General features: G+C 45.7%; 3 protein-coding genes across 8 annotated transcripts in view; 1 reads left to right on the forward strand and 2 right to left on the reverse strand.

Moving 5' to 3' along the window:
* Nucleotides 1-14,172: 14,172 nt before the first annotated feature.
* On the reverse strand, nt 14,173-52,522 carry saal1 (serum amyloid A-like 1). 5 transcript variants are annotated; one of them, XM_070899779.1, is made up of 13 exons: nt 52,450-52,522; nt 46,336-46,491; nt 39,364-39,477; nt 38,422-38,505; nt 37,689-37,768; nt 33,818-33,877; nt 31,864-31,979; nt 30,489-30,666; nt 29,090-29,172; nt 27,880-28,065; nt 24,931-25,154; nt 24,198-24,290; nt 14,173-14,896 (listed from the first exon to the last, which is right to left on the reverse strand). In XM_070899779.1, the coding sequence occupies exons 2-13, from the start codon at nt 46,459-46,461 to the stop codon at nt 14,810-14,812; spliced, it is 1,431 nt and encodes a 476-aa protein (XP_070755880.1). In that variant the 5' UTR covers nt 46,462-46,491; nt 52,450-52,522; the 3' UTR covers nt 14,173-14,809. The 5 variants fall into 5 exon arrangements, with proteins under 5 accessions (XP_070755880.1, XP_070755879.1, XP_070755878.1 ...); XM_070899778.1 differs by lacking the exon at nt 52,450-52,522 and adding an exon at nt 48,033-48,144 and having other exon boundaries at nt 46,336-46,488; XM_070899777.1 differs by lacking the exon at nt 52,450-52,522 and adding an exon at nt 48,033-48,144.
* LOC139279652 (serine/arginine repetitive matrix protein 1-like) lies at nt 46,475-48,852 on the forward strand. Its single transcript, XM_070898759.1, has 2 exons — nt 46,475-46,625; nt 48,293-48,852. The coding sequence occupies exons 1-2, from the start codon at nt 46,475-46,477 to the stop codon at nt 48,850-48,852; spliced, it is 711 nt and encodes a 236-aa protein (XP_070754860.1).
* Nucleotides 52,523-61,002: 8,480 nt separating the features above from the next.
* The window catches only part of hps5 (HPS5 biogenesis of lysosomal organelles complex 2 subunit 2), a 56,897-nt gene continuing 46,275 nt past the window's right edge, over nt 61,003-71,624 (reverse strand). For both annotated transcript variants that reach the window (XM_070899783.1, XM_070899782.1), the window contains exons 19-23: nt 71,493-71,612; nt 69,296-69,409; nt 65,807-65,913; nt 64,437-64,722; nt 61,003-61,487 (exon numbers count right to left, since the gene is read on the reverse strand). In XM_070899783.1, coding sequence (XP_070755884.1) covers nt 61,427-61,487; nt 64,437-64,722; nt 65,807-65,913; nt 69,296-69,409; nt 71,493-71,612 — 688 coding nt within the window. In that variant the 3' untranslated portion in view covers nt 61,003-61,426. The remainder of the gene's footprint in view (nt 61,488-64,436; nt 64,723-65,806; nt 65,914-69,295; nt 69,410-71,492; nt 71,613-71,624) is intronic.

Below are 71,624 nucleotides of genomic sequence, written 5' to 3' on the forward strand. Positions count from 1 at the left end.
ACCTGGAGTACAGTTTTGGTCTCCTTATCTGAGAAATGATATACTTGTCTTAGAGATGGTGCAACGCAGGTTCACTGGTGATCCCTGGGATGAAAGTGCTGTCCTGTGAGGAGAGATTGAGTAGATTGAGCCTATACTCTCTCGAGTTTAGAAGAATGAGAGATGATCTCATTGAAACATGATTCTGAGGGGGATTGACAGGGTAGATGCTAAGAGGTTGTTTCCCCCCGGCTGGAGAGTCTAGAACTAGGCGGCACAGTCTCAGGATAAGGGATAGACCATTTAAGACTGAGATGAGGAGTTATTTCTTCACTCAGAGGGATGTGAATCTTTGGAATTCTCTACCCTAGAGGGCTGTGGATGCTCAGTCGTTGGGTATATTCAAGGCTAAGATCGATAGATTTTTGGACTCTTGGGAAATCAAGGGATATGGGGATCGAATGGGAAAGTAGAGTTGATGTCAAAGTTCCGCCATGATCCTACTGAATGGCGGAACGGGCTCAAGGGGCCATATGGCCTACTCCTGCTCCTAATTCTTATGTTTGTATGTTCTTATGATCTAAATCCAAATCATTAATGAAAATGATGAATAACAGAGGTCACAGCGCTGATCCTTGTGGAAAACTGTTTTCTACTTTACTCCAATGTGAATAACTACCCTTTACTCCTATTCCCTGCTTTCTATTTTTAGCTGAATGAATGAAGATTGGCTATGTGTCACCTGACTCCACATACCCTAACCTTTCTCATGAGCCGACAGTAAACCCAAATACATGCACCTGAAATGTAAAGGAAACTATATTAAGTGAATGACCTGCAAGGCTTGAGAAAATGGATACAATGATTCACAGAATACAGAAGACTCGGCTATTCTCGCTCTTCCTCAATCTGCATCCTCCCCCATTGCTGAAGCCAAAGTAGTGCCCACAGGAGAAGGAAGGAAACCTGTATAACAATTCAGCAACTATGACCTTTAGGACTGAATGAGCTTTGTCAAGAGCATAAAACTTAACGAACATATAGCAGCCCTGCTATCAATAGAGACCTGCTTCAGGGATACACATGAATCAAACAGGTAAAGTAGTCCTGTGCATAACCTTTTGGTCTCTTGTCAGGTTGGTGGCAATAAATAAGTATACATTCTGTTACCTATTTAGCACGGAACAGCAGAGGATTGATCATAACATTGTAGCATACTAAGGGCTTCAACATAATGGAGCTTCCTCTCGGGGACAGAAAAGGCTTTGGGAAAGGAAGGAATGACAATCTCTGGAACTAAGCTAAATTCCGAGACCACCTTTGGCACTAAATCAGTAAATCAGTATCAGTAATCATTATAAGTAAAACATTTTTCACGCATCAAGAGGTCACAAACAGCAATGAGATTAATGACCACTTTGTTTCTTTTTGGCCACTGGAGAAGTCCGTACTATTCTTCAAATTGTGCTGTGGGATCGTCAACGTCCATTTGAACCAGCAAAACAGGCAAACACCGTCAGTTTAAAGCTGCATCCGAAAGGTGGCACCTTCAGTGATGCAGCACTCCCTCCACTGTGCACTGGAAAGGCAACTTAAATTATGAGTATGGGGATCAAATTTACAACCTTCCAACTCGGGTGAGAGTGCTGCAATTGAGCTAAACATTACAACAGAGACTACACTCCATAGAAACATAGAAAATAGGTGCAGGAGCAGGCCATTCGGCCCTTCGAGCCTGCACCACCATTCAATAAGATCATGGCTGATCGTTCACCTCAGTATCCCTTTCCTGCTTTCTCTCCATACTCCTTGATCCCTTTAGCCGTAAGGGCCATATCTAAATCTCACTTGAATATATCCAAAGAACTGGCATCAACAACTCTCTGCGGCAGGGAATTCCACAGGTTAACAACTCTCTGAGTGAAGAAGTTTCTCCTCATCTCAGTCCTAAATGGCCTACCCCTTATCCTAAGACTGTGTGCCTTGGTTCTGGACTTCCCCAACATCAGGAACATTCTTCCTGCATCTAACCTGTCCAGTCCTGTCAGAATTTTACATGTTTCCATGAGATCCCCTCTCATCCTTCTAAACTCCAGTGAATACAGGCCCAGTTGATCCTGTCTCTCCTCATATGTCAATCCTGCCATCCTGGGAATCAGTCTGGTGAACCTTCGCTGCACTCCCTCAATAGCAAGAACGTCCTTCCTCAGATTAGGAGACCAAAACTGAACACCATATTCCAGGTGAGGCCTCACTAAGGCTCTGTACAACTGCAGTAAGACCTCCCTGCTCCTATATTCAAATCCCCTAGCTATGAAGGCCAACATACCATTTTCTTTCTTCACCGCCTGCTGTACCTGCATGCCAGCTTTCAATGACTGATGTACCATGACACCCAGGCCTCGTTGCACCTCCCCTTTTCCTAATCTGCTGCCATTCAGACAATATTCTGCCTTCGTGTTTTTGCCACCAAAGTGGATAACCTCGCATTTATCCACATTATACTGCATCTGCCATGCGTTTGCCCACTCACCTAACCTGTCCAAGTCACCCTGCAGCCTCTTAGCATCCTCCTCACAGCTCACACCGCCACCCAGCTTAGTGCCATCTGAAAACTTGGAGATATTACATTCAATTCCTTCATCTAAATCATTAATGTATATTGTAAATAGCTGGGGTCCCAGCACTGAACTCTGCGGCACCCCACTAGTCACTGCCTGCCATTCTGAAAAGGACCCGTTTATCTCGACTCTCTGCTTCCTGTCTGCCAACCAGTTCTCTATCCACATCAGTACATTACTCCCAATACCATGTGCTTTAATTTTGCACACCGATCTCTCGTGTGGGACATTGTCAAAAGCCTTTTGAACGTCCAAATACACCACATCCACTGGTTCTCCCTTGTCCACTCTACTAGTTACATCCTCAAAAAATTCTAGATTTGTCACGCATGATTTCCCTTTTATAAATCCATGCTGACTTGGACTGATCCTATCATTGCTTTCCAAATGCGCTGCTATTTCATCTTTAATAATTGATTCCAACATTTTCCCCACTACGGATGTCAGGCTAACTGGTCTATAATTACCCGTTTTCTCTCTCCCTCCTTTCTTAAAAAGTGGTGTTACATTAGCTACCCTCCAGTCCATAATAACTGATTCAGAGTCTATAGACTGTTGAAAAATGATCACCAATGCATCCACTATTTCTAGGGCCACTTCCTTAAATACTCTGGGATGCAGACTATCAGACCCCGGGGATTTATCGGCCTTCAATCCCATCAATTTCCCCAACACAATTTCCCACCTAATAAGGATTTCCTTCAGTTCCTGCTTCTCACTAGCCCCTCGGTCCCGTATTATTTCCGGAAGGTTATTTGTGTCTTCCTTCGTGAAGACAGAACCAGAGTATTTGTTCAACTGGTCTGCCATTTCTTTGTTCCCCATTATAAATTCACCTGAATCTGACTGCAAGGGACCTACATTAGTCTTCACTAATCTTTTTCTCTTCACATATCTATAGAAGCTTTTGCAGTCAGTTTTTATGTTCCCAGCAAGCTTCCTCTCATACTCTATTTTCCCCCTCCTAATTAAACCCTTTGTCCTCTGCTGAATTATAAAATTCTCCCAGTCCTCAGGTTTGCTGCTTTTTCTGGCCAATTTATATGCCTCTTCCTTGGTACTTCATTGGCTGCAAAGCACTTTGAGACGTCCGGTGGTCGTGAAAGATGCTATATAAATCCAATTCTTTCTTCTTTTAATCTGCCCTGTGATGGGGTGTGGCGAGTGGTATTAGGTTGAGTTGTATATATCGAGTTGAGCTATCTTTAGCTGGGTTCATTGTGTTGCGTTCCCAGAGTAATGAGTCATGTTTGTTGGATCATGTTGCCCTGGAATGCATTGAATTGGGTTGCATTGTGCTTCAGAATGTTGTTAGATTCATCCTGAATAAAAATATCTCCATTAGTTATTGACAATTGGAACTCTTATTAATTTTGACTTATGATGATATTACTGATTCACCAGCCCTGTGCACCAGGGGCACGACTGATACAGACTGAGGACTGCATTGCGAGAACAGGACCTGCACTGATTTCTTTCTGGACTCCATTTTCAAAAATTAATTCCTGGGATGTAGGCATCCAGCATTTATTGCCAATCCATAACTGTCCTTGAGAAGGTGGTGATGAGCTGTTTTCTTGAACCGCTGCAGTCTGTGTGGTAAAAGTACTCCCACAGCGCTGCTCGGGAGGGAGTTCCAGGATTTTGCGATGAAGGATCGGTGATATATTTCCAACGTAAGGAAGGTGTGTAACTTGGAGGTCATGAGGTTCCCATGTACCTGCTGCCCTTGTCTTACTAGGTGGTAGAGGTCGCGGGTTTGGGAGGTGCTGCCAAAGAAGCCTTGGGAGTTGCTGCAGTGCATCTTGTAGATGGTACACACTGCAGCCACGGTGCGCCGGTGGTGGAGGGAGTGAATGTTGAAGGTGGTGGATGGGGAGCCAATCAAACGAATTGATTTGTCCTGGATGTTGTCGAGCTTCTCGAGTGTTGTTGGAGCTGCACTCATCCAGGCAAGTGGAGAGTATTCCATCACACTCCTGACTTGTGCCTTGTAGATGGAGGAAAGGCTTTGGGGAGTCAGGAGGTGAGACACTTGACACAGAATACCCAGCCTCTGACCCATTCTTGTTGCCACAGTATTTATGTGGCTGGTTTAGTCAAGTTTCTAGTCAATGGTGACCCCTAGGATGTTGATGTTGGGGGATTCGGTGATGGTAATGCCATTGAATGTCAAAGGGTGGTGGTTAGAATCTCACTTGTTGGAGATCGTCATTGCCTGGCACTTATGTGGCACGAATGTTCCTTGCCACTTATCAGCCCAAGCCTGAATGCTGTCCCGTTCTTGCTGCATGTGGGCACGGGCTGTTTCATTATCTGAGGAGTTGCGAATGGCACTGAACACTGCAATCATCAGCGAACATTCCCACTTCTGACCTTATGATGGAGGGAAGGTTATTGATGAAGCAGCTGAAGATGGTTGGGCCGAGGACACTGCCCTGAGGAACTCCTGCAGCGATGTCCGGGGCTGTGATGCGTGATCGACAACAACCAATACCATCTCCCAGCCAGTGGAGAGTTTTCCCCCTGATTCCCACTGACCAGTTTTACAAGGACTCCTTGATGCCACACTCGGTCAAATGCTGTCTTTATGTCAAGGGCAGTCACTCTCACCTCACCTCTGGAATTCAGCTCTAATGTAATGAGGTCTGGAGCCGAGTGGTCCTGGCGGAACCCAAACTGAGCATCGGTGAGCAGGTTATTGGTGAGTAAGTGCCACTTGATAGCACTGTTGATGACACCTTCCATCACTTTGCTGGTGATTGAGAGTTGGCTGATGGGGTGTTAATTAGAGAGATTGAATTTGTCCAGCTTTTTGTGGACAGGCCATACCTGAGCAATTTTCCACATTGTCAGGTAGATGCCAGTGTTGCAGCTGTACAGGAACAGCTTGGCTAGAGGCGCGGCTAATTCTGGAGCACAATCTTCAGCGCGACAGTCCGGGTTGTTGTCGGAGCCCATAGCCTTTGCTGTATCCAGTGCGCTCAGCCATTTCTTGATATCATGTGGAGTGAATCGAATTGGCTGAAGACTGGCTTCTGTGATGGTGGGGACCTCAGGAGGAGGCCGATATGGATCATCCACGCGGCACTTCTGGTTGAAGATGGTTGCAAACGCTTCAGCCTTGTCTTTTGCACTCGCGTGCTGAGCTCCGCCATCATTGAGGATGGAGATATTCATGGAGCCTCCTACTCCCGTTAGTTGTTTAATGGTCCACCACCATTCACAACTGGATGTGGCAGGACTGCAGAGCTTTGATCTGATCCGTTGATTGTGGGATCGCTTAGCCTTGTCTATAGCATGCTGCTTCTGCTGTTTAGCATGCATGTAGTCCTGTGTTGCAGCTTCCCCAGGTTGGCACCTCATTTTTAGGTATGTCTGGGGCTGCTCCTGGCATGCTCTTCTGCACTCCTCATTGAACCAGGGTTGGTCCCCTGGCTTGATGGTAATGGTAGACTGAGGGATATGCCGGGCCATGAGGTTACAGATTGTGATGGAATACAATTCTGCTGCTGCTGATGGCCCATAGCGCCTCATGGATGCCCAGTTTTGAGCTGCTAGATCTGTTCTGAATAAATCCCATTTAGCACGGTGGTTGTGCCACACAAGACAATGGATGGTGTCCTCAGTGTGAAGACGGGACTTCGTCTCCACAATGACTGTGCGGTGATCACTGCTACCAATGCTGTCATGGACAGATGCATCTGCAACAGGTAAATTGGTGAGGACAAGGTCAAGTAGGTTTTTCACTCATGTCGGTTCTCTCACCACCTGCCGCAGGTCCAGTCTGGCAGCTCTGACCTTCAAATCTCAGCCAGCTCGGTCAGTATTGGTACTACCGAGCCACTCTTGGTGATGGACATTGAAGTCCCCCACCCAGAGTACATTCTGTGCCCTTGCTACCCTCAGTGCTTCTTCCAAGTGGTGTTCAACATGGAGGAGTACTGATTCATCAGCTGAGGGAGAGCGTTAGGTGATAATCAGCAGGAGGTTTCCTTGACCATGCTTGTCCTTTATGGGCTCGGAGTCAATGTTGAGGACCAAGGCCCTCCCAACTGTATACCACTGTGCTGCCACCTCTGTGCTGCCGGTGGGGCAGGACATACCCAGGGATGGTGATGGAGGAGTCTGGGGTATTGGTTGCAAGGTATTTGAGCACTCTTCCCCATTTACTGAGGTAAACTGATTGCTCCCATTTCATGCGGTAATGTCGTTAGGGCATCAGTTTTGATGCAAGAATATTTAAGCAACTATCTAACACAATGCAACAGTATTTGTACTAGCTTTGTTCTTTTTCTCCTCTCATGTATCAATCTGGGAGCAAAGGGAGCTCGATGGGCAAGAGTTGTCAAATTATGTTTATGCATTATTTGAGAATGTTTATCGTACCTTTTCAGTCCAGATGTCTTTTTGTTCATATTTCTGACATTTTTTTATTAATATTTCTTTATCCCTGCAAAAAAAATTGTGGGCACTTTTTAACCGCTTGAAGTCAATTTTTTCGAAGTGCATCAAATAAAGCATTTCAGAATAGACATGATACAAGATGAAAGAAAGCACACCAGGGAGATCAACAGGTTCCACACCACGGCCACCTACCAATGGTCGACGGCAACATACACTTTGCTCTGGGTCATTAGAGCTTTTGACATCTGCAGTAAGGACACCTGTAGCTAACTTGAAACATTGGGACTGTAATGTCTGGTTGGAAAGTCATCAGTCTTTAATCCTTAAGGCTCCTTCCCTGCTAATATCAAGTGTTGCCCACAAAATGGATCAGGCAGGTAACTGATACATCAGTCAGTACTTTGATCTCCTTGCCCACTGATTAGTATAATACAACTGCCCCATGTCACTGCACCAGCGCATTGCCGAAAGTACAGAGGGTCACTGATGGCTACTAAGTACTTGGGTGTCACTAAGTGACTACATTTGTGCTATAATCATTTTATTAAGTTCTTAGAAGAGGAGTGTGGGAAGATTTTCAATTATAGATTGTAAAATGATTGCCTTGTTCAGGTGTTAATATGCATGAGATGCACTGAAAATGCTGTACGGTTGCATAAAAGTTTGGCATGGGATGAGGGGGGTGCAGTAAATTTGGAACAGGCTGGCAGGCAACTGTGTCGCATGGAGCCTTAGGCCACCTACCAGATACATGGTATTGTTGGTGTGTCTTACCTGGCCAGACTTCTCAAAGTATGTCAGCTTCTGAATGTTTCCAGGTCCGACAGAGACTGGAGGAAGTACTGAGTGCAGCCTCTTACTACTGATGGTGCAATGCCATGCACTGGGGAATGCCAAACAGGACAATCATTCTCGCACCCACCTCACACGGCAGCAAATTCACTTCACCAGCCAACAAACTGCGTTGTGCTCTGCCATTCGCCCATCGTCTCCATGTCGTGGTTTTCTGTCCTTTCAGCCTCACCGATCTTTCCTTTTCCTCCTTGCAGCTTTCACAATGGCTAGAAGCGGGATACAATAACTTTTCATTCACACCTTTCATTTTGAGCAATGCACTTTTAAAGGGTGCAGGCACCTAACATTTTGTGGGTCCATCTCATCTTGTACCTCGTCTCAAGTTCAGAGGGTGTATGATAGCGATATTCATGAGCTGACCTCACAGCCCCAAGCCAGGCCAGCTCATCACTTTGCCAGCACTCGATTTGGGTGTGAGGTCAGATCGACCTCATTATTTATTTTAATTTTTGTTGTGTGTGTATGGGTGGCCTCTTTATGTGACTGGCAGAAACAATTATTCTAATCTATTTTTATCCCTATATTACATACCGACTGCACAGCTTGAGAGCCAACCTATTATTGCTGCATCCAAAACTAGCAGCTAGGTGCTCAATAGTGCATCCTTAACCCATCAACGAATTTGCCTGTCCCATGGGGAAGCACCTCTGACATCACCTCTCACCGAGCAGTTCGCAGCTCGAATTGCCGGCACTAGCCCATGACACACTACATCAGCACACCAAGGCATTCCCCATCTACAGCAGAGCTGTTGCTATCCAGGTCGTATGACAGATTTTGAGGAGCTGTATCATGGCATTGTACATCACAAGTATTTGGTGAAGTGTTTGCAATGGCTCCCTCCAGTTCACGATGCATTGCCTAGAGGCTCATCACATCAGAGCAGCACATTTGTGTAACAGGGTCCATGGGCTCACCATCCAACTATAGATCCTCTGCCTACTACTCGGCTTGGATGAAGTGCGAGCTAACCGAGTAGAACAAAAATGTTTTATTAAGGCAGAACAGTTTAGCCAGCAACATAGCAGTGCAAACCTTAAATCAATTAAAACTGGAATCAGAGATGCTAACATTTGCAGCTATTGGATTCAAACAATCTGAGCTAGTTCTTCAGTCCAGACAATATATTATTTATAGTTCCAAGAACACAATACCTTCTGATTATGATCTCTCGTGCACACGTCAGTATCTCGACATGATGTTCTATTATCTGCACCATTACCTTATCCAATGGGGACAGCCTTTATCCTATGAACAAATCTCCATCACACTGCAAAACTCTCAGGAAAGAGGCTACACATAAAAAAGATGTAACAATCGTACTGTCAGAGCTCGGGTCATTTGACCAGATCTACTAAACTCAAGCAAAATGTCCTGGATATTTCAGCTATAAAGTATCACACATCACATGTTGGGAAGTAAAATGGTGAATGTCCACCGCCTATTCCAAGGGGCGAAGGAGCGGCAAGAGTCCATAGAGGGAAGTGACTGGGACCCAGGAGAGGCATGAGTTCGGGGCCCAGAAGAGGCGAGGGCCCAGGGGCAGCACGGGCCAGCCCACAATGCGATGTGTGCGCGCACTAGGTCTGTGCAGAAGAGCTGGTCTCCAGTTAGTCTTAGATAACCCTTGCCACTGGACCAAGACCTAGCTCTGTCAAGCCCGTGTGGTGGCTGGTGTGCAACGGCCACCACACGTTAAAAAAATCCACGCACAGGCATCTTCCACCCTTCAACATGTATTTCGGGATCTGGACTATTAGGTCCTTCATTGAAAAACCTGTGAACTCATCCCTTTTTGGCATGGAAGCAAGTCATCCTTGCTTCGAGGGACTGCCTATGATGATGATGATTCTACCATGAGGGTCAAGCACATCTTTCTCATCCAATATCTTTGTAGCGGGGATAATTAAATTGCGATCAGCAGCAGGAATCCTAGACGATTTCTTCCTCCCTTGCCCAGACTGAATTATCCACTGAAGGCAATTAAAGGCACCCTACTGCCATGCTGACTGAGATCAGCTAACTCGGCATGGGCTGCAAACTTCCTGGTCAGTATGGTTATCATACCAGGCAGTGCATTTACCCACTAAACCTTCGGAGAAGGCCAATTCTCTGGCCACTCAGAGTAACCAGACATCCATTCCTGCTTTACACAGCAGGAGTACAGTCAGAATAAACTTTCAGAAGGCAGGAGGGGACAAAACAGAGAACATTACCTTTTACAACTGTGTACACAGGTTACTCAATATCATTGCCTGATGCATGGCCTTGGCAACAGTGAATAACTAAGCAGATCCAATTTAGAATGCAATAAATTCCGTATTAAATGTTGTCGCCGAATGTGCAACCTGTACTACAAACCTGATACAAAATCTGTTCAGTGGTCTGTGCTTTTGAGATTCTGCGTTGATATGTTGGGAAAGTGTGCTGCCTTCCCAGATAGGTAGTGCACTATCCATGGGAAAGCACCTCCACTACTTACTCTCGCCACTCGCAGTGCACCATCCATCGGCAATTACTCCAAGGCAAACTGACCAGCAACAGTGCTGTCGGAGTGAGAAATGTAATGTAACGTCATTTTAAATAGAGCCAGATAGGTTATAGAGTAGAAAGGTATTTAGCGAAAGGGTAAATAAATGGGATTAGGGTCAATAACTCCATTTGAAAAGCCAGTACTGGCACAGAAGCAGTGGGCTGAATGGCCTCTTCCTGGCCTGGTATTTCAGCGTGGCACATTATGAGCTGGAACACACTATCTGAAAGAAGCAGATTCAATAATAACTTCTAAAAGCAAATGGGATATATACTTGAAGTTTTTTTTAAACAGGGGAAAGAGCAGGTAAGTGAGACTAATGGTTCTTTCAGGTGTGATGGGCTGAATAGCCTCCCCCTGTGCTACAAGATTCTCTACTGAGAGCAGATATTCCATTTCAGAGCCTGGCTGGGAGCTGATAAAACGCCACTTGCTCTCACTGCCTCTCCTGATTGCAGTGTGGTGTTTGCAATGAAAGCACAACGGAACTCGGGGCAAAGACTACAATCGGTGGGAGAAATCCAGCTCACAAATCAGTGCCAACATAGGAAAACAGAATTGTTTGGTAGAATATTTAAAGACTTGATTATGTGGGCCACATCTCTATTCCCTGTGCTCATACTGCTCTCTGGTGGCTAGTTAGCTTCCGACATACAGTTTTGCTGCACTGAAGACATTTTTATCCAATTGTGTTCCATTCTTTTCTGAAGGAAAGGACTCTGGCTGGGATACAAATCCACAAGTGTTGCAGCCCTCTGCTAGCTTGCTCAAGTAATCATTCTACACACGAGCCCATACAGTGAGTGTTAGCAGGCAATTTGACTGTGGGGGTAACGCAAGCCAGTTCAATCCTTTCCTCACACTTTGCAGTAAGGGTCAATGGATGACGATCAGGAATGGGATCCCGACCTGATATTTCATCGCCCAGAGACATGCTGAGGCCAATTAAACTGCTACTCCAGCCAAGATCAGCTAACTCAGCACAGATTAGGGATCAAACCCGACATCTGTTGTATGGCTTACTTCTACACGAAACAGTTCCTTTACTCATTAGGTCTTCAGAAGACCTTTGTTTTTAAATTAATTACATTTATCGTGTGCTGCTGCAGGAGGGCGACGGCCACGAAGCCAGGTCGCTGATTGCAGTGCGGGTAGGCAAGCAGGAGGGGTGAAGGAGCGTCGAGAGATTGTAAAGGGAAGTGACCGAGGCCCAGGAGAGGCGTGAATCTGGGGATCAGGAGAGGTGAGGGCCCAGGGGCAGCACGGGCCAGCCCACAGTGCGATATGTGTATGCGCTTTGTCTGTGCAGGAGAGCAGGTCTCCAGTTGTCTTGGATAACCCTTGTCACTGGAGCAAGACCTAGCTCTGTCAAGCCCGTGTGGTGGCTGGTGTGTAACGGCCATCCCACGTTAAAAAAAAATCAACGCACAGGCATCTTCCACCCTTCAGGATGTAGTTCAGGATCCGGAATATTGGGTCCTTCATTGAAACACCTGTGAACTCATCCCTTTTTGGCGTGGAAGCAAGTCATCCTCGATACGAGGGACTGCCTATGATGATGATGATGGGACTGTTGGATTGGAATATTGAATTGGTGGCTGTATTATGGAACAAATTGACGAAGTAATGAGTGATGTAGAGGTGGAGGTGGCTGAAGTGGGTGAGGTGGGAGAGGAGATGGGCGGATGAAGACATGCCAAGCGTTTTTCTGAGGAGGCCAATGCTGTCCGAGTTGCGGAGGTGGAAAATCGTTGGGCCCAATTGGCCCGGGTTGGTCGTGGGAAACCACCCCCCCCCCCCCCGCCGTGTGTACCAAAGAACCTGGGCGGAGATCGCCAAAGTGGTCTCTTCCACGACACGAGGTCCTTGAGCCTAACCAGTGCCGCAAGCGCTGGAACGACCTTGTTGGTTTCGGAAGAGTAAGTATTACACTTATTAAATAAATTGTAACGATGCAATGATTAATTCAAATGTAGATCTGCTGGATTGTAGTTAGGCTGGTAATCTTGGTGTCATGCGTTGTTTCCTAACCTCGATCTTATTAAAGTTATTCTCAGACCACACATATAACCATGCATTCAATTGTATACGAAACGTATTACCATATAACATTAACGATGAATAGCATGGGCGATGACTAATTGGGGATTGTCTGTGCGTTGTGCAATAGTACTAATAAATATTAGATGGTTGTTAAGAGATTTTAAAACCACCTTAAAATCACACGAATTACAGATATTTCAAACTCCCATGAACTTGAAGCAGCCTTTTATGAAAAGTCCTCCGAATTACAAAATGGCATCCATACCGCCGGGTTACGGTCAGGTGAGTGCAGCTTTTTGTCAGCGTCTTGTTGGGCGAGCAATCATTTGGGCAGTATATGGGCGAGATGCCGAAAGTAACGCTCGCCGATAATCTGGGCGGTATTTGGACGTTAGTTTCCATATTTAATCAAATATGGGCATTAAACTCAATCTCGCCGGGTAAATGGGTGGTAACGGAGCAAACCCAATGGAAAATTTAGCCCGTAGACTGGTGAAAATGTGGAACTTGCTATCACACGGAGTAGTTGAGGCGAATATCAAAGCATTTAAGGAGAAGCTAAATAAGTACATGGCGGAGAAAGGAATAGGAGGATATGCTGATAAGGCGAGATGAGGTGAAGTGAGAGGGGGCTCACCAACAGACCAGTCGGGCCGGAGGGTCTGTTTCTGTGCTGTAAACTGCATGTAATTAAAGAGTGACAAGTTCACAGACAGGTTTCATATTAAATGTGGACATTGAAATGTATAATAGAAAAAGCTAACAGGAGGGGAGTGCAGAGATTAGATTGGTTATATATATTCTCATCCTCCACTTCTTATCCCACCTATTTAATTTTTCCAAAAAAATTAAATGCTATCACAGCTTGATGTTAACACCAAACTTACCTTACCAACTCCTTCTATGAATACAAGTGGAAATGGAAAAAATATCACACTAATCAATATGTTCTTAAGTTGGAAATTAAGCACATCAATAGCAAAGTTCCTTCACTCATTAGGTCTTCTGAAGACCTTTTGTTTTTAAATTCATTACAGATATTCTGTGTTTCACTATTTTCACAACTTTAGGTCTCATTTTTGCTGTATCTGATTGGAGCGTGCTTGTGTTGGCATACCTTCTGTGTGCTTATCTGCGTTATTATAATCTGCAAATATACCGTCTAGGTGTACACATTATCATCTGCGTGAGTACAATATTTCTTCTGAAAGCACTATACTGTGGTATAGTTCCAAGGTCACCGGTTACCTTCTGGCTTCTTGCCCGAGTGGTCGCTGCTCATAAGCAAGTGTCAACGGGCCGTTTAGTTGTGGGTAGCATCGTTGCTAAGCCCAATCCTGTTCTTACCTGATGCTCCAACACATTTTCTAGCAGGGGGTGATTGGAAAGCCACGAGGAGAAGCATCCTTGACTCATTTTTGGTCGACCCAACACAGGGGTGCGAGGCCAATTGCAGCAACCCAACTGTTGCCCTGGCTGAGATCAGCTAGCTCAGCAAAGACCAGCGATGGTTATTGAAACCTGCTTTAGTACCAGACCACTGGTTCCGTTACCCACTGTGCCATCAGAACAATGTATTTACAAGCGATTATGTCACATGGGTGCTGCCATCCCAGGCACATTGCTGTGCTGGTGGAAGCTAGTAAGTCCTGAAATTATTCTGGTGGATTTGTGAGGCGTCAGACAGCTGAAAATATTCTTGTAAATATGCTTAATATATACAGTAACCACTGGTTAAAACAAAGAGAAAATTTTTATTGGGGGAAAAACCCTCTGTGCTCAATGTTATGTCCATCAGCACAGGTGAAATAATCAGCAGGCTAGGCTGATAATGCGATTTCCTGGCCAGGACTTCAGGAGGCTGGGGACAGATGGAAGGTACAGGCTGAAGCTTCAGGTGTCAGTTTCCAGCCCTGATACTGTGACATGTCCTCGGAATCGAATAGGTGGAAGGTACAGCTGCTGCTGCAACGTCATGTTTTCAAGGAGGCGAGAGACAGGGCAGAGCCCAGTCAGTGACTTCACTCAGTCTTGGAACTTCTCACTGCTAGCCTCCCTCACACTAGACACCAAGAGAAAGAAACTTCAGATATACAGCAATAAAGATCTTAATTCAGCTGTGGCAATAGGGTCCTGTGATGCTCAGGAACTGCGCGGAAATAGCTGAAGAGGTTAAAATTCTACTCAAATGCTGTCCTGTAGATGTGGTACCTCTGTGCTTGATAAGGCTGCAGTCACCCGGCAATGCTCGGTCAGAGATACGTGCATTTAGACAGCTATGGCTCCGATGTTCTTCAGCCATCTGCTCCCAACTCAGCATAGTTTCAGTACAATAGTTTCCCACTCAGTGGTGGCAACAAATCCCATTCAGTCAGGATCGGAGATTGGGGAACTCCAGCAGTAATCGTTCCACTATGTCCGGTTGTACCTCTGTTAAGATGCCGTGGAACCTTTCGACCTGGAAGAAATGAAACTCGTCAGTCAGCACTGAGGACGTAGAACTGGATGAAATGTGCATCAATTTTATTTAAACTTTTTTTGGCACAATTTTTTTGTGCTAGGGAACGGAACACTTTTCATATCAGGCACAGAATGTCATCAACAAGCACTCCCAGGTAAGGTACAATACAGTTGAACACCATCATCATCGTCATAGGTAGTCCCTCGAGTCGAGGATGACTTGCTTCCACGCCAAAAAGTTCACAGGTGTTTCAATGAAGGACCTAATATTCCGGATCCCGAACTACATCCTGAAGGGTGGAAGATGCCTGCGCGTGGATTTTTTTTTTAAAAACGTGTGGTGACCGTTGCACACCAGCCACCACACGGGCTTGACAGAGCTAGGTCTTGGTCCAGTGGCAAGGGTTAACCAAGGCGACTGGAGACCTGCTCTGCTGCACGGATCTAGTGCGCACACATATCGCAGTGTGGGCTGGCCCGTGCTGCCCGCTCCTCTTCTGGGCCCCGAACTCACGCCTCTCCTGGGCCCCGATCACGTCCCTCGACAATCTCTCGTCGCTCCTTCGCCCCGACCTCGCCGCTCCTGCTGTACCTGCCCGTGCTCCAATCACCGACCTTGATCTTGGTGACATCCAACCCAGTCGCACTTTTCACTGCCGTTGCTCTCCTGCTCCAGCACGTGCTGCTCCCTGGAGTGGTATGCCGCCATGCTGCTTCTTCCGCTCCCCGGCCTGCTCCGATGGGTGCTCGCAGGCCGGCCTCCGAGCACCATCGGAGCAGGCCGGGGAGCAGAAGGAGCAGCGTGGCGGCTTGGTCCAGCAGTCAGTTGAACACAAACTAAAGCTTGGTCCATTAATCATTAAAAATATAGCATGGGTTAGGTGCAGAGTAAAGCTCCCTCTACACTGTCCCATCAAGGTCACTCAGGTCAGATATAACACAGATGTAAGCACCACTGGTCTTGGGAGGGTGGAGAAAAACATTCAGCTAGAGTCCCTGCTCCTAATCATTACCCACGGATCTCGACTAGAAAGTACACATAGGTGGACAGAAATCAGTTCACAGTGCTGCCCCACTTATGATCAAATGGCCTGCCAACATTCACTGACAAGTCAGGAGCGGGAGCGGCAGTTCGGGAGACCCATAAAAGGCGCGGTCGTCGGAGGAGGCCACAGGGTCGGGAGCGGCAGTCGGGAGGAGGCCAGCTGGTGCAGGGGCAGAAGGTAAACAAAGAAGTAAAAAGAAATTGAAGTGTGGCGTCACAGCCAAGTGGAAGTGATTCGCTGGTGGATTGGTGAGTATTTTATCTTTTTTTTTTCTCATCAGTAGGTAACCTTTGGCATTGTTGCCAAATTAAGTTAATTTAAGGGTTAAGTCATGGCAGGAGAGCCCAGACCCATGTCATGCTCCTCCAGTGCTATGTGGGAAATCAGGGACGCTTCCAGTGTCCCTGACTACTATGTGTGCGGGAAGTGTGTCCAGCTGCAGCTCCTGACAGACCGCATTACAAAACTGGAGCTCCGCATGGACTCACTCTGGAGCATCCGCGGTGCTGAGGATGTCGTGAATAGCACATTTGATGAGTTGGTCACACCGCAGGTAAAGGTTACACAGGCAGATAGGGAATGGGTGATCAGCAGGAAGAGCAGTGGAAGGAAGGTAATGCAGGGGTCCGCTGCGGTCTTCTCCCTCCAAAACAGATGTACAGTTTTGGGTACTGTTGGGGGAGATGGCTCATCAGGGGAAGGCAGCAGCAGCCAAGTTCATGGCACCATGGGTGGCTCTGCTGCACAAGAGGGCAGGAAAAAGAGTGGGAGAGCTAGAGTGGTAGGGGATTCTATTGTAAGGGGAATAGATAGGTGTTTCTGCAGCCGCAAACGAGACTCCAGGATGGTATGATGCCTCCCTGGTGCAAGGGTCAAGGATGTCTGAGAGTGGCTGCAGGGCATTCTGGAGGGGGTGAACAGCCAGTTGTCGTGGTGCATATAGGTACCAACGATATAGGTAAAAAAACGGGATGAGGTCCTACATGCTGAATTTAGGGAGCTAGGAATTAAATTAAAAAGTAGGACCTCAAAGGTAGTCATCTCAGGATTGCTACCAGTGCCACATGCTAGTCAGAGTAGAAATAGCAGGATACTTAAGACGAATACGTGGCTTGAGGAATGTTACAAGAGGGAGGGATTCAAATTCCTGGGACATTGGAACTGGCTCTGGGGGAGGTGGGACCAGTACAAACCGGATGATCTGCACCTGGTCAGGACCGGAACCAATGTCCTGGGGGGAATGTTTGCTAGTGCTGTTGGGGAGGGTTTAAACTAATATGGCAGGGGGATGGGAATCTATGCAGGGAGACAGAGGGAAGTAAAATGGGGGCAGAAGCAAAAGATAGAAAGGAGATAAGGAAAATTGGAGGGCAGAGAAATCAAAGGCAAAAAATCAAAAAGGGCCACATTACAACATAATTCTAAAAGGACAAAGAGTGTTAAAAAAATAGGATAAATGCTCTGTGTCTCAATACGAGGAGCATTCGTAATAAGGTGGATGAATTAACTGCGCAGATAGCTGTTAACGGACATGATGTAATTGGGATTACGGAGACATGGCTCCAGGGTGACCACGGCTGGGAACTCAACAGCCAGGGATATGCGATATTCAGGAAGAATAGACAGAAAGGAAAAGGAGGTGGGGTAGCGTTGCTGGTTAAAGAGGAAACTAATGCAATAATAAGGAAGGACATTAGCTTGGATGATGTGAAATCTGTATGGGTAGAGCTGCAGAACACCAAAGGGCAGAAAACGCTAGTGGGAGAGTTTTGTACAGATCACCAAACAGTAGTAGTGAGGTTGGAGATGGCATCAAACAGGAAATTAGGGATGCGTGCAATAAAGCTACAGCAGTTATCATGGGTGACTTTAATCTATATATAGATTGGGCTAACCAAACTGGTAGTAATGCGGTGGAGGAGGATTTCCTGCAGTGTATAAGGGATGGTTTTCGAGACCAATATGTCAAGGAACCTACTAGAATGCTGGCCATCCAAGACTGGGTGTTGTGTAATGAAAGAGGATTAATTCGCAATCTTGTTGTGCGAGGCCCCTTGGGGAAAAGTGACCATAATATGGTAGAATTCTTCATTAAGATGGAGAGTGAAACAGTTAATTCAGAGACTAGGGTCCTGAACTTAAAGAAAGGTAAGTTCGATGGTATGAGCTATGAACTGGCTAGGATAGACTGGAGAATGATATTTAAAGGGTTGACGGTGGATAGGCAATGGCAAACATTTAAAGATCACACAGATGAACTTCAACAATTGTACATTCCTGTCTGGTGTAAAAATAAAACGGGGAAGGTGGCTCAACCGTGGCTAACAAGGGAAATTAGAGATAGTGTTAAATCCAAAGAAGAGGCATATAAATTGGCCAGAAAAAGCAGCAAACCTGAGCACTGGGAGAAATTTAGAATTCAGCAGAGGACGACAAAGGGTTTAATTAGGAGGGGGAAAATAGAATATGAAAGTAAGCTTGCAGGGAACATAAAAACTGACTGCAAAAGCTTCTATAGATATGTGAAGAGAAAAAGATTAGTGAAGACAAATGTAGGTCCCTTGCAGTCAGAATCAGGTGAATTTATAATGGGGAACAAAGAAATGGCAGACCAATTGAACAAATACTTTGGTTCTGTCTTCACTCAGGAAGACACAAATAACCATCCGGAAATACTAGGGGCCCGAGGGTCTAGCGACAAGGAGGAACTGAAGGAAATCCTTATTAGTCAGGAAATTGTGTTAGGTAAATTGCTGGGATTGAAGGCCGATAAATCCCCAAGGCCTGATAATCTGCATCCCAGAGTACTTAAGGAAGTGGCCCTAGAAATAGTGGATGCATTGGTGGTCATTTTCCAATATTCTATAGACTCTGGATCAGTTCCTATGGTTGGAGGGTAGCTAATGTAACCCCACTTTTTAAAAAAGGAGGGAGAGAAATCAGGGAATTATAGACCGGTTAGCCTGACATCGGTAGTGGGAAAAATGTTGGAATCAATTATTAAAGATGTAATATAGCAGCGCATTTGGAAAGCAGTAACAGGACCGGTCCAAGTCAGCATGGATTTATGAAAGAGAAATCATGCTTGACAAATCTTCTAGAACTTTTTGAGGATGTAACTAGTAGAGTGGACAAGGGAGAACTAGTGGATGTGGTGTATTTGGACTTTCAAAAGGCTTTTGACAAGAGATTAGTGTGCAAAATTAAAGCACGTGGTAATGGGAAGTAATGTATTGACGTGGATAGAGAACTGGTTGGCAGACAGGAAGCAAAGAGTATGAATAAACGGGTCCTTTTCAGAATGGCAGACAATGACTAGTGGGGTACCACAAGGTTCAGTGCTGGGATCCCAGCTCTTTACAAGATACATTAATGATTTAGACAAAGGAATTGAATGTAATACCTCCAAGTTTGCAGATGACACTAAACTTGGTGGCAGTGTGAGCTGCGAGGAGGATGCCAAGAGGCTGCAGGGAGACTCGGACAAGTTAGGTGAGTGGGCAAATGCATTGAAGATGCAGTATAATGTAGATAAATGTGAGGTTATCCACTTTGGTGGCAAAAACAGGAAGGCAGATTATCAGAATGGTGACAGATTAGGAAAAGGGGAAGTGCAACGAGACCTGGGTGTCATGGTGCATCAGTCATTGAAAGTTGGCATGCAGGTACAGTAGGCAGTGAAGAAGGCAAATGGCAAGTTAGCCTTCATAGCTGAAAGGATTTGAGTATAGGAGCAGGGAGGTCTTACTGCAGTTGTACAGGGCCTTGGTGAGGCCACACCTTGAATATTGTGTACAGTTTTGGTCTCCTAATCAGAGGAAGGATATTCTTGCTATTGAGAGAGTGCAGCGAAGCTTCACCAGACTGATTCCAGGGATGGCAGGGCTGACATATGAAGAAAGACTGGATCGACTAGGCTTATATTCACTGGAATTTAGAAGAATAAGAGGGGATTTCATAGAAACATATAAAATTCTGATGGGATTGGACAGATTAGATGTAGGAAGAATGTTCCCGATGTTGGGGAAGTCCAGAACCAGGGGTCACAGTCTCAGGGTAAGGGGTAAGCCATTTAGGACCGAGATGAGGAGAAACTTCTTCACTCAAAGAATTGTTAACCTGTGGAATTCTCTACCACAGAAAGTTGTTGAGGCCAGTTCGTTAGATATATTCAAGAGGGAGTTAGATGTGGCCCTTACGGCTAAAGGGATCAAGGGGTATGGAGAGAAAGCAGGAATGAGGTACTAAAGTTGCATGATCAGCCATGATCATATTGAATGGTGGTGCAGGCTCGAAGGGCCGAATGGCCTGCTTCTGCACCTATTTTCTATGTTTCTAATTAGTACCCATAGAACCAAGGCCCAGCAAGGAGTCAACACCTTCAAGTGAGATGGAGCAAGTGCAGAAAATCAGAGAGAAGCAAATAAAACCATTCAAGTGCTCTATGCTGTAACTAGCAGGGTAACGAACAGGTTAACGTGCCAAGTTTGATGAAAGACCTCCACCTGACATGTTAACCTGCCGTCTTCTTTCACATCCTGACGAGCCCATGATCTCGTTCCTGCATTTTCTGTTGTAATTTAACCGCGATCACTCCTGACCACGAGTCACAGAAACTTTAACTTTCCTTTAAAAGGACGGTCGCAGTAGTGGACAATCTAAAATGCTAAAGAGAAAAGAAAAGGAAGCAATGCAGGCAAGTGATTGTGGTTAGGATAAGCAGATTATGTCAGGAAGGGACAGAGCATGCAACCAAACGAGTGCACTGGCAAATAGGGTCCAGGTAAGAAAAAATAGCGATAAGATATAAAAATACAAAATAATGTTAAGATGTCTAATAATGTTAAAAATACAAATTTAAAAGCCTAGTATCTGAATGCACAAAGCATCTGTAATAAGGTAGACAAATTAACAGCGCAAATAGATGTAAACAGATACGATATAGTTGCAATTACGGAGACATGGTTGCAGGGTGACCAGGGTTGGGAACTGAATATCCAAGGATATTCGATATTTAGGAAGGACAGACAAAAAAGAAGGGATGGTGTGGCGTTGTTAGTAAAGGATGAAATAAGAAAGAAAGGATATTGGCTCAGAAAATCAAGATGTAGAATCAGTCTGGGTGGCGCTAAGGAGCACCAAGGGCAGAAAACATTGGTGGGAGTTATCTATGGGCCTCCAAACAGTAGTGGTAATGTAGGGGACAGCATCAAACAGGAAATTAGAGATGCATGTAGCAAGGGTACTACAGTACTCGTAGGTGACTTTAATCTACATATAGACTGGCCAAACCAAATTAGTAATAATATTGTGGCAGATGAATTCCTGGAGTGTATACGAGATGGTTTTTTAGATCAGTATGTTGAGGAGCCTGCTAGGGAACAGGCTATCCTAGATTGGGTATTGTGTAATGAGAAGGGGTTAATTAACAGTCTTATTGTGCGAGGTCCTTTAGGGAAGAGTGATCATAACATGATTGAATTTCTTATTAAGATGGAAAGTGAAGTAGTCGAATCCGAAACTTGGGTCCTAAATCTAAACAAAGGAAACTACGAAGGTATGAAGAATGAATTGGCTATGATAGATTGGGAAGATTCATTAAAAGGCATGGTGGTGGATAGGCAATGGCTAATATTTAAGGAACGAATGCATGAATTGCAACAGTTGTACATTCCTCTCTGGCATAAAAACACAAAAGGAAAAGTGGCCCAACCATGGCTAACAAAAGAAATTAAGGATAGTATTAGATCCAAAGAGAAGTTATACAAAGTTGTCAGAAAAAGTAGCAAGCCTGAGGATTGGGAGCAGTTTAGAATTCAGCAAAAAAGGACCAAGAAATTGATTAAGAGGGGAAAAATAGGAGTATGAGAGTAAACTTGCAAGGAACATAAAAACCAACTGCAAAAGTTTCTGCAAGTATGTAAAAAGAAAAAGATTAGTGAAGACAAATGTAGGTCCTTTACAGACAGAAACAGGAGAATTTGTAATGGGGAACAAGGAAATGGCAGAACAATTAAATAAATACTTCGGTTCTGTCTTCATGGAAGAGGACACAAATAATGTCCCAGAAATGCTAGGGAACCAGGGGTCTAGTGAGCAAGAGGAATTAAAGGAAATGATAATTAGTAAGAAAATAGTGCTGGAGAAACTAATGGGACTGAAGGCAGATAAATCCCCAGGGCCTGATGATCTGCATCCCACAGTATTAAAAGAGCTAGCCATGGAAATAGTAGCTGCATGGTTGTCATCTTCCAAAATTCTATAGATTATGGAACAGTTCCTGCAGATTGGAGGGTGGCAAATGTAACCCAACTATTTAAAAAAGGAGGGAGAGAGAAAATGGGGAACTACAGCCTGACATGAGTAGTAGGGAAAATGCTGGAGTCTATTATAAAGGATGTGATAATGGCACATTTAGATAATATCAACGGGATTAAACAAAGTCAACATGGATTTATGAAAGGAAAATCATGTTTGACAAACCTACTGGAGTTTTGAGAGGATGTAACTGATAGAATAGATAAGAGAGAACCAGTGGATGTAGTATTTGGATTTTCAGAAGGCCTTTGATAAAGTCCGACATAAGAGGTAAGTGTGCAAAAGTAAAGCACATAGGATTGGGGGTAATCTATTGGCATGGATTAAAAATTGGTTAACTGACAGGAAACAGAGAGTAGGAATAAATGGGTCTTTTTCGGGGTGGCGGGCAGTGACTGGTGGGGTATATATATATATATATATATATAAATGATTTGGATGAGGGAACCAAATTTAATATTTCTAAGTTTGCTGACGACACAAAACTAGATGGGATTGTGAGTTTTGAGGAGGGTGCGAAGACACTGCAAGGCGATTTAGATGGTTGAGTGAGTGGGCAAACACATGACAGATGCAGTATAACGTGGATAGATGTGAAGTTATCCACTTTGGTAGGAAAAACATAAGGACAAAGTATTATTTAAATGGTGATGGCTTGGGAAGTGTCGATGTACAGAGGGACCTGGGTGTCCTTGTACATCAGTCATTGAAAGCAAACATGCAGGTGCAGCAAGCAGTTAGGAAGGCAAATGGTATGTTGGCCTTCATTGCAAGAGGATTTGAGTACAGGAGCAAGGATGTCTTACCACAGTTATACAGGCCCTTGGTGAGACCGCACCTGGAGTAGTGTGTGCAGTTTTGGTCTTCTTACCTAACAAAGGATATACTTGCCATAGAGGGAGTGCAGCGAAGGTTCACCAAACTGATTCCTGGGATGGCAGGACTGTCGTATGAGGAGAGATTGGGTCGACTAGGCCTATATTCACTAGAGTTTAGAAGAATGAGAGGGGATCTTATTGAAACGTATACAATTCTGACTGGGTTACATAGAAACATAGACATAGAAAATAGGTGCAGGAGTAGGCCATTCGGCCCTTCTAGCCTGCACCGCCATTCAATGAGTTCATGGCTGAACATTCAACTTCAGTACCCCATTCCTGCTTTCTCGCTATAGCCGTTGATCCCCCTAGTAGTAAGGACCTCATCTAACTCCTTTTTGAATATATTTAGTGAATTGGCCTCAACAACTTTCTGTGGTAGAGAATTCCACAGGTTCACCACTCTCTGGGTGAAGAAGTTCCTCCGCATCTCGGTCCTAAATGGCTTACCCCTTATTCTTAGACTGTGACCTCTGGTTCTGGACTTCCCCAACATTGGGAACATTCTTCCTGCATCTAACCTGTCTAACCCCGTCAGAATTTTAAATGTTTCTATGAGGTCCCCTCTCATTCTTCTGAACTCCAGTGAATACAAGCCCAGTTGATCCAGTCTTTCTTGATAGGTCAGGTTGGACAGACTGGATGCAGGGAGGATGTTTCCCCTGGCTGGGAAGTCTAGAACAAGAGGTCACAGTCTCAGGATACGGGGTAGGAAATTTAGGACCGAGATGAGAAATGTTTTCACTCAAGAGGGTGGTGAACCTGTGGAATTCTCTACTCCAGAAGGCTGTGGAGGCCAAGCCACTGAAGGCATCAAGGAGTATGGGGGAAAAGCGGGAATATGGTGTTGAGGTAGAGGATCAGCCATGATCATATTGAATGGCGGTGCAGACTCAAGGGGCCGAATGGCCTACCACTGCTCCTATTTTCTATGTTTCTATGTTTCCTTTCTCATTCAGGTGACCTTGTGGTGAAACAAGAACTTTTACCCAAGGTCCAGGCTCAGAGTAAAGGTTTGCTGGAACCATCAGAGGAAGACAGCAGGCAAAATACTCACAGCAGTGTTGTACAGAGGGAGGAGGTGGTGAAGGGCACAGATGCACATCTCCTGGCTCAAGTAACCTTCTTTAAAGCTTTTTGACACAATCTCCTACAAGCACAGCAGAGAGAATCAGAGTTAACACAGTGCACCCTGATGGTTTCTGAGCAGTTACATGACTGAGGAGCTGTTGATCAGACTGTGGTCAGTGGGTTTATGAGCAGCAGATTCAACATGCAGCATTTTTAGAAGAGACAAGAGCAATTTAAAAAAAAACACCTAAAGCAAACGTTTGCCAGTGGCACACATCACTGAAATGAAACAGCACATGAGTACCGAATGCCTTTTGGTACTTGCACATATGTTAACTGCCAAAAATGATTTTTCTCTTTCTCCAAAGCCCTGCAAATGTTTCATTTTTCCAAATATATCCAAATCCCTTTGGAAAGTTACGGCTGAATTTGCTTCCATCACACTTTTAGGTAGTGCATCCCAGATCACAAGTGCTCTCTCACCGATCCCGAGATACTCAGCCGCCCCCCACCCCCCACCCTCTCTGCTCCCACTTGCAACCTCTCCTCCCACAGCCTCCACACCCACCCTCACTGCCACCATTAGCCCCCTCCATCCGCAATGGGGCCCTCACTCCCAATCGGGAGCGTCAATCCCCTTTGTTTTCTCTCTCCCCAAATCGTCACCCACCCCGCCACCACAATGCTATTCCTCTGATGTCCCTGGTATACATTCATACCGTAGAGATGTCGGTGAAGATTTCAGAGAGGAATTCACAGCAGATATCCAGGAGAATTTTTAGGTGGAAGTCTCCCTCTCGCCGCTTCCCCTTCTGGGCCCCAGCTACCGGAGACGGGACGGACCATTTGTCTGCGCTGGGTCTTCTTGTTCCCTCCGAAGGTTTCTTCTGACATTCCTCTGCGTAGAGCAAGACTCGCAGCAGTGTACTGAGCAGGGGAAGATCTGCGGCAGACATAACACACAAAGCTGAAGAATTCTATGGCTAAACACTGAGCAAATCATACGCTTCAGACAGGACAATGGGTCCGAAACAAGCGCACACTTCAGATGGGAATCAATTTTGGACGGGTGCTACACTTGTCAAACAGGAAACCGATGGAGAGGATTAATGGCAAATAGTTGCAATTGCTACTGCGTCCTTTCTGCCAACTTTGCTTCAGCCAATCTGAGCTTCGTACCAATAATCTTCGGTGGAGAATGAAATGCATCAACAATAACTTCCATTTATAGACGTACCTTTAACTTAGAAAAATATCCCGAAGCACTTCAGAGATGTAATCAAAAGAAAACAGATGCAGAGCCAAAGGAAACATTCGGAGAGGAAAGCTTGGTCAAAGAAGGGTTTTAAGGAAGATCTTAAAAGGAGGAGTTTATAGAATCAGAATGCACAGAAAGTGGCAATTGTGCTGTATGATTCTATACACCGGGCTCTCTGAAAGAGCTATTCAATTAGTCCCACTCCCCTGCACTTACTCCACAGCCCTCCAAATGTTTATTTTTCCAGTATACAGGTGCAGCGCCTAAAATCCGGAACCCTCGGGACCGAGGCCATTCCGGATTCCAGGTTTTTCGATTTGTTTTCTGACGTCACGAATCCGGAAACACCCGAGGCTAGGTTCGGGTATTTCTGGATTTCGGAATGTCAGAAAGCGGGGGGGATTCCCGAAGAACTATTCGGGCAGTCTGACCCCACCAAGGAGTTTGTCAGCGGGCCCCCGCTGAGGTTGTTGTCGTCAGGCGGGCCCCACCAAGGTGGTGTTCGGGCGGGCTGGCGAGAAGGCCCCGAGATAGGGGCAGCGAGTCGAGGCCCGAGGTCGGCAGGGTCGTCTGGTCCGGATTCTCGACGCTGCACCTGTATATCCAATTCCCTTTTGAAAGTTACTACAGAATCTGCTTCCACCATACCTTAAGGCAGTGCATTCCACATCATAACTCGCTGCGTTAAAACATTTCTCTTCATCTACTCTCTGTTTTTTTTGCAATTACCTTAAATCTGAGTCTTCTGGTTACCGACCTTCTTGCCAGTTGGAACAGTTTGTCATTAGTTACTCTATCAAAACCTTTCATGATTTTGAACACCGCTATTAAATCTTGCCTTAACCTTCTCTGCTCGAAGGAGAACAACCCCAGCTTCTCTACTCTCACCACATAACTGAAGTCCCTCATTCCTGGTGCCATTCTAGTAAATCACCTCTGCACCCTTTCCAAAGCCTTAACATCCTTCCTCTAAGTATGTAATTGGACAACACGCTTAGAGGAGCTGAGACCTAACCAGTGAGTTATAAAGGTTGAGCATAAATTCTTTTTGTTTATTAAAAGTAACACCAACAGATTGGCTCTGAGCAAACACACCTTAAAAAAAGAACTTCCTATTTTCCCACCTACTATCTGAAAGGTTTTGACTTTACCTGGGGAATAGTTTCGTAGCATTGGCCACTCTCCGGTACCTGAGCATTTCTTCATGTTTTGGGCATCAGTGGGCTTTTCGACAATAGAGAGCATCACAGCCACGCTTGCACTTTCACACACACACAATCTAGTAGGAGACTGAATTGTGATCGGAAGCGGGAACTTTGCTGCCTTTCTTCCCTCTTATCCTGAGGCATTGCAGCCAACTGTAGCACACTACCGCCATCCTGGTTCACATCAGCTGACTCAGCATCGACGGGAGTCTGACTGCCTCAGTAACAGAGGGCGTGGTGCATCTACTCACTAGTTCATCAGGGCAGTTCTATCGGTATGTTTAACCGAATTCAGAGAACGTGTTACAGTCTCAACACAGTCGGTTTATATTTTAAGATACCACTTTCTTCGTGATAAGCTTGTTATTTATCAATTCTACTTGCCATCTGTGGCTGATAAATATTTTACATATCAATGAAATGTGTGGTCTCAATATGTGACTGCCAATAAGTGAAATTATTTCCTTTGCTTTGCTTGTTGCTGTTGTAAGAATGCACGTCAAGGGCGATTTAAGCTTTGAAGATATGGTATACATGTAATTTTAATTACGCTGCCTGGCAATGAAACAGTTAAAATTAAAATGCTTTAACCTGTGCTTAGCTTAGCTACTGTAGTCTTAAGTAAGTCTTTTAAATAATTTAGTAATAATTCTTTGTTGAGATCAGCTGCTCATGGTCGACCAACCTCATCTTAGTCATTGTAGCTCTGAACATTGTTCTGTCTCAAAGAATTTAGTCTCTAGTGGCTGATCAGCCTTGTCCCCTCCAGTCTAAATTCATTAAGTTGATAATAACCAAATCAACTTTATCTTCCCTAATCTGATTATGTTAGAAAGATAACTTCCCATTTTGAGGCTCCAGGTGCAAAAGGTTGGGCGTGTACCGATTACAAGACCAATATAAGTACAGGTGATTGTAAGAGTTCAGAGGTAGAGCTAAAGCTACAGAGAAGTGAAGAGAATACCGGTTGGGTTATGATTCTAATCGAGAAGGGAATGGGGTAATATCATTCTGTTCATATAACCATCACTCGAGCATTGTAATTGTCTTCACGTGTGCTTGGTTTGATCACCTCAATAAAGAATCTCACCAGCTACCACAAGGCGTCAGGGTTGGATTTATTACACTGCATTGCCCTGCCGCGCCCCCCCACCCCCACCCCCACACACACACAATCTTTGCCTGAAATCGCTGAACTCACTCACTTTGCTCAATCTTGACGTATTTCTCAGTGTACGAAGCAAACATTGCTGAAAGAACAGCCAGAGTGGAGGACAGCACACTTGCCTGCTCCTCTACGATAATCGATGGGTCATCATCCTGGCAAAGGTCAGTGCAAACAATGTCATACAGAAGAGTCCAGGTTGCCTCTCCCTTGTCTGGAGTTTTCACTACAAGGAGAGAGATTCATTATGAAGCAGTTAGTGAACAGAAAACTGCCTGGGCACAGTTAAAGGGCAAGGAACGTCTAGACTGTACATTTTGTTTCAAGTAGTCCTCTACTTTATAGTGAAAAATCCACATACAAATATCCCGTTTTGATTTTTTTCTTCAAAAGAATTTAAATTTCCTGTCTTCCATCAAAATCAAGTCCTGCTAGCTGTTGGGGATGGGAATTATCCCAGTGCTATTCCACTGGCTACAGAGGAGAAACCAGACTTCAGACTAACCAAAGAGCTCACCCAGGGCCACCACACCAAGAACAAAACATGATTTGCACTGCTGCTCATTTTGATCTGTTTCAGAAGACAACAACTACCCACTCCCCTCCCAGCTACGTTAGGACCTATCACTCTCATTAATCCTGTAAAACAGCGACTGGGATTAAAGAAACCCAATTATTGCACATGTACTTAGCATTACAGATTTCAACTGGCACATTCTAATGGGATTGTTGTGGCTGTAAATGGAATTTAACTGGATCCCAGGTATCCCTGCTTTGACTGGCTTGCCACTATTGAAGTCATGACATCAGCCGCACAGAACCCACTCTGCAGTGTGCCAGAACCAGCGCTGGTTTCCACTGGCACTGAAACAAGATAGATCCAGTCATTTATATTTACAAAAGCAGCAGAGGCTCCAGAGAAATGGCCACTCGCCAATGGTTGCCTTAAAGCACCCAAAAAGTAACTAAATGCAGCCAATTTGATTCTGAAAAAAATCTTTTAATAAGTTAAGTGGTTCATTTTCTGTATTTTTTTGAATTGGTGGATTTTCCTCAGTCTTCATGGTTACAAAGTTCTGATTTGTTGAATGAATACGTAATTTCAGATCCCAGTGTGACATATTCATATAATAATGTCAATACTGACGATGTACTTTGACCAAAATGAAATTTCAGTGCTAGTTTTTTTTCAGAACACTGGACTGAATGTGTAAGAACTGTAGACAAGAATTGAAGAATAAGAAAGTTACCTATTGCCTGGATCCCTTCATCCGTCGTAGTGAGCAGCTGCAGTATATGCATGTAAACCTCTAGCCCCTCAATACTGTCTGACCTAAACAGCAACAAACAATAATGAGACCAAAATACTCCAGCCATCATCCTATGCTTACAGCAGAAACCACAGCCCTCAGTAATTGGACACACTAGGTCTCAGTAACACTCAGTGCCCAAAGCATACATATACACTCCTCCCAGCCCAATTCTACATGCATGTGACTACACATCTTCCCAGCTCACAATTCCCCCAATCAGTTACTGATCATCTGATGTCTCACAAAACAGAGCAGACAGCACTGGTCCCGGGAGTGCCATTTCATCCTGTGTTATTGGGCTCTCCTACAAACTGCAGCTCTCGACTTTCTTTGTATTAATTTCTGTGCCCATCAAGATGAGCGATGTTACTGCTGGGGAATGGGATGCTTTCCATTTCAGGCACCCATTGTTAGCATCAAGCACTCTCAGGTCAGGTATAGCACGGGTTAGATGTAGAATAAAGCTCCAACAGTATGCCTCAGCACCAACTTCAGAAAAATACACCCGCCTGAACCTGTATGACATTTTACCATTTTCAAACACCAGCCACCCTGTTAACCTCGGTGACGCTGTCAATTCAGTACTGCATTAGGCAGTTTTGTGCTGTGCTGTGATTCCATAAAACTCATACAGTCAGCAGATAGGAGACTTTCACACTGCCAAGCCAGGCTGCATTCAGGCCCAATTCAGAGGTGAAATGCCAGTGTCCAACAAAAGACTAATCCAACCACTGGAGTGAGCTCTGTATTTTATAAATTCTAAGAGTCTTGCATGCTAATATTAGTCTAATTTTGTACATGTTATTTTAAATTGTACACAATTTTACAAATAAATTTGAGAAATTGTTTTAGCCTGAGCCGGTGTGTAATATTTCAATTATTGGGATAGATTGGAAACATAATGGGCATCCTAAATAAATTGCAGTGCACAATTTAGCTGGGATAATAATCTCTAGATCAGGGCAGAAAGTGAAAGAGCACAAATATCTGACAGATCAGAGACAGACTGCTTAAAGAACCAGTACCAATCCATTGATTGAGAAAACAGCATGAACATACCAAGATTGTAACAGTACTTCATAATGCTTTTTACACAGGTAAGTGGACCAAGTATGAAAATTTCAAACGTCCATTACTGAGATCCAAGTGCCAACACCACCCCCCGCCACCCACTCACAGCCCGAGAGTCTAGAATTCTTCAGTCATTGGGGAGTATCTGAAAAAGGGAGGGAAAATATAAAACTCAGAAGAAAATGTCACTGGGTTTACATTCACTATACCAGAACTCCCCTGTCTCCAGAGATATAGGGGACAAATCCCTTTTCCCAAACCTTACCGGAGTTGTCGGGCTGCTTCCAACAAGCAAGGGACCATCACACTCTCGGCTGGTTTCTCCTGCTCTGTGGTCGATGCATCGGGCAACTCCTTTGCGTCCCTGACCCAGCTCAGCATTAACTCCTTGTCCAAGTCGAAGAGTTTATCAACCATCTCACCAATCTTCCCCAACAAGTCCGCTAACCAGAGAAAATACAAATTACCACCAGACTCACAAAACAATGCAGTCCAGATTGGTTCTTTGCAAGTGCACTCAACACAGACTTGGTCAGCACATGCTGCAGGTAAGATTGCAGTACTCAGATCTGGGCACACCACAGACAGTATACTGATAACACCTCTATCTAGAAAGACAGACAGACTTGCATTCATACAACATCTTTCACAACCTTGGGACATCCCAAAGGGCTTTACAATCAATGAAGTCCTTTTGAAGTGTAGTCACTGTTGTAATGTAGTGGCTGCTAATTTACATACAGCAAGGTTCCACAAACAGCAATGTGATAATGACCAGATAATCGTTTTTTTAGGTGTTGTTGAGGAATAATTGTTAGCCAGGACACCGGGGATAACCCCTCTGCTCTTTTATGTCCACCTGAAAGGGCAGACGGAGTTCTTGATTTAACGCCTCATCCGAAAGACGGCACCTCTGACAGGGCAGGACTCCCTTGATACTGCATTGAAGTTTCAGCCTAGAATTTGTGCTGAAGTCGCTGGAGTGGGACTTGAACCCACAACCTTCTGACTTAGCTGTGAGAGTAATACCACTAAAATTCTGACGGGATGGGACAGGTTAGATGCAGGAAGAATGTTCCTGATGTTGGAGAAGTCCAGAACCAGGGGTCACAGTCTAAGGATAAGAGGAAATTTCTTCACGAAGAGAATTGTGAACCTGTGGAATTCTCTACCACAGAAAGTTGTTGAGGCCAGTTCGCTAGATATATTCAAAAGGGAGTTAGATGTGGCCCTTACAGCTAAAGGGATCAAGGGGTATGGAGAGAAAGCAGAAATGGGGTACTGAAGTTGTATGATCAGCCATGATCATATTGAATGTTGGTGCAGGCTCGAAAGGCCTACTCTTGCACCTATTTTCTATGTTTCTATGTTTGAGCCATGACTGACCAGCTCCAACAGGTCACTGTAACACTGCAAGCTTGTCATCTGAAGAATGCATCAGTCCACACTCCTCCCCTTCACATGCATGCACCCAACTCTCCTACCTCACAATCTTCCACCCCACCACACCCCCCCCCCCAAACCTCAGACACAGATTGTCCCATCTCAGATATAAGCTACGAGGAAACTGAAAATAAAGCTAATGATGCAGACTCCTCCATTCACATGCTTTCTGGCTTGCATGAAAAGTAACCACGTACCATTTGTGGAGCTCTGCATTATGAAGCACACATTCTCCCGAACAGAGCGCTGCTTGTGGATTTGATCAACCCAGATGGTGGAGACATCTGGCTGAGAAAGACAGGTCAGTATTAACCTGCCAAACAGAGAGACATCAACCATTATATCTCCCATCACCAAGAGGCCTCCAGTGGTATCAGTGTATCCTAATATTGTGACTGTATCAGTCCAGTGTTATTGTTGGGCTCAATGCATCACCACCAGTGGCAGACCTGTAAGTTGTAGTACTTCATTCTGCAGCTCAAAATGGTCCCTCCACACAACCCGAGTTGGAAAGGATGGGATCTAATTCTTCTGTCAGTTGTCTCTCGCAGTTCAAACAGGCACATGTCTGTCACTTTCACATTTTACTGAAATTCCATGTCAGCCAACAAAAGAATGTCTATTGTTTGCAATGAAGGAATCTTGTCCACATCCATGATCAGGATTAAACCCACTGTGGCAATTGACCGCTAAATATATTGCCAATCAGGATCGGATATTGGGTCAATACATTCTGACAATTGGATCACATCAGAGGCAGCGGGCACAACACAAGTATGAAAAAAGATGGACAGAAATTCCAAAAATAAAAACGGAAAATAGACAACAAATCAGTCATTACCTGAAAGGGAAAGATAGGCCAACATTTCTATTGGACCTCTGTATATCCGCCAGTTCTGATGAAAGGCCCCATCTAAAACATTAACCGGGCTTGCTCACGCTGACTGGCTTGTTGCACAGTTCCAGTTTATAATCAGATTTCCTCCCAGTCCCATGATCTCAAAACTGCTGCAAACGTTACAATGTTATGGGAACAACGGCCTGGAAATCCCAGCCTCCCCCGGTCCGTACTGGGTCCGTACGGGGCGTGTACGGACTTGGGAAGGCATCGCAAAAGCCGGTTTACAGCGCACAATGCGCATGCGCTGAAAACCGGCTTTTCTGATCTGTTGAGCTGGAGCTGGACAGATCCTCCGCATCTCGGGAGCGAGGACATTCGCATGGGCAAGATTGCGGGATTTACCCATATCTTGCTCAGCGGATGTCCTGAAAACTCTTGCGCCTAATATAAGCAGGTGCATAGCCTACTGTTACAGGCATAAGAGTTTTAAAACATACAAAAACATAAATAAAATTAAATTACAAAAACACATGTAATTATTTCAGAACCCTGCCTACTAAGGTAAGTTTATTTTTAACCCTAATTACAAAACTTTTTTAAAAAATTGGAAAAATATATATTTTTTTCCAACACATTAACTTTAATTTCAATTAATTTTAATTATGTGAAGTGTGTTTATTTTTTATTACATGTGTTTAGTGTGTTTTTTTTCTCATTAATAGCAATGAGAACTGGTAGATACGGAGTTCCCATTGCTATTAATGAGAAAGCTGTGGAATACTGTACCTGATTGGCTGAACAGTCACACGTGACTGCACCGTCTCCATGGGAACCTGGAGGACGGGAGCGCGATTCGCAACGCGGGAAGAGAAAGCCTCCCCACCGGAATCCCACACTCCTCCCGGACCACCGGGTACTTTCGTAAAAATTCTCCGGTCGGAGGCATTCGTCCGAAAGAAGCTTCTGACCTGAATTTCAAGGCCAACATTACCTCCAAATTCTCCGACAAGCCACTCACCATCCTGACTCGGATGTATATCGCCGCTCCTTCATCATTGCTGGGTCAAAATCTTAAGAGTTCCCTATCTAACAGAATTATGCGAATACCTTCATCACAAGGACTGCAGCAGTTCCCAGAAAAGGCCCATCACCACCATTACAAAAATCCACCATTCTAGATTTTTCTTTTTATGTGTACAAATAATTCATAAAGTGATCCAGCTATAAAGTAATGAAGTAACATGCAATCTCCACAGCTCTAGTACACAGAATACATGGTACAGCAACATGAAGGTATTCAAAGAATCTACCTGCTAGTCTCCAAGAGAGAAGGCGGGTCCGAGTCTCCCAGTAGCAACAGCAGCACCTCACTGTGGAACAGCAAAAAAACAAGACAAGACAATCAGAAAAGTAGGCCAATTATTCCCAGCTCAGACTCCCGGCAAACCCAAATCAAAGGAACACCCAGCATAGCTCCCCGTAACCGAAATAAACACTCATTCTCTCCCTAATTTTCTTCCCTCCTCTCTTGATAGCGCCATCTCTTGCCAGCATCACTCACATCCCTTTAACAATTATAGCCCTGCAAACCCTTTCTAAATAACACACCAAACTGAAACGAGAGAGAAACAGGGAACGAAAGAAAGAAGAAAGAAAGGCATTCGTCTCAATGCCAAGACAGGCCCAACTTGCCCCATCTTAGGTCCTTGATCCCAGGAGGGAAGTCAGGTCCAAGGCAGCTACACAGGAGGCATTTTTCCATTTACAATGTGAGAACTCAACCACTTAACCTTGTACTGCAAGGGTCCTCCTCGTAAGAACACAAGAATATAAGAAATAGGAGCATACGGCCCCTTGAGCCTGCTCCATCATTCAATATGATCATGGCTGATCTGATCATGGACTCAGCTCCACTTCCCTGCCCGCTCCCCATAACCCTTTATACCCTTATCGTTTAAGAAACTGTCTATTTCTGTCTTAAATTTATTCAATGTCCCAGCTTCCTTGGCTCTCTGAGGCAGCGAGGCAGAGGATTTACAACCCTCAGAAGAAATTTCTCCTCATCTCAGTTTTAAATGGGCGGCCCCTTATTCTAAGATCATGCCCTCTAGTTCTAATCTCCCCATCAGTGGAAACATTCTCTCTGCATCCACCTTGTCAAGCCCCCTCATAATCTTATATGTTTCAGTAAGATCACCTCTCATTCTTCTGAATTCCAATGAGCAGAGGCCCAACCTACTCAACCTTTCTTCATAAATCAACCCCCTCATCCCCAGAATCAGCCTAGTGAACCTTCTCTGAACTGCCTCCAAAGCAAGTATATCCTTTCGTAAATATGAAAACCAAAACTGCATGCAGTATTCCAGATGTGGCCTCACCAATATCCTGTATAGCTGTAGCAAGACTTCCCTGCTTTTATACTCCATTCCCTTTGCAATAAAGACCAACATTCCATTGGCCTTCCTGATCACTTGCTGTACCTGCATACTATCCTTTTCTGTTTCATGCACAAGTACCCCCAGGTCCCGCTGTACTGCAGCACTTTGCAATCTTTCTCCATTTAAATAATAACTTGCTCTGATTTTTTTCTGCCAAAATGCATAACCTCACACTTTCCAACATTATACTCCATCTGCCAAATTTTTGCCCACTCACTTAGCCTGTCTATGCTCTTTTGCAGATTTTTTGTGTCCTCCTCACACATTGTTTTTCCTCCCATCTTTGTATCGTCAGCAAACTTGGCTACATTACGCTCAGTCCCTTCCTCCAAGTTATTAATATAGATTGTAAATAGTTGGGGTCATAGAAACATAAAAAATAGGTGGAGTAGGCCATTCGGCCCTTCGAGCCTGCACCACCATTCAATATCATGGCTGATCATTCACCTCAGTACTCCTTTCCTGCTTTCTCTCCATACCCCTTGATCCCTTTAGCCGTAAGGACCATATCTAGCTCCCTCTTGAATATATCCAATGAGCTGGCATCAACAACTCTCTGCGGTAGGGAATTCCACAGGTTAACTCTCTGAGTGAAGAAGTTTCTCATCTTCCCAGCACTGATCCCTGCGGCACCTCACTAGTTACTGGTTGCCAACCAGAGAATGAACCATTTATCCCGACTCTGTTTTCTGTTTGTTCGCCAATTCTCTATCCATGCTAATATATTACCCCCAACCCCGTGAACTTTTATCTTGTGCAGTAACCTTTTACGTCACTTCCCAAATCTGGCAGTACAGCATTACAGAACATTAGGTGCTCTAGATTCATATTCCCATGGCCCGCATCACCCAGTGGCAATATGGAGGCGATTCCTTTGAGCAAGTCCAAGACAATGGCCCTCTTTGCCACCAACAATCGGTCTGTGTAAACAATGTGGAGCTGTCACCTCTGGTAATAATCCCAACAAACATACTTTAGGGCCATAATCAACAGTGACCCTTGCCTTGGCTAAGGCTCTTACTGAATTCCCAGAAGGGGGAAATCATAGAACACTTCCACAATGTGTGAAGAAGGATACCTTCTTCTGATTTACAGCAACACTTCCTCTCTGATTCCCAATTTACCCATTCTTTGAGGTATTACAGAATCTGTGGAGCAACTTCAATTGAAGTCATTCTTTGCTTTATAAATTAAACATCTAAATCGTAAATTAGACCAAATTGTTGACCAATTCAAGTATGTGGATTCAAGCCCAACATCCTTCTCCCAGAGCTTTTAGGTTGAATAAATTATACTGCCTCTCAACTTATTCAATATCTTTTAGTCTGCAGCTTCTCGCTGAAAAACACCTACAGTAAATGAGGGTTTCCAATGGAGGTTGGCATAGAGCATGATTCTTAAACTGCGATCATTGGTAATTGGATATTTGCAAGAGCAGCTTAGGGGTTTATTTTGAGACATAAAGCCTGTGGTAAAAATATCAAATAAATCCTTGAAAGATGCAACACCTGGTACCACACCTCTCTCCAGTTCCAGCCAACCCACATCCTTTAGCATACTGTGCCACATATTATAGCCTAGATGCTTAATGCATGCTTACTAAAACTATTTTTAGCAGGTGTTGAAATGGCTGCACTATGGTACGGGTGTCACAACTATCTGGCATGATTTGCAATTGGAGTAAAATTGCAATACAGTCTCAAGGGCTTACGTTGTCTGCGCCTATGTGGGGAATGCTAAAAGTTTCCCACACCTCTGTATCGGAGACATCACACACTGAAATAGCACCAATGTCTATTTTTGGGAGCCTTTACACTTCTGATCACTTTTGGGTGTGTTAATACTTTTTTGGCAAAGTTTGTACAATTCAAGGGCAGTACCAAGCAATCACAGGTCAGGTACAGCGGTCAGATGCAGAGTAAAGCTCACTTTATATTGACCCATCAGGCGCTCCCAGGTCAGACACAAGAAATAAAGCGAGAGTGAAGCTCCTTCAACATTGTGCTTCCACCCGAACCTCGGAACAACACTCCCATGGTACACCAGCACTGCATGTTTTCATTTCCCACACCAACTATCCCATGTCTTCTCCAAGTGAACTTGCTGGTGCAGTTTTGTGCTGTGCAGCGAGCCAACTAGGAACTGGACTGAGATTGCCCAACTCTTCCACATAGAACCCTGCGAACAGCAGTGAGGAGAAATTAATCCCATCAGTGTGGGCTGGATTTGAACCTCTGTCCCAGAGTGAAAAGGTTCTTGTTTTCTATCCCGCTTTCTTGGCCAACCATCTTTGTTTAAAATCCTATGATTATGTAGCGAATCGCTACACCTCCCTAGTGCAACAAAGATTTAGTTCAAGGTTTCAATTAGAAAATAAGTAGCAGAGTTTATTGGTGAACTGATTCTATCTATAATGCAGGAGACTCATTTTGGTGATAAATTGCAGACAGGAAGCAGCTCATAAATGTAATTTGTAAAATGTCATGAGCTCTGGTGTGATTGTTGGGGGATACAGAGGGGCTGCTTCTCGTGTGAGACCAAGTCTCTGGTGCATGACTGACAACTGAAAATCTCAGCGACGATATTCTCTGCTCACTCTATCTTACACTGTTCCATTTGCAAGAGAAGATGGGAGAAACATTGCAGGTGGCTCAAAACAGAAGAGGAGAATTCTAAGCAGTGGACTTATCTTTAAATCTTTTGATGCAGGAACATGCAGCATGGCACGCCTACCAATACTCACACAAGATTATCGTTGTTAGTGATTGACTGGCAGGTCTCCTTGTAACAAGCCATGTTCCCCAGGATACCAACGCAGATCTCCTAGCCTCAAAGAAGAGTCACTTTATCAAGCAATTCCACAACATTGTTGTACAAGAAAAACATGGAATGAGAAATGACCATTTAGCTGAAGATCGTTCCTTTCACAAACCATATACAATCTATCCCACCATGGTCCTGCCCCACCGTTTAATCTCCTGAGGGAAAGTTCTGTATAAATACTCCCCGAGCCCCCCAAAATAATAATGGAAAACTCAAGTAAATCCACAATCTCCAGCACCATGTCAGTGGATGACCTCCTGGAGGATGCCTCCATTGGCAGGGAGGAACAACCAAGTTTCTTTTCGATCTGGAACCTATTCCTCGTTGTGCACCGACTAATTACAGCCATAGAACAGCGAGAGGGGATATCTTACTACAAACCGGGGGACTACTATGCCCAACAGCAGAACGTTATTACAAACTTAATTCTCATATCTAGGAAAGCATTATTACAACTAGATATTATTGCCATGGGTGATATTATAAAACTAGGTACCTATGCTGGAGAGGTTTGATTACCAGGTCACCCTCTCTGCCAACAACCAGAAGTAGTGAGACTATCACACACCCGACAAGCTGTGTGTCATTGCCTACTGCATACAACAATGTATAACATTATGAATAAACCCTCACTTACTACACTCCTCACTCACCGTTAGTCGGGGACACTTGGATTTACCGATGATCCCCAACAAGATGTCTGTCGCGTTGAATTCCTGAAGAAATACAGCAACATCCTGCAACACAAAGCACAAAGCTTGGGTTAGCAGGCAACGGTGACATGCACCCGACTCAGAGACAGTGACGATGCATTTCAACGGGTCATGGGCAGTGACTGCACACCCCACAGGGCCGGGGGTGACCTCGCGCCCCACAGGGCCGGGGGCGACCTCGCGCCCCACAGGGCCGGGGGTGACCTCGCGCCCCACAGGGTCGGAGAACAGTGATCGTGCACCTCATAGTGTCAAGCTTGCAGCACAAAGAGGCAGGCTTATGTGGCCATGACCACAGCATTGTCACGGGGCTCAGGGCATTGATCATGCACCTCACAGGGTCAGAGACACTGACCACATACGTCTTGGAGAGCCCGACCCCTCAATCATCAGTCTTTTCCAGAATGAAAAGTGTGAAGCTATGATTGCAAAACAAAATGTCCACTTTATCACTCCAGAGTCTTCCCAGTGTAGGGCTCCTATGGTATCTCCATGTGTCGTACTACAGTGCGAGAGGACAAAGAATCAACTGGTGAATTCTCCACATGACTGACTTCCCATCTCACGAACCTTCCCGGGGAAGTGAAGTAAAGAGTCAGAAGCCTCAGCTGCAAGAAATGCTCTTATTTACCTCCAAAGCTAGAGTCCAGTTCACCACCTTGCTCATCCCAGGGACAGTGTGTCGAGCCAGGGAGGGGAATTTAAAGATGGAACAGTAAATAGCAAAAGGATTTTGAGTGGGAGTGAACGACCATGCAGAAGACAGTAACAGAGGTGACAAGGGCTTTGGGACAGAGATAGGATCGTGCCTCAAAATCTGGCAATCAACTACGTTCAAAAAGCTATCGGGCTTTCAAGGCCTCCATACAGCCCTGTGATTACCTCATCCATAGACATGTCCCAGACTTTACAGATCTCATTCTCCAGATCTTCATCCAGCTCGGTCTCGGCTCTGGAACCCGACACTTCTGCCTCTTCACCCTCCGGAGAGACAAGCTGAGAAAGTGAAGCAGGACAATTAATATATTTCAGTGTCACCCAATCATCCTGCTACATACCCCGACAAAAACCTGTAACGCAATAAAGTTCTGTGCTTGGGGTCACAAGCAGAACCCTGACTCTCATACAGAACAAATAAAACTCGACCAAGAATGGCAGCCAATACCACCACTTCCTTGCCATTAAGGGATGTTTTATAAATAGAGGTATAGAGTACAAAAGCAAGGAAGTAGTGATGAACCTGTATAAAACACTGGTTCAGCCTCAACTGGAGTATTGTGTCCAATTGTGGGCACCGCACTTTAGGAAGAATGTGAAGGCCTCAGAGAGGGTGCAGAAAAGATTTACAAGAATGGTTCCAGGGATGAGGGACTTCAGTTACATGGATAGACTGGAGAAGCTGGGGTTGTTCTCCTTAGAGCAGAGAAGGTTGAGAGGTGTTCAAAATCATGAGGGGTCTGGACAGAGTAGATGGAGAGAAACTGTTCCATTGGCGGAGGGTCGAGAACCAGAGGGCACAGAAATAAGGCGATTGGCAAAAGAACCTAAGGCAACATGAGGAAATCCATTTTTACGCAGCGAGTGGTTAGGATCTGGAATAGAAACATAGAAAATAGGTGCAGGAGTAGGGCATTCGGCCCTTCGAGCCTGCACCACCATTCAATAAGATCATGGCTGATCATTCACCTTAGTACCCCTTTCCTGCTTTCTCTCCATACCCTTTGATCCCTTTAGCCGTAAGGGCCATATCTAACTCCCTCTTGAATATATCCAATGAATTGCCATCAACAACTCTCTGCGGCAGGGAATTCCACAGGTTAACAACTCTCTGAGTGAAGAAGTTTCTCCTCATCTCAGTCCTAAATGGCCTACCCCATATCCTAAGACTGTGTCCCCTGGTTCTGGACTTCCCCAACATCGAGAACATTCTACCTGCATCTAACCTGTCCAGTCCCGTCAGAATCTTGTATGTTTCTATGAGATCCCCTCTCATCCTTCTAAACTCCAATGTATAAAGGCCCAGTTGATCCAGTCTCTCCTCATATGACAGCCCAGCCATCCCTGGAATCAGTCTGGTGAACCTTCGCTGCACTCCCTCAATAGCAAGAATGTCTTTCCTCAGATTAGGGGACCAAAAGTGAACACAATATTCCAGGTGAGGCCTCACCAAGGCCCTGTACAACTGCAGTAAGACCTCCCTGCTCCTATACTCAAATCCCCTAGCTATGAAGGCCAACATACCATTTGCCTTCTTCACCGCCTGCTGTACCTGTATGCCAACTTTCAATGACTGATGAACCATGACACCCAGGTCTCGTTGCACCTCCCCTTTTCCTAATCTGCTGCCATTCAGATAATATTCTGTCTTTGCGGTTTTGCCCCCAAAGTGGATAACCTCACATTTATCCACATTATACTGCATCTGTCATGCATTTGCTCACTCACCTAACCTGTCCAAGTCACCCTGCAGCCTCTTAGCGTCCCCCTCACAGCTCACACTGCCACCCAGTTTAGTGTCATCTGCAAACTTGTAGATATTACACTCAATTCCTTCATCTAAATCATTAATGTATATTGTAAAGAGCTGGGGTCCCAGCACTGAGCCCTGCGGCACTCCACTAGTCATTGCCTGCCATTCTGAAAAGGACCCGTTTATCCCGACTCTCTGCTTCCTGTCTGCCAACCAGTTCTCTATCCACATCAGTATATTACCCCCAATACCATGTGCTTTGATTTTGCACACCAATCTCTTGTGTGGGACCTTGTCAAAAGCCTTTTGAAAGTCCAAATACACCACATCCACTGGTTTTCCTTTGTCCACTCTACTAATTACATCCTCAAAAAATTCCAGATGATTTGTCAAGCATGATTTCCCCTTCATAAATCCATGCTGACTTGGACCGATCCTATCATTGCTTTCCAAATGCGCTGCTATTTCATCCTTAATAATTGATTCCAACATTTTCCCCACTACTGATGTCAGGCTAACCGGTCTATAATTACCCGCTTTCTCTCTCCCTCCCTTTTTAAAAAGTGGTGTTACATTAGCTACCCTCCAGTCCATAGGAAACGATCCAGAGTCGATAGACTGTTGAAAAATGATCACTAATGCATCCACTATTTCTAGGGCCACTTCCTTAAGTACTCTGGGATGCAGATTATCAGGCTCTAGGGATTTATCGGCCTTCAATCCCATCAATTTCCCCAACACAATTTCCCGCTTTATAAGGATATCCTTCAGTTCCTCCTTCTCACTAGACCCTCGGTCCCCTAGTACTTCCGGAAGGTTATTTGTGTCTTCCCTCGTGAAGACAGAACCAAAGTATTTGTTCAATTGGTCTGCCATTTCTTTGTTCCCCATTATAAATTCACCTGAATCCAACTGCAAGGGACCTACATTTGTCTTCACTAATATTTTTCTCTTCACATATCTATAGAAGCTTTGGCAGTCAGTTTTTATGTTCCCGGCAAGCTTCTTCGCATACTCTATTTTCCCCCTCTTAATTAAACCCTTTGTCCTCCTCTGCTGAATTCTAAATTTCTCCCAGTCCTCAGGTTCGCTGTTTTTTTCTGGCCAATTTATATGCCTCTTCCTTGGATTTAACACTATCCTTAATTTCCCTCGTTAGCCACGGTTGAGCCACCTTCCCAGTTTTATTTTTACTCCAGACAGGGATGTACAATTGCTGAAGTTCATCCATGTGATCTTTAAATGTTTCCCATTGCCTATCCACTGTCAACCCTTTAACTATCATTTGCCAGTCTATTCTAGTCATTCACGTCTCATACCATCGAAGTTACCTGTCCTTAAGTTCAGGACCTTAGTCTCTGAATTAACTGTGTCACTCTCCATCTTAATAAAGAATGCTACCATATTATGGTCACTCTTCCTCAAGGGGCCTCGCACAACAAGATTGCTAATTAGTCCTTTCTCATTACACATCACCCAGTATAGGATGGCCAGCTCCTTAGTTGGTTCCTCGACATATTGGTCTAGAAAACCATCCCTGATACACTCCAGGAAATCCTCCTCCACCGCATTGCTACCAGTTTGGTTAGCCCAGTCAATATGTAAATTAAAGTCACCCATGATAACTGCTGTACCTTTATTGCATGCATCCCTAATTTCTTGTTTGATGCTGTCCCCAACCTTACTACTACTGTTTGGTGGTCTGTACACAACTCCCACTAGCGGTATTTCGTAGCTCCACCCCATACCGATTTCACATCATCCAAGCTAATGTCCTTTCTTACTATTGCATTAATTTCCTCTTTAACCAGCAATGCCACCCTGCCTCCTTTTCCTTTCTGTCTATCCTTCCTAAATGTTGAATACCCCTGGATGTTGAGTTCCCAGCCTTGGTCACCCTGGAGCCATGTCTGCGTGATGCCAATTACATCATACCCGTTAACTGCTATCTGCGCAGTTAATTCGTCCACCTTATTCCGAATACTCCTCGCATTGAGGCACAGAGCCTTCAGGCTTGTCTTTCTAACACCCTTTGCCCCTTTAGAATTTTGCTGTAATGTGGCCCTTTTTGCCTTAGGTTTCTCTGCCCTCCACTTGCCCGAGAGGGTGGTGGAGGCAGATTAAATCGTGGCTTTCAAAAGGGAGTTGGATAAGTACCTGAAGGAAACAAAAATTTGCAGCGCTGCGGGGAAAGGGCTGGGGAGCGGGACTGGCTGAAGAGCTCTTGCAGAGAGCCGGCACGGGCTCGACGGGCCGAATGGCCTCCTTCTGTGCTGTAACCATTCTATGATTCTAACAACTCAAGTCTGGCACACTACCTTCACCAAGATACCTGGATGCATTTGGGAAGCTTTCTAGACTGCTGTAAATTCCCTTTGCTCTGCATCCTCAGATTTATTTAATCTGCTAATTCAACAGGTTTCCAAAGTGCCAATGACATTTATTTTGTGCAAGTCATATTCAATACTGAAAACAATTGTCTGGAAATGATGACATTTTTTACATCCATATATTGAATTCACTGATTGCTGGGCAAATCAAAGAGAAATACGATACATACCCATCAGGCTTTCAGTTGCTAGGGGGAGATCATGTAAAAATCGAAGGATGCAATACAGAGTCTTCAAGAACAAATCGTCAGAGAGTTGGAATCAGACTTGTGGTGCTAAAGCCTATATATTTACTGAAGAAGCATTGAGTATCACCAAAGGTCTGGGAGCTGGCAGCTAGTCTTTGTGTAGAATTATTCTGCCTTGTATTTGCTGGTCAATATTATTCAAAACAAACTTTGTGCAGGTATTTGAATTTGGAGCTTGAAATTAATTCAAGTGCGTTGGCATTTCAATCTTCTGGAATGACTAGAACTGAAGAGTGCCGTTTATACTGGTGAACCAAGATCTGTGCAACTCCCAAGGGTACAACCTCTCTGCAAGGCCAGAAATGCGAGAGGCTGTAGTTCCTGGGTCTACTTACTGAGAACAGAGAGGCTCCTCAAAATTAAAACATCTCATTGTAACCATTTCACATCACCCACCCAGTGTGACCGAGATGAGGAGAAACTTCTTCACTCAGAGAATTGTGAACCTGTGGAATTCTCTACCACAGAAAGCTGTTGAGGCCAGTTCGTTAGATATATCCAAAAGGGAGTTAGATGTGACCCTTACGGCTAAAGGGATCAAGGAGTATGTAGAGAAAGCAGGAATGGGGTACTGAAGTTGCATGATCAGCCAAGATCATATTGAATGGTGGTGCAGGCTCGAAGGGCTGAATGGTCTGCTCCTGCACCTATTTTCTATGTTTCTATGTTCTATGTTTCTATTTACATGTGCAACTTCCAGCGATGATTTTCCCGTCCCTAACCCAGGGCGGCTCAGAAGAATTGTAGCCACCAATACCCTAGTTATCTTCTGTCTCAGCATAAGCAGGAGATCAAATCTGGGACCTTCTTGCTCTATGTAGCCCAGCTACTTGCTGTACAAACTCATGGGGTCGTCAGGAGAGCAGTTCACTCATTTTAACCCAAAGGAAATGTTAAGAATTAGGCTCCACAAATAATGGACAATCACAGGAGTCAAGCTCAGACACGATTGGTCAGATGGAGTTAAGTATAGAATCTTGCAGCACAGAACAGCCCATCGTGCCTGTGCTGGCTCCTGGAAAGAGCTATATAATTAGTCCCAGACTCATGCTCTTTCCCATAGTTCTGCAAATTTTTCATTTTCAAGTATTTATCCAATTCCCTTTTGAATCTGTGTCCACCGCCCTTTCAGGCAGTGCATTCCAAATCACAACTCGCTGCGTAAAAACAGTCCCCTCATCTCCCTCGGGTTTTTTTAAACCAATTCTTTTAAATCTTTATCTTCTGGTTACCAACCCTCCAGTGGAAACACTTTAAGAACACAAGAAATAGGAGCAAGAGTAGGCCATTTGGCCCCTCGAGCCTGCTCCACCATTCAATAAGATCATGGCTGATCTGATCTTGGCCTCAATTCCACTTTCCTGCCCATTCCCCATAACCCTTGACTCCCTTATCATTCAAAAATCTGTCTATCTCCACCTTAAAATATATTCAACGACCCAGCCTCCACAGCTCTCTGGGGCAGAGAATTCCACAGATTCACAACCCTCAGAGAAGAAATTCCCCCTCATCTCCATTTTAAATTCTGAAACTATGCCCCCTAGTTTTAGATTCCCGCACGAGGGGAAACATCCTCTCTGCATCTACCCCTCAGAATCTTGTACGTTTTAATAAGATCACACCTCATTCTTCTAAACTCCAATGCGTATAGGTCCAACCTGCTCAATCTTTCGTCATAAGACAACACCTTAATCTCAGGAATCAACCTCATGAACCTTCTCTGAACTGCCTCCAATGCAAGTACATCCCTCCTTAAATAAGACCAAAACTGTACGCAGTACTCCAGGTGTGGCCTCACCAATACCCTGTACAGTTGTCTCTGCTTTTATACTCCATCCCCCTTGAAATAAAGGCCAACATTCCATTTGCCTTCCTAATTACTTGCTGTACCTGCACTCACTTTTTGTGTTTCATGCACAAGTACCCCCAGATCCCTCTGTACTGCATCATTTTGTAATCGCTCCCAATTGAAATAATAATTAGCTTTTTTATTTTTCCTACCAAAGTGGATAACCTCACATTTTCCCACATTATACTCCATCTGCCAAGTTTTTGCCCACTCACTGAGCCTTTGCAGATTCTTTGCATCCTCCTCACAACTTCTTTCCCACCTATCTTTGTATCATCAGCAAATTTGGCTACATTACACTCGGTTCCTTCATCCAAGTCATTACTATAGATTGGAAATGCTTTTATCTTTCTATTCTATAAGAACCCTTCATTATTTTGACCACCTCTATTAAATCTCTCAACCTTCTTTGCTCTGAGAACAACCCCAGCTTCTCCAGTCTCTTCACATAACTGGGGTCCCTCATCCCAGGTACAATATTTGTAAATCTCCTCTGTACCCTCTCCAAGACCGTGCTAACAGTCGACTACTCAAACATGTAGGACATCATCATCGAGCCGAATTCTGTCATCCACACACATATCCCTTTTTCTCAATGATTAATCAATAGCAAACTTTGACTGACTTCCCCCACCCCCCAAAAACCAGGGGCAATTAGGGCAACAGTACATCCCCACTGTCACCTTAACTGAGATTAGGTAATTCAGTACAGACCAAGAATTCAATCCACAGCCTTTCAATCTGTACAGCTGAGTAAAAGGCCATTCAATTCATTTGCCATCCAAGTCTACAGAGCTAAGGTTTCCAATTCTGATTGATCAAATCTGCATCACTGTCATTTCAAAATATCTGCTGCATTTTTATGTACACCACTCAAGCACAGGACACAGATGTTACCTCGATCAGCCGCATTAGTGTGCTGAACAACCAGTGTTTGCTGTAGACTGTGTTTCCAATCGCATCGACTCTGGTGGTCTCATCTTCGCTTTCGTCACTCGGTGGTGGGGATGGATTGCGATCCATCCCAGCATTCAGAATGTCCGGACAATCCTACTGTGGGAAACACAGGAATCGCAGCATTAAACCATCAGGAGGGGATGGTGGGTTGGAAGAGAAACTGGCTGGAAGTCTGCCCAATTTTTGCACCCGAAGCACACATGCAGAGCACCTTGTGTCATACAGGAAAAGTAAGTCAAGAGAAGCCCCTTTATAAAGTCACAGTGACGAATTCCCATCTGAAACGTTAATCTGTCTTTTTTTCAATGCTGATAGACTTACTATATATTTTCTAATTTACTCTCACATTTTCATTTGGTTGGCCCGGTATCTGATTTGGAGATCACCAGTCTCCAAACCAAGCAAGTGACCAGAGCAGATTTCCATTACCTCTCTAACTAGGATACCCTACCTATTCCCTCTTATCCAGAGCCAAGTGGGAAGGATCCCAGTCCTCAGCGATAGGTTTCAGTAGTAAACCGGACTGACTGGTAAATCATCAACAGTGCCCTGAGGCAGTCATCATCATCATCATCATCATAGGTAGTCCCTCAGAATCGAGGAAGACTTGCTTTTACTGTAAAAACGAGTTCTTAGGTAGCTGAACAGTCCAATACGAGAACCACAGTCCATGTCACAGGTGGGACAGTGGTTGAGGGAAAGGGTGAGGAGTCTGGTTTGCTGCACGCTCCTTCCGCTGCCTGCACTTGATTTCTGCATGCTCTTAGCGATGAGACTCGAGGTGCTCAGCGCCCTCCCGGATGCACTTCCTCCACTTAGGGCAGACTGGTCTTTGACCAGGGACTCCCAGCTGTCGGTGGGGATGTTGCACTTTATCAGGGAAGCTTTGAGCGTGTCCTTGTAACGTTTCCTCTGCCCACCTTTGGCTCGTTTGCTGTGAAGGAGTTCCGAGTAGAGCGCTTGCTTTGGGAGTCTCGTGTCAGCCATGCGAACAATGTGGCCCGCCCAGCGGAGCTGATCAAGTGTGGTCAGTGCTTCAATGCTGGGGATGCTGGCCAGGTCAAGGACGCTGACGTTGGTGCGTCTGTACTCCCAGGGGATTTGTAGGATCTTGCAGAGACATTGTTGGTGGTATTTCTCCAGCGACTTGAAGTGTCTGCTGTACATGGTCCATGTCTCTGAGCCATACAGGAGGGCGGGTATTACTACGGCCCTGTAGACCTGAGGTGGTACTGCAGTATTGCCTGGCTCAAGGACTTGCCACATTTCCCACAGAGGGCTGACTTAGTTCCAAACTTTCACTGACTAGTGTGTCATCTTGCAGCCAGCTCTCAACCTCAGAAAGATCCCGCTTTACCCTTACCCCACCATCACATCCCAGCAAGGAAAGCAGGGATTGTTGGTGACTGCAGATGGCAAGCAGCTCGCCATCAAATGTCCCTCACACACTGAGACAGACAGAAAGTGCACAGCCCCAGGGAGACAGCCCTGTGCACGGAGGGTGTGAATGGCGCTGTGTGCTTGGTCAAAGTGTGTGTGGTGTGGAACATCAGACACAGCCTGACTGCCTGCCTGTGGGTGAGGCGGGCCGGGCCGGGCCGGGGCCCTCGGTCAGAGAAGCACCGACATTCACTCACCGAGGCAGCTCCTCTCCCCCGCGGCCCAAACTCTCACAATACACCACAGCAAAGGCCGCTCTCCACACAACTCAACCGCGACAGGCCGCTCGGCACCGGGCCTTCCCCCCCCACAGCGCCACCCGCGGTCCAGCGCCGCCGCACAACCTCCCTCCCCACCCCCACAGCGCCACCCGCGGTCCAGCGCCGCTTCACACCCTCCCCCACAGCGCCTCCCGCGGCCCGGCGCCGCCTCACAACCTCCCTCCCCACCCCCACAGTGCCACCCGCGGCCCGGCGCCGCTTCACACCCTCCCCCACAGCGCCTCCCGCGGCCCGGCGCCGCCTCACAACCTCCCTCCCCACCCCCACAGTGCCACCCGCGGCCCGGCGCCGCTTCACACCCTCCCCCACAGCGCCTCCCGCGGCCCGGCGCCGCCTCACAACCTCCATCCCCACCCCCACAGCGCCTCCCGCGGCCCGGCGCCGCTTCACACCCTCCCCCACAGCGCCTCCCGCGGCCCAGCGCCGCCTCACAACCTCCCTCCCCACCCCCACAGCGCCACCCTCGGCCCGGCGCCGCTTCACATCCTCCCCAGCGCCACCCTCGGTCCGGCGCCGCTTCACACCCTCCCCCCACAGCGCCACCCTCGGCCCGGCGCCGCTTCACACCCTCCCCCCACAGCGCCTCCCGCGGCCCGGCGCCCCCTCACAGCCTCCCTTCACAGCGCCACCCGCGGCCCGGCGCCGGGATTCACACCCTCCCTTCAGTGCTATCGAATCACAGAACATTACTGCACAGACAGAGGCCTTTCCGCGGAAAGAGAGCTATCCAGCCTAATCCCACTTTCCAGCACTAGGTCCGTAGCCCTGTAGGTTACGGCACTTTAAGTGTATATTCAAGTACTTTTTAAATGTGATGAGGGTTTCTGCCTCGACCATCCTTTCAGGCCGAGAGTTCCAGACCCCCACCACCCGCTGGGTGAAAAAATGTTTCCTCATCTCCCTCTAATCCTTCCACCAACTACTTTAAATCTCATCATCATCTCATCATAGGCAGTCCCTCGGAATCGAGGAAGACTTGCTTCCACTCTAAAAATGAGTCCTTAGGTGGCTGAACAGTCCGATACGAGAACCACAGTCCCTGTCACAGGTGGGACAGACAATTGTTGAGGGAAGGGGTGGGTGGGACTGGTTTGCCGCACGCTCTTTCCGCTGCCTGCGCTTGATTTCTGCATGCTCTCGGCGATGAGACTCGGGGTGCTCAGTGCCCTCCCGGATGCACTTCCTCCACTTAGGGTGGTCTTTGGCCAGGGACTCCCAGGTGTCGGTGGGGATGTTGCACTTTATCAGGGAGGCTTTGAGGGTGTTCCTGTAACGTTTCCTCTGCCCACCTTTGGCTCATTTGCCGTGAAGGAGTTCCGAGTAGAGCGCTTGCTTTGGGAGTCTCGTGTCTGGCACACGGACTATGTGGCCCGCCCAGCGGAGCTGATCAAGTGTGGTCAGTGCTTCAATGCTGGGGATGTTGGCCTGGTTGAGGACGCTAACGTTGGTGCGCCTGTCCTGCCAGGGGATTTGTAGGATCTTGCGGCGACATCGTTGATGGTATTTCTCCAGCAACTTGAGGTGTCTGCTGTACATGGTCCATGTCTCTGAGCCATACAGGAGGGCGAGTATTACTACAGCCCTGTAGACCTTGAGCTTGGTGCAGTTTTGAGGGCCTGGTCTTCAAACATTCTTTTCCTCAGGCGGCCGAAGGCTGCACGGGCGCACTGCAGGCGGTGTTGGATCTCGTCGTCGATGCTGGATCTCGTCATCGATGCCTGCTCTTGTTGATAGGAGGCTCCCGAGATATGGGAAGTGGTCCACGGTGTCCAGGGCCGCGCTGTGGATCTTGATGACTGGGGGGCAGCGCTGAGTGGCGAGGACAGGCTGGTGGACGACCTTTGTCATATGGATGTTTAGCGTAAGGCCCATGCTTTCGTACGCCTCAGTAAATACGTTGACTATATCCTGGAGTTCAGCCTCTGTATGTACGCAGACGCAGGCGTCGTCCGCGTACTGTAGCTCGACGACAGACGTTGGGGTGGTCTATGCCCCTTGGTTATTGACCGCTTTGCTAAGGGTAATAGGTCCTTCCTATTCACTCTATCTAGGCCGCTCATAATTTTATACACCTCAATTAAATCTCCCCTCAGCCTCCTCTGTTCCAAAGAAAACAACGCAGCCTATCTAATCTTTCCTCATAGCTAAAGTTTTCCAGTCCTCTGCACCCTTTCTAGTGCAATCCCATCCTCCCTGTAATGTGGTGACCAGAATTCCACACAGTATTCAAACTGTGGCCTAACTAGTGTTGTATACAGTTCTAGCATAACTTCCCTGCTCTTGTATTCTATGCCTCGGCTAATACAGGAAAGCATTCCATGCTTTTTTAACTACCTTATCGACCTGTCCAGCTACCTTTAAGGATCTGTGGACATAAACTCCAAGGTCTCTTAATATCCGCCCATTTATTGTGTATTCCCTTGCCTTGTTGCCCCTCCCTAAATGCATTACCGCACACTTTTCCGGATTGAATTCCATTTGCCACTTTTCTGTTCATCGATATCTTCCTGCAGTCTAGAGCTTTCCTCCTCACTGTCAACCACACGGTCAATTCTTGTATCATCTGCAAATGTCTTTATCATGCCCCCTACATTTAAGTCTAAATCATTAAAATATTCTACAAAAAGGGACCGACCGAGCACTGAGCCCTGTGGAACCCCACTGGAAACAGTCTTCCAGTCACAAAAACTCCCCTCAACCATTATTCTTTGCTTCCTGCCACTGAGCCAATTATGGATCCAATTTGCCACTCTCCCTTGGATCCCATGGGCATTTACTTTTTTGATCAGCCTATCATGTGGGACCTTGTCAAAAGCCTTGCTAATATCCATGTAAACTACATCAAACGCACTGCCCTCATCAACCCTCCTTGTTACCTCCTCAAAGAACTCAATCAAGTTAGTCAGACACAACCTTCCCTTAACAAATCCATGCTGTCTGTCCTTGATTAATCTAAATGAAGATTTATACCATCCCTCAGAATTGGTTCCAGTAATTTGCCCACCACCGAGGTTAAACTAACTAACCTGTAATTGTTCGGTTTATCCCTTCCTCCCTTTTTGAACAATGGAACAACGTTAGCAGTTCTCCAATCCCCTGGCACAACTCCTGTGGCCCGGGAGGATTGAAAAATGATGGTCAGAGCCTCCGCAATTTCCTCCCTTGCTTCTTTTAATAGCCTTGGATATATTTCATCTGGTCCTAGCAATTTATCTACTTTCAAGGATGCTAAAGCCCTTAATACTTCCTCTCTCCCTATGTTTATCGCATCCAATATTTCACTATCGTCCTCTTTTGTGAAGACAGCTGTAAAGTATTCATAAAGTATCGAACCCACATCCTCCGCCTCCACACATAGATCACCATTTTGGTCGCTAATAGGCGCTACTCTTTCCTTAGTTATCCTCTTGCTTTTTATGTAATTGTAAAACATCTTTGGGTTTACTCTCACTCTACTTGCCAGTATTTTTTCATGTCCTCTTTTTGCTTTCCTAATTTCCTTCTTAATTTCACCCCTACACTTTCTACACTCTTTTAGGCTTTCTGCAGTATTGAGCTCATGATATCTGATATAGGCTTCCCTTTTTTTGCCTTACCTTACCCTGCATGTACCTTGTCATGCAGGGGGCTCTAAATTTGGCAGCTCTACCCTTTTTCTTTGTTTACCCTGAACTCCATGTACCTCTCTCTCCAATACTCCCACTGCTCTGGCACTGATTTACCTTCAACAAACTGTTTCCAGTCCACTTTTGCTAAATCACCCCAATTTAGAATCCTTATTCCTGTTTTTTCTTTGTCCTTATCCATAATTATGTTAAAACTAACTGAATTATGATCACTACCACAAAAATACTCTCCCACTGATACTCCTTCCACCTGCCCAGCTTCATTCCCTAAAACTGAGTCCAGAACTGCTCGCCCCCACCACCCCACCCCTTGTTGGGCTTGCTACGGATTGGCTAAAAAAGTTCTCCAGAATGCAATTTATGAATTCTATGTCCTCTACCTTTTACACTGATAGTATCCCACTTAATATCGGTAATTGAAATCCCCTATTACTGCCCTATTGTTTTTGCACTTGTTAGAAATTTGTCTCCATATTTGCTCTTCTATCTCCCTCGGACTGTTTGGGGGTCTACAGTACACTCCCAGCAGTGTGATTGCCCCTTTTTTGATCTTTAGTTCAAACCATATAGCCTCATTTGACGATCCTTCGAACATATCATCCCTCCTCACAGCTGTAATTGTTTCTTTAATCAATACTGTGACCCCCCCCCCCCCCCCCTCTATATTGCCTGAAAACTCTGTAACCAGGAATGTTGAGCTGCCATACCTGCCCTTCTTTCAGCCATGTCTCAGTAATGGCTATATCATAGTCCCACGTATCTATCAGTGTCCTCAGCTCATCTGCCTTATTTCCTATACTCCTTGCATTAAAGTATATACCATTTAGCACTGCCAAGCTGCCTTGTTGTCTATTTTTTAGCCTTTGCCACCCGTTGGCTCGGAGTCTATTCACACCCTCCACTCACAGCGCCACCCGCTGGCTCGGCAGTGCAGTTCTTTTCTTTCTCATTATTAATTTGTCTCTGCTGTCTGTAGTTTTCTCCTCTACTCACCATTTGCTGCTTCCATAAATCTCTCAATTCCGTCCAAGGACCTCTTAGGTGCGGGCAGATCGCCTGTGCATTTCTGGGGGCTGTCATGTTTGGTCTCGTCCAAAACTCAACAGGGTAAGATTGCAAGAGTCACCACGTAGCAGCAAAAGCAGACCCACACCTGGCATTTTCCTATTATTCACAGTTCTGTCTCCTTCTTTGTCAATGGCAGCACTTTGTGTAGTGTAACTGCTGCCTGGCACATAATATAACATAGGAACATAAAAACATAGAAATTTACAGCGCAGAAGGAGGCCATTTCGGCCCATCGTGTCCGCGCCAGCCGACAAAGAGCCGCACGGCCCTCGGTCAGCAGCCCTGAAGGTTACATACAAACCTATGAACAATGACGGAAAGGCAAAGAGCACCCAGCCCGCCTCACACAACTATGACACCCCTTATACTGAAACCTTCTACACTCCACCCCAACCGGAGCCATGTGATCTCCTGGGAGAGGCAAAAACCAGATAAAAACCCAGGCCAATTGGGGGAAAAAATCTGGGAAAATTCTTCTCCAACCCATCTAGGCGATCATAACTAGTCCAGGAGATCACCCTGGCCAAATTAGATTCCCTGAAGTACTTACCATCATAACTGCGCCAGCCAACAAGAGATTATCCGATCTAATCCCACTTACCAGCTCTAGGTCCGTAACCCTGCAGATTACGGCACTTCAAGTGCCTATCCAAGCACCTTTTAAATGTGGTGAGGGTTTCTGCATCCACCACCCTTCCAGGCAGTGAGTTCCAGACCTCCATAACCCTCTGCATGAAGAAGCTTCCCCTCAAATCCCCTCTAAATCTTCCGCCAACTACCTCAAACATAAGCCTCATTGTAATTGACCCCTCCACCAAGGGAAATAGGCTCTTACTATCCACTATATCCAGGCCCCTCAACATTTTATACACCTCAATGAGGTCTCTCCTCAGCATCCTCTGTTTCAATGAGAACAAACCCAGCCTATCCAATCTGTCCTCATAGCTAAGATTCTCCATTCCAGGCAGCATCCTTGTAAATCTCCTCTGTACCCTCTCCAGTGCAATCACATCCTTCCTATAATACGGCGACCATGATAACATAATAACATGTGCTTGGCTTGACCAAGGTAACTCTGCCAGTCCTTAGCACCCGGCACTCTCCCTGCAGTCTGTAGCATCTGGCAAAGCATGGAAGAAATTAATTTAAATGTTTTCCCTACACGTATGTGCAGAGTGGCCTCTTGTGCAGAATTCTAATTCTCTCAGAGCTGTCAACAAACCAGATGAGTTTTCCATCAGGTACATCACCAGGTTCAAAAACTGGACAAGTGCTCACCCGACAACAACAACAACTTGCATTTATATAGCGTCTTTAACGTCGTGAAAGAGCCCAAGGCGCTTCACAGGAGTGTTATGAAACAAAAAATTTGACACCGAGCCACAAAAGGAAAAATTAGGCAGGGGGCCAAAAGCTTGGTCAAAGAGGTAGGTTTTAAGAAGCATCTTGAAGGAGGAAAGAGAGGTAGAGAGGTGCAGAGGTTTAGGGAGAGAGTTCCAGAGCTTGGGGCCCAGGCAACAGAAGGCACGGCCACCAATGGCTGAGCAATTAGAACCAGGGATGCTCAAGAGGGCAGAATTAGAGGAGCACAGACATCTTGGATGGGGGGGGGGGGCAGGAGGAGATTACAGAGATAGGGAGGGGTGAGGCCATGGAGAGGTTTGAAAAGAATGAGAATTTTGAAATCGAGGCATTGCTTAACCGGCAGCCCATGTAGGTCAGCAAGAACAAGGTTGATGGGTGAGCAGGACTCGGTGCGAGTTAGGACACGGGGCAGCCGAGTTTTGGTTCACTTCTAGTTTACGTAGGGTAGAATGTGGGTGGCCAGTCAGGAGTGCATTGAAATAGTCAAGTCTAGAGGTAACAAAGGCATGGATGAAGGCTTCAGCAGCAGATGAGCTGAGGCAAGGGCAGAGACGGGTGATGTTAGAGGTGGGAATAGGCGGTCTTAGTTACGCTGCGGGATATGTGGTCGAAAGCTCATTTCAGGGTCAAATATGACAACAAGGTTGCAAATGGTGTGGTTCAGCCTTAGACAGAAGTTGGGGAGAGGGATGGAGTCAGTGTCTAGGGAACAGAGTTTGTGGCAGGGACTGAAAACAATGGCTTCGGTCTTCCCAATATTCAATTGGAGAAAATTCCTTCTCATCCAGTACTGGATGTCAGACAAGCAGTCTGACAATTTAGAGACCATGGAGTGATCGCGAGAAGTGGTGGTGAGGTAGAGCTGGGTGTTATCAGCGTACACATGGATACTGATGCTGTGTTTCCGGATGATGACGCCAAGGGGCAACATGTAGATGAGAAATAGGAGGGGACCAAGGATAGATCCTTGGGTGGGCACCAGAAGTAACGATGGCTGGAGCTTGAAGAGAAGTCGTTGCAAGTGATTCTCTGGCTATGATCAGATGGATAAGAATGGAACCAAGCGAGTGCAGTCCCACCCAGCTGTACAATGGTGGAGAGGCGTTGGAGAAGGATAGGTTGGTCAACAGGTCAAGAGAGACGAGAAGGGATAGTTTGCCTTTATCACGGTCACAAAGGATGTCATTTGTGACTTTGATGAGCGTTGTTTCGGTACTGTGGCAGGCACGGAAACTGGATTGGAGGGATTCAAACATGGAATTGTGGGAAAGATGGGCACGGATTTGGGAGATGACAACACATTCAAGGATTTGGAGATGAAATGGAGGTTGGAGATGGGGTGGTAATTTGCAAGGACGGAGGGGTTGAGGGTTGTTTTTTTTTTTGAGAGGGGTGATGACGGCAGATTTGAGTGAGAGGGGGATAGTACCTGAGGAGAGAGAACTGTTAAAGTCAGAAAAGGAAGTTGGATGGTCAGCAGTTTGGTGGGAATAGGGTCAAGGGAGCAGGAAGTGGGTCTCATGGACAGGATGAGCTCAGAAAGGTCATGAGGGGAGATTGGAGAGAAACTGGAGAAAGATGTGGGGTCAGGGCTAGGACAGGGGGCTTCCTTAGAGGAAGTTTGGCTGGTGGGCTAGGGGAAGGAAGGGAAGAGGCAAAGGCGGCTGAACGGATGGTCTCAATCTTAGAGACAAAGTCGTCCATGAGCTCCTCACACTTATTGTCAGAGTGAGGGTGGAGACTGGGGAGAGGGGTTTAAAAAGACAGTTAGCAGTGGAGAATAGAAGCCGGGGATTATCTTTACATTCCAGAATTATTCTTCAATGGTGAGCAATTTTGGCAGATGAGAGCAGGACCCGATAATGCTTTATGTGGACCATTCTGGTGGTGAATGGCTAAACCAGTTGTCCGCCAAGTCCGTGTCCCTTGGACCCAAGGGAGCGAAGATGAGAGCTGTACCAGAGGTAATGGCCAGGGTGAGAGAGAGTAATTGTTTTAACAGGGACGAGGGCATCAAAGGTGGGGCGAGGGTGTGATTGAGCAGATCGGTAGCTGCAGAGATGTCCTGGTGAATGGAGGGCCAAAGGCTGGACAGTTGGCAGTTTGTAAATGCAGTTGTAAGAGAGTCGGGAGAGAATTATTCCAGGGGCTTTGAATTTCCAGTGCTCACTTTTTCTTTTTAATCTATTTTTGCTGTTTTTATTATTTTACACATCTAATTCTTTTTGAAATTTATGGACTTCAACAATCTAGTTTTTGGCAGAGAATTCCACATTCTAACCGCTGTGTGTAAAGGTTTTTTCTAGCCTTCCCTTTTAATGGTTACTGTGGTTATCTTAAGTTGTGCCCTATTATCATCTCACTATTGTACCTATCTAATTTCCCGTGTCCTCCACCTCTAATATGGTATGCAACAGAAAATATAGTGGCTCAGTTGGTAGTATGTTAGCTGTTGAATCAGCAAGTTGAACGTTCCAGCCCCACTCTTCCATATATATGTTACCCCTATTACATCATGCACAGGCACAGTGAGTGTCCACATGTATACTCTGCACCGGCACCATTTTACTTGACCCCACAACCACCTCTGTGCTGTCAGATCAACATCATCATCATCAACAAAACAACTTGCGCCTTCAACAACACAATATGTAGAGCCCTTAACATTGAAAAATGATGCAAAGTGCTTCACAGAGGCGCAAGAAAAGCAGACGCAGAGCTGAAGGAGGAAAGATTAGGAGGTAGTACCATAAGCTGAGGGTGGAGTGTTAGAAATTAGGGGTGCCTAAAAATTCATATGGTTATGCGATTGAAACTGACGCGAATAGTACGGTGTTTAAATGATTGTATGTTTCTGCTCATAACAAGGGGTTAGTGTACAAGTTGTGTTTTACTGGAACTATATAAGTTTTGTTTCCTGGAAAGTATGGGACTCTAGCCTTGGGTGGACAGAGATAAGGGCACAGTCCTCAGCCTGCTGTAAGGCCATGATTGGTCAAGATCACAACCCATTTGTAATGATTGTGAGAAGACCCCTGACAGATGGAAGATAACAGGAGGGCTGGCCTTTTTCCATGGCTTAAACAAAGAACTCGACATGCCACTGGGCACTTTGCTTTAAGAGGAGCCTCTATAGGTTAAATGGTCCTGTCCATATTCTACCCCAGACTCACCCCTAAAATGAGAATAAAAGCCCTTAGGAATCCTTACTTCACCATGCTGACTTCGGTAAAACTCTTGAGTAGTTCAGGAATAGAGTTGTTTGTGCATGCCAGCCGACTGTCCGATCGGGTTCGGTACCAACTACTGGTCACGGCCATATGTTTTTTCTGTATAACTAATGTGTTATATTTTGTCCTAAACACAATATACCCACCATATTGGTTTGCACGCGATCCCGATCATTTGAAAGATCAGAGATAAGTTAATCTCAATAGGAGGTGTAGGCAGGGAATTCCAGATAAATTAATCTAGGTGCCTAAATGCACAGCCATCAATGGTGGGACAAAAGGATTGGGGAAAGGACAGAAATCTGATTGGAGGGATTCAAAGAGAGTTAAGGCAGAGATGGAGGAAGGAAATGGGGCAGTAGTTGGTGAAAACAGTAGTTAAAGGTGTTTTCTTGAAGCGGGTTAATGCCAGCAGTATTGAAATAGAGGAGGTAACCATTTACAATATCAGCTAGCATAGGGGTAAGGAGTTCAGTAGGAATTAAGTCCATTGAACTGGACAGGTTAAGTTTTGGAGCAAGTAATGGAGGGAGATATGGTGGTTTCAGTGCTCAACTGGTAGAACTCTCAACCAAGTCAGGTCACATGGCTGCAGGGGGGGGTGGGAAGTATGTAGTCATGGTGCTCCAGGCATCATAACTGAGTGTGGGGCAGGCTTGATGGGCCAGCTCCTCTTCTCTTGCCCCTCATTTTGATGTTTGTGTGTTTAAGCCGCAATCCAGGGCTTAAGTAATCTCGGTTGGGGCATCAGTGCACAAGTGATGAAACATAGGAACAGGAAGAGGCCATTCAGCCCTTCAAGCCTTTTCCGACATTCAATTAGATCATGGCTGATCTGTACCCCAACTCCATTTACCTGCCTTTGTTCCCTATCCCTTGATATCCTTACCCAACAAAAATCTATCGCTCAGTCTTGAAGATTTCAATTGACCCAACATCCAGGGCTAGAAATACCCCAACCACGCGCCTGTTTTTCGGTGCTATTTCGCCGTTTTTGCCGAAAAACGGTGATTCGCTAGTTTCACCAAAGTCTTGCACCGGTAGTTGTTAAATACCGTTGAAAAGCGTCCCGCCGGTGTGCAAGACTGGAAATATCACTATCACCTTCAATTTGTCACACCCGTATTCTGGGCAAAAAAAAACGCCCAGGAAAAGCCTGCGTTGCCCAGGACAGCGGTAGGTATGAAGTCCTGCAAAAAAAGGTAAGTTAAAGTTTTCATTTTTAAATTCTTTTTCAGCGATTGAATAGTTAAGTGTCTTGTGAATGTTTTGTGATTTTTTATTCTCTGTGTTTTCCTCACCCCACTCACAGCGGTAATCAGCCTCGGACCAAAAAAGTTGGCAAGGACCGCGGCTTCTGCCGCGAATCCTCGTGCACCGCCGATTTTTATCGCTGGCCGCATTTTCTAACGAAACTTAGGCCTTTAAAAAAAATAGCGGTGTGATTAGCAGTATTTTTGGTGAAAAATGCCGAAAAAATACCACCATCGGCAAAAGACGAATTTCCAACCCAGTCTTTTGGGGAGGAAATAATTCCAGATTTCGACTATCCTTAGTGGAAAAAGTGCTCCTGATTTCACTCCTAAATGTCCTGGCTCTAAGATTATGTTTTGGATTCCCTCTCCAGAGGGAAGTTTCTCTGTATTGGACCTAGTAAATCACGTCATCATTTTGAACAGCTCAAATAGATCATCCCGCCACCTTATATACTCGTGAGAATACAAACCAATTTTATGAAACCTGTTCTCATATTTTAACTCTAAGTCCTGGTATACTTCTGGTCAATCATATACCTTGTCCAAGACCAATATATCCTTCCTGAGGTTCAGTGCCTAAAACTGAAAGCAGTACTCCAGACGTCTGTATAACTGAAGCATTACTTTCTCACTTTTGTATTCCAGCCGCCTTAAGATGTAGACCAACATTCCATTAGCCTTTTTGATAACTTTTTGTACCTGTGCAAAAGATTTTTATAATGTGTGTACACGGACAAATAAATCTCTTTGCTCCTTCACAGCTCTTCGTCTCTCACCATTAAGACATTATTCTGAATTGTCTTTCTCAGATCTGAAGTGGATAACTTCAAACTTCCCCACACTTAACTCCATCTGCCATAGCTTTGCCCACTCACTTTGTCTACGTTCATTTGACTTCCCGAGTGCTGCAATGTCAGAGATGCCGTCTTTCCAAAAAGATGTTAAATTGAGATCCTGCCAGTTGGTTCAGGGTGGATGTAAAAGATCCCATATTTACGAAACTTGCTTTGGAGGCAGTTCAGAGAAGGTTCACTAGGTTGATTCCGGGGATGAGAGGGTTGACTTATGAGGAAAGGTTGAGTAGGTTGGGCCTCTACTCATTGGAATTCAGAAGAATGAGAGGTGATCTTATCGAAACGTATAAGATTATGAGGAGGCTCGACAAGGTGGATGCAGAGAGGATGTTTCCACTGATGGGTGAGACTAGAACTAGAGGGCACAATCTTAGAATAAGGGGCCGCCCATTTAAAACTGAGATGAGGGGGGATTTCTTCTCTCAGAGGGTTGTGAATCTGTGGAATTCGCTGCCTCAGAGAGCTGTGGAAGCTGGGACATTGAATAAATTTAAGACAGAAAGAGACAGTTTCTTCAACGTTATGGGGAGCGGGCGAGGAAATGGAGCTGAGTCCATGATCGGATCAGCCATGATCTTATTGAATGGCGGAGCAGGCTCGAGGGGCCGTATGGCCTACTCCTGTTCCTATTTCTTATGTTCTTATATTATTTGGTTTCCGTTTGTGAGACTCTGCTATGTGCAAACTGGGTGCTGCGCTGGGTCATTCGAAAGAAAGAACTTGCATTTATATAGCATCTCTGGATATCTCAAAGACTGTCACATCCAATGAATTATTGCTGAAATGCAGTTACTGTTACGTAGTATGAATTTAGGACATTAAAAAAAAAATGCAAACTGTGCGACTCTCAATCACCCATTGCTGAAAGGAACCAAGAATTTGGTCACAGATGGGACAGCTGTTGGGATGACACATTTAAGTTTGGGTGCCCTTTGGGTGCGGAAATTCCTGATCACCGACTTGTGTCTCCTACTGCAAAGTTGATTTGGACTCGGGTGAAGACAGGAGGGCTCCAATGTTATGCCCTCCATGGTAAAACAGCCCACAGACACTCACCGTCTCGACTCGCACATGGAGAACAGCTACCCAAGGGTAGGTGATGCTCTTGCTATTGTACACCAGCAGGAATCAACACCTTCAGAAAAGGAATGGAAAATAGAAACATAGAAATTTACAGCGCAGAAGGAGGCCATTTCGGCCCATCGTGTCCGTGCCGGCCGTCAAAGAGCATCATGGCCCTTGGTCAACAGCCCTAAAGGTTACATATAAACCTATGAACAATGACGAAATGGCAAATAGCACCCAACACAACCAGTCCGCCTCACACAACTGCGACACCCCTTATACTGAAACATTCTACAATAATCGGCAAAAGAAAATGGTTCTGGGCAAGCATACAATCTGTTTCACTGCCCTTTGGGAGGATTTAAAAATATATACGAGGTGCAAATGCAGTGACACTCAATCACATAGCCATGGCTTTAAAGTAGAGTTTAGACATTTTTATTCAAAAGTCTATGACAGCTTTTCTCTCCCCAGGTAAATAAAATGTGCGTGTGCTATTTGAAATGAATCACGTGGTGTTTAAAGCGAACATGATATCCCACCACACAAGAAATCCAACACTCAGGGACCGGTTTTTGAGCCCAGTGAGCAGTCTGTTGCCAGTTATTAAGTGTAAGGCACAGGTAAACTGCAGAGTTTCTATACAAGCCTGACAGACAAGCATGGGGAAATAAAGCAGTTACTGATCAAATCACATGGATGGGAGATGGCCCTCCCAAAGCAGCAATGGAATGGGGAAACCAGAATCAGTAGATTGTTGCACAGTGAGCATGAGCAGGAAACAGGGTTCATACAAAACAGGCAGCTTTTCTCCGAAAGTGTCCAGTTCGATTTCACTTGGCTCCTCTATGCCTGCTGAGACAAGAGGAAACGATCGCATCGTTCCAGCATGGACTGGAGTAGGGCCCTGCAACACAAGAGCCGGACATAGGAACATAAGAATTAGGAACAGGAGTAGGCCATCGAGCCCCTCGAGCCTGCTCCGCCATTCAACAAGATCATGGCTGATCTGGCCGTGGACTCAGCTCCACTTACCCGCCCGCTCCCCGTAACCCTTAATTCCCTTATTGGTTAAAAATCTATCTATCTTTGACTTGAATACATTCAATGAGCCAGCCTCAACTGCTTCCTTGGGCAGAAAATTCCACAGATTCACAACCCTCTGGGAGAAGAAATTCCTTCTCAACTCGGTTTTAAATTGGCTCCCCCGTATTTTGAGGCTGTGCCCCCTAGTTCTAGTCTCCCCGACCAGTGGAAACAACCTCTCTGCCTCTATCTTGTCTATCCCTTTCATTATTTTAAATGTTTCTATAAGATCACCCCTCATCCTTCTGAACTCCAACGAGTAAAGACCCAGTCTACTCAATCTATCATCATAAGGTAACCCCCTCATCTCCGGAATCAGCCTAGTGAATCGTTTCTGTACCCCCTCCAAAGCTAGTATATCCTTCCTTAAGTAAGGTGACCAAAACTGCACGCAGTACTCCAGGTGCGGCCTCACCAATACCCTGTACAGTTGCAGCAGGACCTCCCTGCTTTTGTACTCCATCCCTCTCACAATGAAGGCCAACATTCCATTCGCCTTCCTGATTATTTGCTGCACCTGCAAACTACCTTTTTGGGATTCATGCACAAGGACCCCCAGGTCCCTCTGCACCGCAGCATGTTGTAATTTCTACCCATTCAAATAATATTCCCTTTTACTGTTTTTTTTTCCCCAAGGTGGATGACCTCACATTTTCCGACATTCTATTCCATCTGCCAAACCTTAGCCCATTCGCTTAACCTATCTAAATCTCTTTGCAGCCTTTCTGTGTCCTCTACACAACCCGCTTTCCCACTAATCTTTGTGCCATCTGCAAATTTTGGTACACTACACTCTGTCCCCTCTTCCAGGTTATCTATGTATATTGTAAACAGTTGTGGTCCCAGCACCGATCCCTGTGGCACACCACTAACCACCGATTTCCAACCCGAAAAGGACCTATTTATCCCGACTCTCTGCTTTCTGTTAGCCAGCCAATTCTCTATCCATGTTAATACATTTCCTCTTACTCCGCGTACCTTTATCTTTTGCAGTAACCTTTTGTGTGGCACTTTATCGAATGCCTTTTGGAAATCTAAATACACCACATCCATCGGTACACCTCTATCCACCATGCTCGTTATATCCTCAAAGAATTTCAGTAAATTAGTTACACATGATTTCCCCTTCATGAATCCATGTTGCGTACGCTTGATTGCACTATTCTTATCTAGATGTCCTAGGACAGTTAATCACATGATCTCTATTTTGCCCACTTTCACTCCTCCTCTCTAAAGCCTGGACAGTGATTGTGTTGTGCAGAATACTCTACTGTGGGGGAATCACAATCTGCTCCTTACCCAACATCCACGGACGTGCAATTTTCCAGCCGGAGTCACTGGACAGTGCTCACAAACAACCTGCGGGGAGACAAACACCCCAAAGCGCTTTACAGAGAGGGAATAGAGCAGATGTGAATTTTATGGAAGAGTTAGGAGAGGTGACCAAAAGTTTGGGTCGAATTGATGGCTTCAAGAAGGCGTTTAAAGGTAAAGGGCACAGAAGGGAGTTCTAGAGAGTGGGAGTGAGACAGCTGAGTGTTCCGGCTACCAATAGTAGAGTGGAGGCAGGGTGAATGCAAAGGAAGCCAGATTCAGAGGATGGCACAGATGAATGAATACGATTGCAGAGACGTGGTGGGAAGAGGCCATACAAGGATCTGCGGATCGGGATTTTAGATTCAATGCATTGGGGAACAAGGATGCAGTTGCAGAATTTTGGATGATTTGCAGTTTACAGAGAATGGAGGTCAGGAGCCCATCACTGAAGGGGGAAAAAAGCCTTGGTGACAAAGATCTGAACAATGGTTCCAGCAACAAGACAATAAGGAAATAAGCAGACTTGGTGATAGATGTGGTATGGGAGTGGAACTTTAGCTCTGAGTCACATCAGATACTGACGTTGTGCATAATCTGACCGAACAGCCAAGGAGGGAGAAGGAATCAGTAACAAGGGTGCAGAGAGTCTGAAAACAATGATTTAGGAAATTCAATTCATCCACAACTTCAGACAAGCAGTATGACAGCATCGAGGGAATCCTGGGAAGTGGCGGGTCTAGGTGTCAAACAGAAGCTGATCCTGTGACATCAACAATCAGCAGTATGTAGAGAATGAGAGGAGGTGGCCAATTATGGATCCCTGGGGCAACTACAAAGCTGACCATGTGGGATGGGATTAGAAGCTAGTTCTCGCAAAGAGGAGCACAGGCATGATGGGCCGAATGGCCTCCTTCTGTGCTCTATGATTCCCTGATTGTTGGAAATACACTGGCAGTGTTGGGACAGATGGGAGTGGAACCACTCACGGGCAGTACCACGGAAGAGAGTTCGTAGTGGTGGTAGTGGAGGGCAGCGTGGTCATGTCAAATGCCATGGCGAGGTCGAGGAGCAATGAAGCACCCGAGCCATAATGACCGAGGATATCATTGGGAACTTTGACCAGGGCTGTTGAATCGTGCAGAAGAGATTTGAACACGGAGTTACGGGATAGTTGAGCAGAGCTGAAAAGTGACGACACATTCGAGACTTTGAGGGGAACGTGAGGTTGGAGATGGGGCAGCAATTGGAGATGATGCATGAGTAGCCCGAACTGACTGCCCTGCCTAGCCCAGAGGTACAAAGGCCAATTGTGTAAACACAACTGCCACCCCAGCGAACATATCACAAACTGGAACCCTGGAACCTTGTGTGAGTACCTGAACCCATTAGGGGAGCTCACCAAATACTTTATAAACAGATGAAAGTAAGCCGGGCTTGGAGCACCCCCTCTCACCTCTGTCTTTTCTCTGCAATTCTGAGAATGTCACACACCCTGACAAATCTCTCCGACATGTTGCCGTTCAGGCCACTCTCCTGTAGCACAGAGAGCGCCCGGTCTGGGCCGATTGTCTTCGCAAGGAGAAGAGCCAGATTCTCAAGGGTGATACTATTTGCCCAATCAGAGTCGCCATTGGCAACATTCTCTCCATTCTGCACAGTGGGACAGCGAGTGATGTCACGGTGATTCCGAACCAGCTTCAGAACAAACTTCCACTCCTCCAGTGTCTCGGGCATCAGACCTAAACAAGAGAGACTTTTATATTTTCCCTCAACTAGTTCAGTTAGTTGATATTGGATAGGACAGTACAACAGGCACACATACATTAATGAATGCTTTGAGCCCGTCTTCACAAAAGAGAGGGGACGATGCAGACATTGTAGTTAAGGAGGAGTGTGAAATATCAGCTGAAATAAACATAGTGAGAGAGGAAGTATTAAGGGGTTTAGCATCTTTGAAAGTGGATAAATCCCCAGGTCCAAATGAAATGTATCCCACGCTGTTAAGAGAAACAAAGGAGGAAATAGCAGAGGCTCCGACCATCTTTTTTCAATCTTCACTGGCTACAGGTGTTGTACTGAAGGACTGCTAATGTTGTACCGTTGTTTAAAAAGGGAGAAAGGGATAGACCGAGTAATTACAGGCCAGTCAGCCGAACCTCGGTGGTGGGAAAATTGTTGGAAAAAATTCTGAGGGACAGAATAAATCATCATTTAGAAAGGCCCGGAGTAATCAAGGACAGTCAGCAAGGATTTGTGAAGGGAAGGTCGTAACTGACTAACTTAACTGATTTATTTGCGCAGTTAACAAAAAGGATTAATGAGGGTAGTGCGGTTAATGTAGTCTACGTGGATTTTAGCGAGGCTTTTGACATGGCAGACTGGTCAGACAAGTAAAAGCCCATGGGATCCAAGGGGAGGTGGCAAGTTGGATCCAAAATTGGCTCAGAGGCAGGAAGCAAAGGGTAAAGATCGACCGATGTTTTTGTGACTGGAAGGCTGTTTCCAGTGGGGTTCCGTAGGGCTCAGTACTTGGTCCCTTGCTTTTTGTGGTGTACATCAATGATTTAGACTTCAATGTAGGGGGCATGATACAAAAATTGGCCGTGGGGTTGATCGTGAGGAAGAAAGCCAAGTTTGTGTCAGATCTGCATCAGCCTAGGAACAGCACCAGCACAACCAAACTACTGGGACATCATCTGGATGTCCCGAATCCTCAATGATTACTTGAGACAGCAGTTTGTTAAAAATTGAAATGCTTTTGGGTAGTTTGAGATACAAATCTAAAAAAAAATAAACAATTTGATGAAACAATGAAATACAAACCATTCTGTCCATCAAGTAGGCTGATATCGTCAAGGTAAACAATGACAGTGAATGCTTCAACTCTGCAATCCAGCTGCAGACAAAGCGCGAGGTAAGCAGGCCAGAACCTGAGAATGTAAAGAAGCCCATGTTAAAACAGCAACTTTTCCACTCAGATACCACACCACCTCCATCTACACTTGGCTTTTCCACTTACTAATCTCACTTTCTCTCTATTACCCAGCCCCTCCATTTCATGGGCCCGAGTTTCCGCCCTCTGTAAGAACGGCGCACCTCCATAAGGTGCAGCGATTTTTTGGAATACAAATGGCGGTGAAAACTTACCTTGTGATTCTGCGAGCTCCTCAGGACGTCTTCGTGCTCAGCGTGGCGCAGAACAAGGGGTCGGGGGTGGAGCCAGGTCCCGGCGCTGAAAACAGTGCTGGGACCTCTGCACGTGCGCGCTAGAGTGTGCGCGCATGTGCAGTAGCTCCTCGCCCCCGAGGCTGCGTAGGAGGGGCCCGAAGCACGCCTGGCCGAATGGGCTCCCAGGGCAAAGATCGGACTCGGGCCTCCCTCCCTCTCGTTCAGCCCCCCCTCCTCTCCCTCCACGTCCTCGGTGGGGCCCGCCCGCCCGGCACCTTGCTGGGGGCGGGTCCCGCGCGAAGTCTTTGGCAGCCCGGCCAGGCATCTGCGTTGACGTCGGCGGGGCACGCTCAGTCTCACCCTCCTCTCCTCTCCCCCCCCCCCTCCTCCTCCTCCTCTCCCCTGCTCTCCTCTCCCTCTCTCTCTCCCTTCCTCCCCCCTCCTCCTCTCCCCCCGCCCCCCTCCTCCTCTTGTCCCCTGCTCTCCTCTCCCTCTCTCTCTCCCTTCCTCCCCCCTCCTCCTCTTGTCCCCTGCTCTCCTCTCTCTCTCCCTTCCTCCCCCCTCCTCCTCTCCTCTCTCCCCCCGCCCCCCTCCTCCTCCCCTCTCTCCCCCCGCCCCCCTCCTCCTCCTCTTCTCCCCTGCTCTCCTCTCCCTCTCTCTCCCTTCCTCCCCCCTCCTCCTCCCCTCTCTCACTTTCTCCTCCCTCCTCTCTCACTCCCTCCTCCTCCTCCACCCTCTCTCCTCCTCCTCCACCCCCACCCCTCGCTGTCAGAAACACAGAGACACTGACAGAGAGAGAGAGAGACCCTGACAAGAGAGAGAGAGAGTGAGACACTGACACTGACAGAGAGAGACACTGACAAAGAGAGAGACACTGACAAAGAGAGAGGAGAGGGAGAGAGACACTGACAGAGAGAGAGAGACATTGACAGAGAGAGAGAGAGAGACACTGACAAAGAGAGAGAGAGAGAGAGACTGACAAAGAGAGAGAGAGAGAGAGAGAGAGACACTGACAAAGAGAGAGAGAGAGAGAGAGAGAGAGACACTGACAAAGAGAGAGAGAGAGAGAGAGACACTGACAAAGAGAGAGAAAGAGAGACACTGGGGGGCCCGGTCCCAGCAGGCAGTTGGAGGGCTCCCGTGCTGCAGTAGGTGAGTAGAAACTTAATTTTTAATTTATTGATTGATTTTTTATTTATTTATTTTATTTTTAATTTATTGATTTATCATTTACTGTTGATGATGGCTCTTTATTTGTAAAAGTGAAGTGTTAAATATTTGTAAACCCCCCTCCCCCCCCAATCTCTCGTTCCCTACGCCTGATTTTCTAAGTGTAGGCAAGGTTTTTCTGAGCGTACAAAAATCTGCACTTACTCCATTCTAAGTTAGTTTGGAGTAAGTTTTCGCTGCCTAAACTTACAAAACAGGCGTAAGTGGCCGGACACGCCCCCTTTTGAAAAAAAAAAAATCTGTTCTACAATGAAACTGTTCTAACTCACTAGAACTGGAACAAACTAAAGGCCGAGAATTGCAATTTCTAAGCTACTCCATTCTAAACTAGTTGCTCCTAAAAAATAGGAGCAACTCAGGCCGAAACTTGAGCCCCATGTTCTTACCTCTATTCATTGCTCACCTCTCCTTACTGATCCCCCCCCCCCTCTGCTTTTCCCAACATGTGCTCCTCCCCTTACTTATCCTGTGACCCAGCCTTTTTACTCCTCCCCATTAACCAGCGATGGTACTCCCCCCCCGTTACTGATTTCTCCCATTTCCACAGCCTCTCTTCTGCTCCTCTCCTAGCTGACCCCACTTCTTTTCTGTTACTCATCATGACACAAATCCTTTTCTCTCCATTACCCAGCCATGCACTTCTCCCTTCTCTTTGTCGCTAGTCATGGCCCACATTGTGGGCACCCCCAACCTGTGAGGGAGCTGGAGCGCCAGGCCTTGGAACATCGTGGCGGAGGTGCGGCGAATGAGGGCACGGGGCCCAGGAGAGGCGAGGGCCCAGGGGCAGCACGGGCCAGCCCACACTGCGATGTGTGTGTGTGCACTAGGTCCGTGCAGCAGAACTGGTCTCCAGTCGTCCTGGTTAATCCTTGTCACTGGATAAAGACCTCGCTCTGTCAAGCCCGTGTGGTGGCTGGTGTGCAACGGTCACCCCACGTTAAAACGATCCACGCACACGCATCTTCCACCCCCTCAATTGGAGTTCAGGACTGGAACATCGGGTGAACTCATGTGGAAGCAAGTCATCCTCGTTCAAGGGACTGCCTATGATGATGAGTCATGTTATTTATCCGTCTTCTCTCCATTACTCACCGACTTTATACCTTTATTTGATTTGATGAGATTTTTCATACTTCAGGAACCGTGTACGATTTAAAATGATGCTGTTAGTGTGAGAAAATACCTCTCTCAATCTGCCGATATCAAGCTTTGGTAAAGCTGCAGCCAATGAGTGACTTTGATGTAACCAATCCAAAATCTCCAAGCCATTAGCCATCTGTTCCCCAATACACTTGAATGACATTTCCTGCATTCATCTCCTCACTGACACAGCAAGATCCAGTTTATTACAGTTAGGATTAACTTCCTTTGTTTAAGAGCGATTGACAGTTTATTTGATTTGCACATGATCCCTACTCACAGGAAGCAGTTAACATTTATTTTTCATATTTCTCACTAATGGTGCTGATTCCCATGGGGGAACAGCTTCGCAGGTACAGACAGCTCTTCAGTACTTCAGCCAATTACTGATTCTTCATGCGAGTCCAGACAGTGAGCGTTGAGCGGCTATTCAACAAATGGGACATCAGAGCTGACATCCACACCCATACTCCAATAGGATAACGACACCAAAAACTTACGGAAATGACGGTCAGGAAAAGACCCACTGGTCTATCAGGAGCAGGAATCCTTTCTAATCCAGGGCAGTCAGGCTAATTATAGCCCCAAAGACCTCTCCAGCAGAGATAAGCCAATTTAGCACATACCGGAGATTGGAACAGGAGCTTTCTGGTCTCTTTGGTTTTGCGCTATACCAGTGACAGTGCAGCAATTCACTTTAAAATTATTTTTCAGCCTTGTACGAACAGAGATGCAGCAACACGGCACTGGCAGGGTTGATGCTAATGGACTTACCCGTAGGATTTACAGATGTCTAACATTTTCTCCTTTGTTGCAAGATCTCCCGGCAGCTGAACGAAGTAACTGATCAGATGAGCATAGCCCCAGGTAAATCGATGTGAGTGAGGCCTGAGAGGTAGAACAGCACCATTTACTGACACTTAAAACACAGTTAGATTAGGTCTCCCATTCTCCTACTCCAATTTCCTCAGCTCAGCCGTGGCTCAGTGGGCAGCACTCTCGCCTCTGAGTCAGAGGTTGTGGGTTCAAGTCCCACTCCAGGGTCTTGAGCACAAAATCTACACTGACACTCCAGTATTAAGGGAGCGCTGCACTGTTGGAGGTCCCACCTTTTGGATGAGGCATTAAACCAAGGCCCCGTCTGCCCTCTCTGGTGGATGTAAAAGATCCCATGGCACTATTTCGAAGAAGAGTAGGGGAGTTATCCCTGGTGTCCTGGCCAATATTTATCCCTCAATCAACATAACAAAGAGACAGATTATCTGGTCATTGTCACATTGCTGTTTGTGGGACCTTGCTGTGCACAAATTGGCTGCCGCGTTTCCCATATTACACAGTGATTGCACTTCAAAAGTAATACATTGGCTGTAAAGGGCTGAGATGCCTGAAGGACCTAGACAGTACTCTATAAATGATATATAAATGTAAGTCTTTCTTTTAAGTGATTTCATCTCCTGCTTGGGTGCTTGACAAATGTGGCTCTGAACAGTCAAAAGATGCAGCAACAAAGTGAATCACGATCTCATCCTCTCTTCCTCTGGGGATACGGAAGTGAAAAGATTGTCAGGAGTGTGACAGAAAAAGAAATTTCTGTCTTTATTTCATTAGAGACAAAGTTTCAAAGTGGAAGATTAGAGATGTTTAAGCTGCTCGGAATGCTGCGTGTTTGGAATCTACCAAAATAAAATTATTTGAATGGATGATGGGCCTGTTTGGAATGCTGATGTATGACGTTGGATAGAGGGGGATGTCATTTCTAGTCACAGTTAGCCATGAAGCCTAGTCTCAACAAAATACATTTAGGAAGCCTTTATTTCAAGCTATTTGTATAAAAACGTAACTTTTTGATTAACAAACCGTATCTGGCAAAGACAATATTCCAAGAAATTACTTCTACATTGAAGAAAAAAGGCACCATTATAAATAATCCTTGTTCTTCACTCTTCTTCTTCCATACACCACACATTCCTACATTATTCCCTACATTACTTCAAAAAGTACTGCATTGGCTATAAAGTGCTTTGAGATGTCCTGAGGTCATGAAAGGCGCTATATAAATGCAGTCTTTCTTTTCTTTCAAGCCTCTTTTATGTAAGGCTGGGTACAGGAACTCAGTATGTTATGGGAGATCATTTCTCTGTGTTTCTAGGAATTAGCTGAAAAGAGTCCAGAATCTCCTGGGCTGATTCCAGATTGATTGTATAAGTATTTTGTGTCTTGCTATATCATTTTGCTTCAATGTTCCTATAGCTGTAAATAAATCAAACCAATTAGTTGCATTGCCATGCAGTACTGTACTGGCAGGTTATTGTTCTAAGCAAACATGAAAACATAAGGGCATTCTATATATTCTCCAGTAAGGGATTTGCTTTAATTTGGGATTAAATTGTTAAACCTAGGCTTTTTTAAACTATTTCCAGCAGAGAATAAAGACTCAGGTTCCAGTTCACAGGAGACTCAGCCAGCTCACTGAAACTGCAGTCCAATAGGGAATAAGGGAATGCTATTGAGAAAAAAAATCCCAATTGTAAAAAATCAGTGACCTTCCGCTTGGCACCAATCTATTGCACAATTGGGCACTTGACAGATTTTTCACAGAGCGGCCATTAACCCTTTACTGTAATTATGCCATGTAGAAGTCATTCATAAAGGGTTATAATGAAACATGACAGGATTTTATGCATTTCATAAATAAGGCAAGTCATTTGTTCCAGCAAATGATGTGTCACCACTCGGAACGTTCATTGCATCAGGATTTTTAAGCAGCACTGCAGAATTTAGGAAGCAAATCAGTCTACATGTGATCAGCACAGATATCTGCAGAATGTGTGGCAGATGTCACAATGTGTCAGATTATTTATTCATAAACCGTGTACATTGTGCTGCAGGGGTTATAACAGGGGGTGCCATATATTGCAGCATGGCATTACAACCAACACAGTGGGCAGGTCAATCTGTCTCTCCCCCTTACCTGGGATTTCCATCAACATCAGTGGTGTCAGTCCTCTGGGGAGCATCGTGAGACACAGCAAGTTGCAGCCACTCCAATTTTCGAGACTTAGGTTGAAGAATGGCCTCTAGCAGATGCAATCTTCTCGCAGGA

This window comes from Pristiophorus japonicus, chromosome 14, assembly GCF_044704955.1.
Source record: "Pristiophorus japonicus isolate sPriJap1 chromosome 14, sPriJap1.hap1, whole genome shotgun sequence".
NCBI lineage: Eukaryota > Metazoa > Chordata > Chondrichthyes > Pristiophoridae > Pristiophorus > Pristiophorus japonicus.

Excerpts from the sequence above, each read along its gene's own strand:
- saal1 (XM_070899779.1), bottom strand. The coding sequence starts at position 46,461 with ATGGATCGCAATCCATCCCCACCACCGAGTGACGAAAGCGAAGATGAG. Across the intron at positions 39,478-46,335 it reads CACTAATGCGGCTGATCGAG|CTTGTCTCTCCGGAGGGTGA; the intron begins GTAACATCTGTG and ends TCACTTTCTCAG. Across the intron at positions 25,155-27,879 it reads ATACGTCAAGATTGAGCAAA|ATCTTCCCCTGCTCAGTACA; the intron begins GTGAGTGAGTTC and ends TGTCTGCCGCAG.
- LOC139279652 (XM_070898759.1), top strand. The coding sequence starts at position 46,475 with ATGTCCGGACAATCCTACTGTGGGAAACACAGGAATCGCAGCATTAAA. Across the intron at positions 46,626-48,292 it reads CCTTGTGTCATACAGGAAAA|TGCCACCCGCGGCCCGGCGC; the intron begins GTAAGTCAAGAG and ends CCACCCCCACAG.